General features: G+C 38.7%; 3 protein-coding genes and 1 long non-coding RNA gene across 4 annotated transcripts; all 4 read right to left on the bottom strand.

Moving 5' to 3' along the window:
• Nucleotides 1-2,274: 2,274 nt before the first annotated feature.
• Nucleotides 2,275-4,498, bottom strand: LOC128506323 (uncharacterized). Its single transcript, XR_008355702.1, has 3 exons — nt 4,096-4,498; nt 3,301-3,481; nt 2,275-3,063 (listed from the first exon to the last, which is right to left on the bottom strand). It is a non-coding gene; the product is annotated as an uncharacterized LOC128506323 (long non-coding RNA).
• A 7,070-nt stretch (nt 4,499-11,568) lies between these two features.
• Nucleotides 11,569-19,041, bottom strand: LOC128506322 (CMRF35-like molecule 7). The gene is made up of 7 exons (XM_053476735.1): nt 19,002-19,041; nt 17,993-18,313; nt 16,584-16,709; nt 16,459-16,509; nt 14,484-14,588; nt 12,131-12,162; nt 11,569-12,046 (listed from the first exon to the last, which is right to left on the bottom strand). The coding sequence occupies exons 1-7, from the start codon at nt 19,039-19,041 to the stop codon at nt 11,894-11,896; spliced, it is 828 nt and encodes a 275-aa protein (XP_053332710.1). The 3' UTR covers nt 11,569-11,893.
• Nucleotides 19,042-43,248: 24,207 nt separating this feature from the next.
• LOC128506974 (CMRF35-like molecule 3) lies at nt 43,249-52,188 on the bottom strand. Its single transcript, XM_053477591.1, has 6 exons — nt 52,125-52,188; nt 51,531-51,851; nt 49,394-49,429; nt 47,213-47,317; nt 43,493-43,524; nt 43,249-43,401 (listed from the first exon to the last, which is right to left on the bottom strand). Exons 1-6 carry the CDS (start codon nt 52,186-52,188, stop codon nt 43,249-43,251), a joined length of 711 nt encoding a protein of 236 aa, XP_053333566.1.
• A 14,935-nt stretch (nt 52,189-67,123) lies between these two features.
• Nucleotides 67,124-70,469, bottom strand: LOC128506973 (CMRF35-like molecule 7; the record flags this gene model as incomplete). Its single annotated transcript, XM_053477590.1, has 4 exons — nt 70,436-70,469; nt 69,427-69,747; nt 68,287-68,607; nt 67,124-67,155 (listed from the first exon to the last, which is right to left on the bottom strand). Coding segments are annotated over exons 1-4 (708 nt in total), but the record flags the coding sequence as incomplete, so codon positions are not given.
• Between the last annotated feature and the right edge of the window lie 1,620 nt (nt 70,470-72,089).

Below are 72,089 nucleotides of genomic sequence, written 5' to 3'. Positions count from 1 at the left end.
CAAGTTCTTATTTAGTACAGTAGCCTGCCTAACAAAACCTAAGATGCCTGCAGAGAGTACTCCACAACATTTTAGTAGTGAAGATTTTATGGACTTCTTTAATGAAAAAATCGATAGCATAAGGAAGAAAATAACAGAGGTTCAACCTCTAATAGTATCTCATGATCTAGTTCAGCCTAGAGCTTCACATTTAGATTTTCAGTGCTTTACAGGTGTAGGACAGGGAGAGCTTTATAAACTTATCACCTCAGCTAATTCAACAACATGCTTGTTAGACCCAATACCAACCAGATTTTTAAAAGAAGTGATGCTTACAGTTGGAGAGCCACTTCTAAACATTATTAATTCTTCATTATATCTAGGTCACGTCCCTAAACCTTTGAAGCTGGCAGTTATTAAGCCGCTTCTTAAAAAATCTAATTTGGACGCGAATGAAATAACAAATTATAGACCGATTTCAAACCTTCCGTTCATATCAAAAATATTAGAAAAAGTAGTATCAGCTCAAATATGCACATTCTTGCAGGAAAACAACATCCTAGAAGAATTTCAGTCAGGTTTCAGGCCCCATCATAGTACAGAAACTGCACTAGTTAAGATTGCAAACGACTTGTTTTTAGCTTCAGACCAAGGCTGCATCTCAATACTAGTCTTACTTGATCTAAGTGCTGCATTCGACACCATAGATCATAATATTCTCATAGATCGCCTACAAAATCATATAGGTATTCAGGGGCAGGCATTAAAATGGTTTAGATCATATCTGTCTGATCGATACCATTTTGTAGATCTAAATGGAGTACCGTCTGATGTAATGCCAGTGAAATATGGGGTCCCACAAGGGTCAGTTTTAGGACCTCTCCTGTTCTCAATTTACATGCTTCCACTGGGAAACATCATTAGAAGGCATGGGATTAGTTTCCATTGTTATGCTGATGATACCCAATTATACATCTCAACAAAACCAGATGAAATACCCAAGTTGTCTAGATTAACAGAGTGTGTCCAGGACATAAAAGATTGGATGACCAATAACTTTCTTTTACTAAATTCAGATAAGACAGAGATATTGCTCATCGGCCCAAAAACCAGCACACAACAGCTTTCACAATTCAGTCTGCGTTTAGAAGGATGTACTGTTACTACTAGCTCAACAGTAAAAGACCTGGGCGTGATATTAGACAGTAACTTGTCTTTTGAAAATCATATTTCCAATATCACAAAAACAGCCTTTTTCCATCTTAGAAATATTGCCAAACTTAGGAGTATCCTATCCGTATCTGATGCAGAAAAGCTAGTTCATGCATTCATGACCTCCAGACTGGACTATTGTAATGCATTACTAGGTGGTTGTCCTGCATCCTCAATAAACAAGCTACAGTTAGTCCAAAATGCAGCCGCCAGGGTTCTCACTAGATCCAGAAAATATGATCATATAACACCTATATTATCATCCCTGAACTGGCTACCTGTTCAATTTAGAATTAATTACAAAATAGTACTACTTACATACAAGGCTTTAAATGGTTTAGCTCGCTCATACCTAACCAGTCTTTTGATACGCTATAATCCACCACGTCCCTTAAGATCACAAAACTCCGGACTTCTGGTAATTCCCAGAATTTTAAAATCTACAAAAGGGGGCAGGGCATTTTCATATTTGGCTCCAAAGCTTTGGAATAGCCTTCCAGACACTGTTCGGGGAGCAGACACGGTTTCCCAATTCAAAAGTAGGCTCAAGACGCATCTCTTTAATCTGGCATACGCGTAACTCATCCCATAACCTCATACTCCAGTACATCTATTCTGAATGGCAACTACGCTAATTCTCTCCATCTTTTCTGTATTTTTCTACCCATCCTGAGGCATCTGGAGATTGTGCCAGCTTCAGTAGACAAAGGCCAACCCTGCGAGGTTTCTAAGGCATCTTGAGAAGGACCTGCTCCAGCTAGATTCTGCTTTATGATGGCTGGAGCTACACATCCTGCTCCTGTGCTTCCAGTGATCCTGACCCCATCTGCCCTCTGCACTTACTGCTGAACTGAATCTACACAACTTCTGTTATATTGAACTTTCACCTGCACAACACACTTGATGTTATTTCTATCTGTTATCACCCAGATGAGGATGGGTTCCCTGTTGAGTCTGGTTCCTCTCAAGGTTTCTTCCTATTGCCATCTCAGGGAGTTTTTCCTTGCCACTGTCGCCGTCACCCTTGGCTTGCTCATCAGAGACATTTCATTCATCATTCATTCATTTCATTATTATCTACACTGTAAAAAAAAATGCTGTAAAAAAACGGTAATCTACTGGCAGCTGTGGTTGCCAGCATTGCACTGTTAAAAAACAGTGGGTTACTGTTATTAAAATTAACAGCAAGATACTGTTTTGTTAGCTACAGCATACAACTGTTATTTAGCAGTATATAGCTGTTAATATACATTTTAATCACAGCCCAATTATTCTAAATTGCAAATGCTATTATACCCTGCATTTTATATTTGTGGAAAACAAAATAAATAATGCCAACTTACTGTTTTAGTCCTTCTTTATTTCCATTTAACATTATATTAATTGTTAAGCTGTTTGTTGTGCCAAAAAGAAATGTGAAAAATGCAAGCCATCATATTTTTGAGTGCATAAACTATGGTGCAACAAATAAGCACCCATAACATGGAGAAATACAAAGATGGCTTAAGAAAACAAACACAATTTCAAAATGCCTCAACTTGACATTAAATAATAAACAAGCTTCAAATCAAGCTTCCGAAAAAAAATAATGAAAATAAATAAATCAACACAAGGCTTTATCAAAGACAAGACCTTTCTGGATATAAAAAGTAGAATACAAAAAAAAAAAAAAAACAGTATATACAAACCACTGTAAAACAAAAAACATTTTAAATAAAGTGCCACTCAAAGTCCATCAATCTTTTTAAAAGATTTGACACTTTCAGATTGACTGTCATGGTCTTCTTTTGAACAGTTTTCCCAGTCTTTTTAGATGTCACTTTTCCTTTTGCAGCCTTGGTCCCTTTTTCCGGATTTATTCCAACAAATCGTCTAAAAAATAATAAGGGAAGACTTTCTGTCATCAAACTTAAAAGTCTTAAACCTTTAATAATAAAACAAGATTTAAAAGATTTACACAGTACTGTAAAGCTTGTTATTTAATACATTAGCTAATGTTATGAAGTGTTACCAAACTTACAGCTTAAACCTTTAAAGACCCAGAAACTTTAACTTTACTTTTTAAAATACTATTATTACCATATTATTGTAAGATAAAAATAAATTTACCTTTGAAGGAATTCCAATGTGGATGCTGCTTCCTCTTGATATTGCAGGTTAAAGATGTAATACAGTGAAAACAAAGCAGCAAGTCCAGACAGAAAGGTTGGTTGCACACCCTCACAGATTATTCTGCCCTCCAAGCTGATCATCCATTGTTTCATCCACTGCCCTTGAGTATCACTTGGACCTTAAAGGAGTGTACAGATGATGTTATAAACTATTATCCTTGGAGAGCTAACATAGCTAACAAATTATGCAAGCCCTGACAAAATCATATAATATTCATATCTTCCCAGACAACTAACCTTGCAGTTTTTAATATTTTAGCCAACAAGCCACTAAGGTTATGATATGCAAACTAAACAGCACAAACTCATTCAGGCATCACATCAAATATTTTCTTCGGTTTAAAAAAGTACACTTTAATCAAACTTTTTTATACAGTGGCTAGAATGAGGCACATCAAGATGAATGTTTTCCTAATGGTAAATATCTTGTATTTGAATTATGAATTTGAAGTATTTGGGTATCTTGTATTTGAACATTAACGTTAACTTACCCAGTCAGTTTGGGAAAGTTTCAAGCTGCTAACTGCATGTAATTAAGTTAATTACAACGGCTTCACCGAATCTTTAACGTTACCGCATGAATTTTAGAAATCGTTTGTAACACCAATAAAACAGTGAGTAAAATATGGTGTATTGAACCGATGAATTTAAAAATAATACGAAAATCGAATTTCAGAGTTAAACTTACAGATTTTTCGTCAAATGAACAGTTTGAATAAAAGCGAACTCTTACCTGTTAGCAACACGATGGAAAATGTAATGCAGTATGGAAGTTCCGCAGCTCCGTGTCGCGCCAGATTTTTGTTTTCTGTGTGTAGCCTAAACACACTTTCGGCATCCGTCCGTGGCACCCAGCTACGATGGTCTCTGTTTTAATTGATCCGTTACCCACATGTTTTTATAATGTTATTTTTAGAAATACTTTAGAAATAATTATAAAAAAACCCTCAGTAATATTTTTAAAGATATGACAAACATAGATAAAGGTGCACTCTAATTACCTCGTGGTGATAATACACGTCGCACAAATAAAAAAAATATGATATAATACCGTTAAATAACAGTGACATACTGTTGTTGTTCGACTACTAACCTGAAGTGAGCAAGTCTTCCCACAATGCACTGTAAAAAACGGCAACCTACTGATATTTCATTAAAACAGCATTTTCTGTTAAATTTCTATGTAAATTTACAGAATTTTTTTACAGTGTAGACACATTTTTCTCACACATACACACTTTCAAATATTTTCTTTTCTTTTTTTTTCTTTTCTAAAAAAAAAAAAAAAATTTTTTTTTTTTTGTTGTGAAGCTGCTTTGGGACAATGACCATTGTTAAAAGCGCTATATAAATAAAATTGAATTGAATTGAATTGAAATGCTGTTGATGGTGGTGTTATAATGAACATTTTCTCAGGTCCTCATGCTACTCTATTTTTTTCTTTACGTATTATTATTTATTTATTTATGGTATTTACCATATTTTTTATGTTGTGAATTTAGGACCAAGTGCACTTTAAAGGACTTTAAAAAACCTTTGAATGGTCAGGAGTGTATACACAATAAAAAATAAAAAAATAAAAAGTATATAATAAAAACTGTTCATACTTCAGGTTTTGTGCTGGATGAAGTTGCATTTCATAGTATAAAATTACACAACTCGTATTTCAACTATAATATATAAGAAATGCCTAGTTACTAACCAGATATTGTGAGTATATGTACCTTAAAAATGAGACTAGGACATTTAATTAAACAAAGTAGGCTCCAAGTAATATGGAAACTTAAAAAGTTAAATTTCAATTAAAAATACATCTTTGAAACTCAAAGTTAAGTTGAGCGTGAACACAAAACAATGACTAGGCAAATTATTAAATTAAGTAGGGTTTACTTGCGAAATCAAATAGACTTTACTAGCAAAAAATATTTTTTTACATAAAGAAATGTAAATAGTAAATACACAGAATAGTCTTGCTGGAACTACATAATAATCTGATGCAAAAAGTTACCTTATTTTTTTAAGTAGATCAGGCTGGATATTTTTTAGTGTGTCTCCCTAGTCTCTCTGTGTCCTCTGATCTCTCTGTGTCTCTCTATTCCTAAAGTTTTCCAGAGGCCCCTTATACCTCCGTGTCTCTGAGGTTGTTCCTGTCCTGTTTCAGCTCCATTCTTAGCTAGTCTGCAATGTCATGTGTCCTCGTCTTTAAGCTTGTTTCGTCATAAGGCTAATCTTTTGTGTAACAGGTATTAGAGCCTGTGTTTTCATCTTTAAGCTTGTGTTTCACCATCGAGCAAATGTCCTATGCATCTCGTGATAGTGCCTTGGTAATGTCTAATGCCGGTTATGATGTGCAAGTGTTTATTTTGTTTCTTTATGTTACATATTTTGTTATTTTATTAAAAGACTCTTTTGGTAAAAAAAAAAAAAAAAAAAAAACTCTGCGCCTATGCCTGCCTTTTATGCCCACGGCAACACTATTAGCTATTACCACCCATTCGTGACATAATATGAAGCATATATCACCCTTTTTGAGTTGGAGGGGTGGGTACTTTGGGTGTTTATTATACACTGTGTTTGGTTTGTGATTAAATTTTGTAAAATGTCATGAAGGTGTTTAAACAACTTTACATTTCATAAACCAAGTGTAAAAATCAAAGGTGTAAAAAAAATGTAAAATAGAAACTAATATAGCACTTGTGTTTGTTTTATGAACAAACTACAAGCAAGGTGTTAATAATAATTTGTTTATACAGTGTAGGTACCCAATTGGAATGGTTATTACTCTGTACTCACTACCACGGCAAAACAACAGCGGCCAAAAAAAATCAGTTGCATTTTAAAGTCATTTGTGAAATGACCAACAGGTGGCGCAAAGTGACATCTTCACTCGCCACAGTTTTAAAATACAATTTAGTCATAAAATGTTCTATCGAAGTAATACATTAGTGATGGTAATTTCCACATGAGTACTTTACACAACAAACATGAAAAATCTGAACCAGAGCTATTGATATTTACTGTACAATAGTAAAGTTTTACAAGTTGCTTAGGCAAGAATTTGTGTTTATACAGCTCAAAACCTCCATTCGTTATTAAAGAAAGCGTCTATTTATAAAAAAAAAAAAATGCCCCAATGATTTCTGAGATTTGAGCTTTAGGAAAATCTCCTGGCGCTCTGCACATAATACCGGGCCAAAGCAGCCTCATGTCGAAAAGAATTTCTAAACGTGGGCTATTGTTTTTTACTTATAATTGTTAATTTAATTTAAATTAAGTTTGGGCTCGGGATTTCGATTCAGCATCGTGATCCTCCTCTTCAATTTCCTACGTATTCTAATCAGCGCTCAACCGCACGGATAAAGTTTTCCAGAGTGCACCAGCAGAAGTACACTAATGATTATGAATGCATCGGGAAAAACAACAAGCAGACTGACTCTGACCAAAATTCATTGATAAATTAATCATGTCATCTCGTCGTCTCCGCAGCAGTGGATGTGTCAAAAATCCACTTTTTATACGAATTACATACGCCTTTAATCTGAGGTGCTGTTAATTGGTCATTATTCAAGATAATAACTCTAAATGAACTTCTTGTCTGTGGCAGAGGTAGGTTTTGGTCTCGCCCTCCTGGTATGGCCTTCATTTAAGCCAGTTTCATTATGATGCTTGACGGATTTTGCAAATGCACTTGAGAATATTGTTCTTCCAAAAACAATTACAGAAAGGCTGACCTCTGTGTCTTAAAATAACAACTAACTGTTGTTTTTGTTGTTTTGTTGTTACATAATTACCTAATTCCGTATGTGTTATACAGATGTCGCCATTAAAAATGCACATTTCGAGAAAACGGATCCCGCGACTAGTGGGTAGCGGTAAAGCCCGCAAAATCTAAAAATTTGATGCAGCCCCCTGTTCCTCTTGGGAACCAAGAAATACCAACTGTAGTAGCCTGACCCTCTGTCTGGTAGGGGAACATGTTACATGGCCTCATTTCCCAGCAACTTCTGTCAGCAGATGCGCACTTTCCGGTTTGATGGAAGTGGAGACCACGCCATTAAAACGCTGAGGGGGATGTGAGAACTGAATCCTGTAGTTGCTTTCTACAGTGCTTAGTACCCAAGGAGATATACTTGGCAGTACCTTCCACGCTGCCAGTTTCTCGGAAAGAGGCAAAGTCTCGGCGGCTTGGTTAAACGGGAGGAATGTTAGATGTTCGGCATCGTGAAACATGGCAGGAAAAACCGAAGAACTAACATTTTATTGGAGACTGGTGTTGCCCGAAACACCAGTGGTGGCAGAGCAAGAACATCGATCTCCTGGGGGTGCCAGGGAGAACACTTCATTCTTTAAAAGGAATTCTGCGTGCCTCTCCCCATTGGGGGGCCACCCCCCATGGTCCTGGGCACATGAACCTCAGGGCTTCTTTGTAAAGAAGACAATATGCCAGTCTGACCTCTTTTGAGGCGGATTGCATGACGCACCCCAATCTTACGAGAGGGTGCCCGGCTCAAAAACACTCCCCTTGTGTGTTTCACGCCTCGCAACAGTCAGACCTGGTCGAGACTGGGTGGCCGACAGTCTTGACTCTCGAGCAAGGCGAGGAAGGAATTTCCCGAAGGCTTGTTATATAACTTCGCCTCATAAACCTAGTGGCGACCGAGTTAATGACATAGCCAAGTAGGCCGGGAGGCAAGATGGGGGCATCAAGGAGGAATGCACGATCCTTCTTCTTGATGCCCCTAAGATTCAACCACAAGTGCCTCTCCGTGGAAACCATTGCAGCCATAAAACGGCCGATAGCACGAGCCATCTGCTTTGTTGCACGAAAAGACAAGTCTGTGGCCTGGCGTAATTCCAATATGCCCTACCTTGAAGAGCCCCACCAGTACTCAAGTCTCTCAGCAGGTCAGCCTGGTAGACGTGCAAAACCGCCATGGTGTGCAATGAAGCACCAACCTGACCTGCTGCCTAAAAAGTTTTCCCTCCAGGGAAGATAAAAAGTCTACACAGCTTAAAAGGAAGTAATAGCTTTTCAGGAAGGATGATGTCCCAGGAGAGAGATAGCCTGGAAGCGTTTCTTCTATCTGGGTGTCATCATATAACCCAGCGCTTCCACCTCAAACATATTTAAATAAATACTGTAAATAAGTTGATGGCGGGAAAACAAAGGATGAATACAGCTTACTCCATGAAGGGGTTAACTCATATGGAGATTGCTAAGAAAAGGGGAGAGAGCGTCGTTGAGGCTCCGCCCCCCAGCCCCCGACAGAACCTGCCGTCTATGTTTTTATTTATTTATTTATTTTTTTTAAGTGCTTAAAGGCTGTTACCATCTCCGCGAAAGCAAGAGAGGATGTTTATCGTTGCCCATTCACAAGAAGCGCCAGGGCGGGTTTGAGAGCGGACAGAGGAATTTCCAGATCCGATGAGAACGCAAAAGAAAGGAGTTTTTAAATCCGCCTTACACAGCTCTGCCAGATGCACGAGTTTAAGCCCCAGGAATGCGCGGCGGCTTGAAGCTTTTCAAGGAATGCGGGGCGCACGCGTGGCACTTAATCAAAGCAGTAAAGTGTAGAGATCGCCCTCCGGTATGGATTATACCCACGGAGGGACATCTCGTTTAAAACTCTGCCATTATCGGTGAGTTAAACACTTATTTTGCTGGTTAGACACAGACACGCACACAACTAGGTGAAGACAAGAATCTGAGGAATGTTTCCGGTTTACTCCTATCTATAACCTGCAGGTGCGTCTTATCAGATGACGTAACCCAACCGAGGTTATATAATCCAAAAATTTGGCGTGTTTGATACACACATGCTTCACAACCGGCCAGTAGACAAGATGTTTCCCATAGCGTTCTCATAAAAAGTCAAACTAAATAAAAGTAGACAAATACTTGAGAAATAAAGTCAACACTATGAGTGTAAATGATTGCAACTGAAAATTGTTTGCAACTATTTAAAGGATGTAAACCCACTTTGTGGGTGTAGCACATTTTACATGTCATATGATTCACGCCCTTAATGACATTATGAAATCTTAAGGATAAATGCATTGCATCCACATGCACTATGACAGCATTTTAAAATAACAAAGATTACAGTAGCAAGATTTATTCCCAAGACATCAAAACAATGAGATCTGCAGGATGTTTCACTCGAGAGATACTTCGCCATCTGAATTCTTTTGATGTTCATGCAGCCCTCATCAGGACATTACAAAGAAAAGACTGCATGCAATGTGTCAAATATTTAATACCTTTCTCTTGTTTTTAGGGACATTGTTACAGCCATAAAGAACATCACTGATCAAAACGCTGAAATGGCTGCAAGATTGTTGAAAAAGCAACTATTGTGTGACTTTGGTGTGAAACGGGACAAAACAGGACTAGAGACACGCGAGAGACTAGAGACACGCGAGAGACTAGAGACACAGCGGGTTAGTGGTTATTTGGGTTAGTAGCTATACTGGTTATTGTTACGTTGGTTCATGACCTAAACGGTTTAATATCTAAGCGGTTAGTGGCTAACTGGGTTAAAACTGTAACTGACCTACTATGGGAACGGAGACACAAAGGGCTAAGCACACATGAGGCTAACTCCTAGAGGCCAATTCCGCTAATGGCTAAACACGCTAGCGGCTAAACCTCCTAGCGGCTAAGCTCTCACGTGGCTAGACAGATGAATAACTTAAAACTACATGAAACTAACAATACAGTGACCTAAACACACAAGTAGCTAAACACACTGTGTCCTAAACATGCAGGGAGTTAAACAGACAGGAAGCTAAACATACAAGGGGCTACACTAACACTAGCGAAACACCAAACACTACTTACAAACCCTTAAAACAAACACTTTACGAGACCAAATCAGCCTCGTACACACTGAAACACAAGGAGCATACATATTATCAAGAACTAGAGCTTTCTTCTTACAGAGCAAAAAAAAAAAAAAAAACTTAAAATACAAATTAAATAAAACAAAACAAAATGCCCACATAATGACAGTAAACTTAAACAAACATTGCTCGACCCAGGTTCCCAAAATAACTAGCTATTTATAAAGAAACTAATGAGCTGCCTCGGTTTAGGTGAGCACCTAACCGAGGTGCCTTCTGGAAAACTGAGTCTGCCAACAAAACTACAAACACACAAACAAACATAATCCACAGTGACCTCTAGTGGTGGTCCCCTACATACATTTACTTTGCTTTAACTTGATGCAAATAAGTAACGCCTATATTTAATTTAAATTCTAAATCTGTACTGTAATTTTAGTACTGTGATTGTAAATTCATTTAATGTTTCACTTGTATTTCATAAGGTTTTTCCAGCGGTGGTACAGCGCAACGAGGGTCATTATTTATTATCAAAGAAAATTATAATGATCATAACAGCCTACTGCATTTCATTCTTATAATAACACAAAAACACAAGCGGGCAGTTGTGATGACACTGCATGACATCGACATCTGCTGACGCGATGTTTTAATTTTATGGTCATTTATTTCAGTTAATAAATCTACTACAAATTTAAAGAACACAAAATATAAGACGACAAAAAACCCTGCACACGTAGCTTTTTTAATTACACATGATAGAATCTAAAGGCTCACTGTGTTAACATTTATTTTGCCTAAATTAGATCCTAATAAGATTTAATTTAATTTGAATTCTGCATTTGTACTGTAATTTTAGTTCTGTGATTATTAATTTGTTTAACTCCAATGTTTCACTTGATTTTATTCGCTACTACATGCAGCTCTAGAGGAGCTGCAGCTCATTAATACTTGAAAGAATGAACTAAGGCCTGAGGTGTCTATAGTTATATAGCGCCACTCAGCGGTAAAAGCCAGAAAACGCAAAAACTTAAATGCTGCCGTCGTGCGCCACGGCGGTAAAACCAACATTCCGATTGAGTTAATACTGTAGAGCAGAAGTACATGCTGACTTGGCAACACTCACTCATCTTTTATACCACTTTATCCTGTATTTAGGGTCTCAGGGGACCTGGAACCTATCCCAGGAGATTAAGGGCACAAGATGGGGTACACACTGAACAAGGTGCCAATCCATCGCAGGGCACACATACACACACTCATTCAATTAACGTCAGTTAACCTTACCTACATATCTTTGGACTGTGGGAGGAAACATGAGTACCCAGAGGAAACCCACTAAGCTCTGGGAGAACAAGCAAACTTCATGCACACAAAGACGGAAATCGAGCCTGGCCGGGAATCGAAACCGGACCCTGGAGGTGCAAGGCAACAGTGCTAACGACTACACCACCGTGCCGCCACTTGGCAACATGTTGTAAAATTTAGACTGCAGGTTGAAGATCTTTTATTATTATTATTATTATTATTATTCTATGAAGTAATGCAAATAAAAAAAAAAGGTAAACAAATAAAATTAGTACTCCTCAGGCCAGGCAACATGTATTTTGCGGACACAGTAAACACTGCTACTTTCACTTTTGAATCCTGATTCTTTTGGATGGTCAGCAGAGGCGTCCTGAGTCTCATCAGTCGTTGCTAGAAACAGTCAAAGTCTGGTAGACTGAATCTGATTGGTTGGTAGTTGGGTTCAGACTCTGGTAGACAGATACTGATGAAGTGACATTTTCTCTTTCTTTAACAGGACGGACATTTTGGTCATTTTCATAATCTTCATTTGTCTGAAATAAAAACCATTACAATTAAAGTAGTACAATTAAAGTAAAGTGTGACAGTGATACCTGTAGTAAATCATTATCATGTACCTCTTTAGGAGATTCGGTCATTGTTTCAGAGCCTGCAGAGAGATATGAAGAGAGAAAGAGTTAAATTTGTGACATACTGTATAATGACAACGCATGACAAATAACTGTCGCATTCTTCACTATTACTATGTAATGTTTAGCTCTGGGTCAGAGGCGTATCGAATCTTTAACAATTCAGGTTAGTTTGATTAACTGAATAAAAATTTATAATGTACATGACTACCCGTCCAGCGTTTAGCACAATTTATTGTATCTTACCAGTTTGGCTTATTACGTGGCCAACGATGATAAAGCAAAATCTAGTATTTAGCAATGATGAGCAAAGTAACTTAAGTAAACTTACTGTTTAGACTTTAAAATACATACATTTTCCCACACACACAGACGCACGCACACGCGCACGCATAAACACACTCATATATCACAAACATCACAAATGTTAACTCTCACATTACAAATGTTAACACTCACACACTCACATCTTTTACTCTCTCTCTCTCTCACACACACACACACACACACACACACACACACACACACAATTGACATGACAAATATTAAGGGCCCAAACTGACATCAGCCCTATTACGTCATATTGTGTAAGATGTGCAAGTTGTGCAGTGCACAAACAGATTTTGTGTTGCGCCCTGGTGTCGATGGTGCAGGGTGCTTGGGCCCACTGATCGTTGCTCGTAACTATATTCTGAAAATTTTATTTATAAAATATAAATATAAATTATAAAAATATAAATTTAACATATTTACATCAGCCACATTATGAAAGCCCATTTTGTGCTTTATGTAAATAAGTGAAATTCGATAACGATTTAAAATTTATACAAATTGGTAGTTGATGAGGTCTGAGCACGGCAGGTCTTCAGAAAGGTCTTAAACCACGCAGAGGGTTAAAAGTAATCCTCGTCCCAGGAGCTGACTTGAGTTAGCTTAAAGTGGGAAAGGGTGAATTATTTGCATTAAAATGTTTTCTGACACTGTAAAGCACACACAGTAACACTAAAACAACAACAACCAAGAATGATTAGCGAATAGAGATGCTTTGATTATACTGCAAAAATATTACAAAATCCTATGAAACATTTACACAAATTTAAGACAATTTATTTGTTTAAATTATACTAATGTTTTATTCTAAAAGTCTATTTTTCCATATTTAAAGTTTGTTGTCTTTAAATCAATTTTTTTGAACTAACAATAAATAGATACAAACAGAGAGGCTATATATCAGTTCATTCTTTGTACAAATGAAATTGTCAGCTAGTGAACTTGATCGTCTCTCTAAAGAACAGGGAGGCGGGATCACATTAGCTGTAATGAGCCGATACAGGAGAATCTGTACCACTCCTTACTTTCATACGGATTACATAAAAACAGATTATTTGTTTTCGAGTTGAATTGGTAAATGTAAAAGAACACAATTCAAGCTTTCTATAGATATGTATTTTGTGTCTCTCTGTGGAGTATTTGCTGAGTTTCAGTTCATTTCAATGACGTGTTTCTTCCTGCAGTTCACGCAGACCAAAGCGACAGACAGCGCACCCTGTTTATTTTCTTTATTTTATTAATGCACAAAGTTTTATTTTTAACGTGTGCATACAAATAAAAGTAGACACTGTACAGATTTGATTAATATATAGATCTAGTCTGTACGATCAAAACTGAAAGTGTAATTTAAGTTCTTATTGGCGTCATCAGGGGAAGACGCCTCAAAACACATATGTGTGTGCGCGGACCTCAGAGGGTTAACCAATGTTTTTTTTTTTACTCATTATTGTACAGTAAATGTTAATAGCACTGGTTCAGATTTTTTATGTATGTTGTATAAAGTACTCTGATGTGGAAATTATCATCACATGATAATTTTCACAACATATTATGACTTTTTCATGCCTTAGAGAAATAAAATGAGATAAAAATGTAAGTCGCTCTGGATAAGAGCGTCTGCCTAAATGTAAATGTAAATGTTTCAAAACTTACATAAACCAATAAAAATGTTTGTATAGTGTTTTCATAATCTCTCAACCACTGACACTAACCTGGATATAGGATTTTATTTCTGTAGTTTCAGGTCTGGAAAAAATCGCTTTAACACTAGAAACACTGGTGATTTTAGACCCACTGAAACCACAATTCTCCACACCAAACAGTCTTGACATTGTTTTTTTTTTCCCTAGATGACACACAATGTCCCCCAATCATTTATCTAATTTGACATTAAGTGTTAGTCCTAATTGCACAGGCACTGGCCAAATCAAACAGCCATAAAGTATAAAACTTTACACACTTTTATGGTTGTGTGACTGAAACTAAACATGCATGTGTGTGTTTGCGGTACCTCGAGTCTTCTTCTTTCTCTGTAGTGTGACAGTCAATATAAGAGCAAAGAGAATCAGCACCAGAACAACAGACACAGTAATGATGAGAGTGGATGTTGGAAATCCTGCAAGAGAATTAAATTTTTACCCAAACAGGTAAATTACACCCTGTGTGTGTATGTGTGTATGTGTGTGTGCGTGTGTGTGTGTGTGTTTTTTAGACTGTTGATGTGTCTCGATGTGGTTTAATTAAACTGTTTTCAATCCAGAGATCTCAGACCAGACAGACCAGACTGAGGGAGGTGTAGGTGAACCATGTGTAGATTGAACCTGAAGAAATACCACACATGTGGAAGTACAATAATACAATAATAGGTAGGAATGTCACTGGAGCTGCAGTTTTAAATTTCAGAAGCCACTCGGGTGTTATAGTGATTCAAATTCCTCAAGCAGACTGAACACCAGGCCAGAAATCCTGAGCAACACCCACAATATAGCTGTGGGAAAATATATTCCTAATCTTTATAAAAAAAAAAGAAGACCCAGATAGGAAAGGTACGTCGTGGAGACGTCTGCTAAAGAGCATATCATCTGGTAAACATTGTGTTCGTTTTTTTATAGTCGTATTTTGATCGTCTGTAGATCGCCTGTTTGAGCTGTTAAATGATACATCGTCTTCACATCGATACACATGTTCACTCACCTAAGTCACATATGACTGAAAAATGATTACAATATATAAGATTTATTACTGTTACCGTGTTAAGGTTACACACAAATTTTCAGGCTGAGGTAAGATAATTTAGCTGACAATAGCTGCTATAGTTAGCTAAAGAACCCCACCTGTGTGTGAAAGAAACGGCTAAGATGTCTGAGCTTTTTATCTTTCTCTGTAGAATGTTTGAAGGGTGATGAAGAAGCTAACGCTAAACTGTTAACTGTAGTGCTAGCATGACGCAGGCATTTAGTTAGGTTGCTAGCGTTAGCAACCACATATCTTTCTAAATAGAAACGAAATACTGAACATAAATGTCACCTGCTGTTTAGTGATGTTTAGTCACGTTATTTTGGTTTAAGTTATTTCTTGTATTTTTAATCACACTTAAAATACCGAGGGTTATATGCGTGTTCTTAATCTGCGGTCCGGTTCTGGTTTCGGTCTGTTCTCATGAGTTGTGAAGCGAGAGGAACAAAGTATAAATATTGTTCATTTGATAAATTAAGTATCATGAATTTTAATTGAATCTATCTCTGTATTTTTTCACAGGAGTTTGTGAGTGAAAGTGTCCTGTCTGCATCTGACTTCAGGAGTTTCCTGACCCACCGTATCTAACTGTCATATTTAAAAGTCATAACGTACAGTTATAAAGTACAAAACGGTTCTGTTAGTGTTTAATTTTTTTTATGATTAATACTTATTTGTGGTGTTTTATGTTTTGTACATCTTTTCACATTGAGACTTCATTTCTAAGTTGCTGCTGTTGTAAAATAAAAATCTCCGTTTTATCCCGTTTGTCTTATGTTTCCTTCCTTCACAGAATTCTGTTGAACATGGTTTATTATAATTAACCGAGGGTATTTAATTAAAATAATGGGAGGGGTGTGTTTTAATAAAACGACGTCTATCCGACATGAATCAGACATTTGGCAGATGTATGAACATCTGATTAATATCGTCTAAAGAGTGGATCAGGGACGTTTTAATTCATTTACGTCTTAAATACGTAGGCTGAGCGTCGTTCACGGACGTCTCGGCGACATCTGCCAGATGAGCAAACGCCCTCTGCCAGACATCTGCCAGATGAAAAAGATGACGTCGCATAGACGTCTCCGCGACGTGTGTGTGCTATCTGGGGAGTGTAGCACGATGCTTAAATCATTTACTGTACATCTCCCAGATGTGGCCATTTTTCCCTGTCACTGTTTGATCTGTGTATTGTTTCTTATATAAATAAATGCAAGTAAAGACTCAAAAACACTTGATATTGTACAAACCCTGAGAGGAGGAGGTGGAGTTTGGGTGGTTAGCATCATTTAGTGGATTATCTGAAATACAAATATGAGACATGATGAATGATGTGAGAGAAATGTGATGAAGAGGACAAGCAAAAAGTTCATACCTGTTGTTGAGTGTGTGTTCTCAGCATGTACTGATGGACTCATGGAGTGTGTTGAATTGGTGTGTGTGATGTGTGTAGTGAATGTGGTGTGTGTGGTGTGTGAGACAGTACTGCTGGTGAGATTTTCTGAAAGATAAAAGAAACAGTATATATTTAAATTCCAGACTCACATGATATAGATTTAAAACAAACTTGATAAATAATTTCTGTTTTATATTGTACACGGTGCTTTAACACCTAGGGGTCTGTGGTACCATCAGAGGGACAAATGGTGTTTTTTTGCTGGTAAATGATAAAAGACCTGAAAGTTCTTAGTCCTTTTTTGATCATATATTAAGTGTAGTGAATCATGTGACTTTGTAAAGGCTCTACGTTTATTTCTGTACACTCACAATATCCACAAAACACTGTGCTTTTGTAAAATAAAGAAAATAAACAGGGTTTGCTTTCAGCCGTCTCAGTCTCCGTCACTATCTTTCTGTAACACGTCACTAAAATAAACTGAAACCCAGAGAATACTGCAGACACACAGACATGAGAAATATAACTATAAAAAGATTAAAGCGTCTAAGTTTAAATGAAGCAAGTTAAATAAAAAAAAAGAATTTATAATACATTTATAATAAACTTAAATCAAAAATTAATATTCTTAGTTCATGTATTTTGCATGAATCCAAGGAGAAGATCCGTCTTCTCTCTCTGTATTTGCTTTGTTCTGTCTCACTTTATTATCTAATAATGACCTGAGACAGGACACGCCCACAATGTACTCACAGAGTAACAGTCTGGGTAATCTACTCACAGGGCCACAACACACACACACACACACACACACACACAGACCCAGTGAGTTTCCTGCGTGTGTGTAAGATGGCACGTGCTGTACAGAATGTTTTGGAAAGTGGGAGGAGTTTATCTTTTCCTCAGAACAACACTGACAGAGAACAGGTGTGTTTTAAAGAGTGATTTGCTCCAGATGAGGTGGAGAATCAAGTAAACTGTTACCATGAGAAAGTTATTAAGTCTCTTATAATCTTCATTCTGATCATATTAAACTATTATTTTATTTTTCCTAATTTTTTCACCAGCTTTTACTGGTTTATGTGAAATATTCTCTTTTAATGTCACTTATATATTTAGGGTTAGCATGTAGATAACACTGCTAATCCTGCTAACATACTGCCTTATGTAGCTTAGCACAAACACTTTAGCTCCCTGTGGCTAAGCTAATGCCTTATGTAGCTAACAGATGTTGGTGATTATCAGCTGTGTAGATTTTTAGATGTAAATGTAAATCGTAATGTAAACAGTATAAGTCATTGTATGACATTACAAAAGCTCAATTACAATATGTTCATGATTAATAAATTAGTGTAAGATTATTTTACTCTCCTCTGTGTAACACTCACCTGGTTTAACCAGCAGTAGAATCTCTGTGTAAATATCACGCCCTATCTGATCTATCCCACACCAGTAAGTTCCTTCATCCTCTGGTCTCAGATCAGTGATGGTGACGGTGAAGACTTTGGCTGTTGTGTCGTCATACAGAGAGAATCTGGAGTCTTTAGCAGGAGATCCAGACTGAACAGGAACGTCTCTATACCCAACATAGGGACATTTACCTCTGCAGAGAAACTTGTTGTTCTTTTCATATCCAGTTGTGTAGTTACATTTAATCTGAACAGATCGTCCTCTGTATCCAGTTACTGTAGTTACAGCATCAGTACCAGCTGGAGAATAATATACAGTGGAATGAAATATGATCCAGGACCATGGTGTAACATATAAGACCAAAATGAAGCTCAGTATCCAGGAATATTAAAGTGTAAACATTGTGAGACGTGTAAGAGAAGAGACAGGTACAACAGATACACATACAGTAGGAGAAACCAATACAGGGATTTTAAATAACAAACACTCAGAGACTAATAATCTAAATCCTACACGTCCTACAACAGGACTATCTGCTCTCGGCTAGACTCGATAGAAAACACTAAACTCACATTCTGTGTTGAACAACAGGAAGAAGAGAGATGAGACTGCAGGCCGACTGCACTGATAAAGCATTAGTCCTGATCTTTAAACACATAACCTGTAGTTAAGGACTGTTGTTCAGCTCGTATACAGATACACCAACTCTTCAAAGTCAATTTTACACTGAAAATAAGTAGAGATAATGTTCCCATGTGTAGGTGACTTGAACATGTAGGTTTCCTCATGCAGTAAGTGAAGTGGAAGCTCCTCTGTGTGCTTCTGAAGATAACCAGGAGCTCTCAGCACCCCTGAGAACTTCACTACTTTAAACACTGGAACCTCTCTATAAAAGTTCTGTGCTAAATGTCCATCAGTGCAAAGCTTTAATGTGACACTGATACTGAACACTGAGACTGATGAGGATTTGGAAGTGTTTGTACTTACCTAGAATCAGGCAGAAGGTGAAGATGAGGACCATCTCCATTCTACATCCAGACTCACAAATTCCTCAGATAATAATAATTAAAAATGTTCTGTTAGTTATCGTACACATGCTGTCTCTGTCACTGTGACTCTACAGTGTGTGTGTGTATGTGTGTGTGTGTGTGTGATATTAGTAGAAAGTAGCGTGACGTCCACTTCCACTTTTGAGTCAGCAACAGAAAACCACTCAGGAAATTCAGAGCAGAGGGGTGTGTATGAAGCGAGTCTTTACTAACTTGTGTCTCTGTAAGACGGCTGTGAGTGTGAGTGTGATGTGGAGACGTGTTTTATAAATCCTGGACTGATTCAGTTGAGAGCAGTGACACTATGGGGTAGATTATAGAAACATTTCCACTACACTCCGACCCAGACATTACTGAGGTTATATTTTATTAATAATAATATAAAGTTTCATAAGTATAATAGATATGTAATGTTGATGTCACTCTAACATCATTAATGTATTTGTATTGATGTATATGATTAGTGTTACTGAAAGTTATGTATTGTGTAATGTGTCTCAGTCCATCATCACACTGTAGGGATTCCTTCTTAAAGTTAAGTTATTATGTACTGTATTTTATATAATATAGTTAATTCTTCATATCATTAGATTCCAGATATTAAAATAGTCTATAGACAATTGATCATGAAGACTCCAGTCAATGAGGAATCTACTGATACTGTTGACTGATATTTGGACAACAGCTTCTGTGTCTTTTCTATAATAGTATGTATTTTATAACCCTGATGTCTAGACAGAGGTGTCAAGTAATAAAGTACAAATACTTCGTTACCTTACTTACGTAAAAATTTTGGGTATCTATACTTTACTGGAGGTATTATTTTTCAGCTGACTTTTTACTTCTACTCCTTACATTTTCACGCAATTATTTGTACTTTCTACTCCTTACATTTTAAAAATAGCCTTGTTACTCCTATTTTATTTCAGCTTGTCATTCAAAAAACATAAACAAACAAAAAAAAAACATCTGGATGGAGCGAATTTGATTGTGGTTGGATGAGAAGTATAAACATACCATTCCGACACCCTATTGGTTGGTACGTGATCCTTTGCACCTGCACATGACGTCACGTCACACACTCCAGCAAGGACGTTTGAATAAAATAGCATTTTCAATTGATAAGGTTGTGATAAGTAGACGAAGATGTCCGTGATAGAGACTCAAGGTTCGAGCAAAATGTCACAACCAAGCACCAGCGAGGAAGGTAACAGGAATGATATATATATAACAATTTGTATGTTCATATTTTACTAAAATTATCCAAACGTCCCATCACTAATGTCCACACACGATGACAAATCGAATTGAAATTCACTTAATGGTCCACAGCTTTATTAGACACGGGTCTGTTTTTTTTCTTTATGTCCTCTTTTATGCACTCTTTTATTTTATTTATTTTAGTTACATATTGAATGTTTTAATGTTTAGAGTTCTCATTGAAAACATTGTACTATAATTTTATATTTTTTTTAAACATACACATACTTAATTAGTGAATACAAATAGTTAATTTTTACTACTGTGTCTTGTGTTTCTGACTCACTGCATCTCTTGACTTTAGCCAAACCTAGAATCGTCTCGGGTTACTTTGCTGTAAACCTGTTCCCTGAAAAGGCGGGAATGAGATGCTGCGTGAAAACGCTATGGGAAACATCTTGTCATGTTGCTGGTTGTGAAGCAGGTGTGTATCAATACGCCAAATTTTGGTTTATATAACCTCGGTCGGGTGACATCATCTGATGAGACGCACCTGCAGGTTATAAATAGGAGTGAACTGGAAACATTCCTCAGGTTAATTTGTCTGAACGGACGTCCGGTCACGTAGGCAGTGCGGAATTGGGACGCCGCATTTCAGGGAACAGGGTTACAGCAATGTAACCCGAGACATTCCCTTTCAAAGGCTATACTCGATGCTGCGTAAAAACGCTATGGGAACGAGAATACCAACGCCGCCGCACTGCAAGTCTCTGGACCCCAAGGTTGTGAAGCGTGTGCGCACAAGGCCGAGAAGGTCTCAGAACTATATCTGGGAAGCTGACTCGAGGACCTGTGAGCACGGAGTGGCATGAACATCCAGATTATAAAATCTAACACACAATCTGTCACACACTTGCTGCAGGGGAATACCTTCTGCTAGTGCAGTAGATGAGGCGAACCCCCTGGTTAAATGAGCCCTGGTTCCTAGAGGCGAAGTGAGCCCACGCCCCTTATAGGAGAGGGCAATAGCATCTTTCACCCAGTGTAGTGCAGTGTAGCTCAAAACATGTAAAAGGTGCTCTGACTTATGCAACTGGCTGATGCGGTGGACGTAAATCTGAAGAGCACGTACTGGAGCAAGTCTCTCCTGCTCCGAAGCTGTAAAAGGCAAAAGACAGAAGGCTTCAAAAACAATAGGGTGCATGTTGAGAATGGAACTTTCGGAAGATAGTTCAGTGAGGATGCAAAATGGCCCTGACTAGCCCAGGGGCAAAGTCTAGGCAGGATGGGGAGACTGACAGATCTCCAATCCTCTCAGAGAGGTAACAGCCCTTAGAAAAAACATCTTAAAGGTCAAAAACCTGTGGCGCTGACTCTAGTGGTTTAAAGGGTGTCAATTAGCTCTTTGAGCACAATAGATAAAACCCACAAAAGGGACCGTGTCACAGTAACCACACAGTAACCACTGCTGACACGGTCACTGAATATTCACTGAAATAGCAGTTACGTACGTCCTGAGGGTACTAGGGCACAAGCCAGAGGACAACTTTTCCTGCAGAGACTCCAGCACTGGAAAATTTCGGCAGTGGACTTGGTCTACCTGCTTCGTCATGCACCAACTTTCAAATACATTCCATTTGAGGGCATAAGCTCTTCTAGGGGAGGGAGCCCTAGCACTTGACTCAAGACCAGCTTGACTTAGTTGGTCCTGTTCAGGGACTGAACGTGAAGGTTCCAAAACTCGGGCCGGGGATGAAATATCGTCCCTGTGCCTGAGACAGAAGATCCCACCTCATTAAATTCACCCATGGTGAGCCGTTAAAGAGGGACATTAGATCCGAGAACCACACTCTGGTCGGCCAACAGGGCGCTATCAAAAAGAGGCGCAAACACTGTTGATGGACCCTCGCCAAGACTCCCGGGAGCAGAGCTATCAGGAAAAGCACATAAAGGCGTAACCAGGGCCATGTACGGGCCACAGCGTCCAGACCCGGGTTAGCTGGAAGAGTCAGAGAGTAGTAAAGGGGACATTTGCTGATCTTGCGAGGCAAAGAGGTCCACCTCTTCTACCTGAAATCTCTCCCAGATTGACTGACTATTTTGGGGTGGGGTTTCCATTCCCCATGTGTCAGAGATTGACTGGACAGAACAACTGCTCCCACATTCATATGCCCTGGAATGTAAATCGCCCTAAGAGACAGGAACATGGTGCGCTAGCTATTTAGCGGCGCGAGCACAGTCCGCCCTGGCGATTAATATATGAGACTGCCATAGTGTTGTCCACCCGCACTAGGACATGGTAGCCTTTTAACTGCTGGAGGAACTGCTTTAGGGCCAAAAATAGAGCCATCATTTCGAGGCAATTGATGTGCTGCGCGAGAAGATGGCCTCTCCAGCTCCCTTGGGCTGGACGGTCATCTAAGACCGCACCCCAGCCCATGAGGGAAACGTCTGTCGTTAGCATCTGCGACGACAAGACGAACTTAGAGTGGGACCCAAAGTCAGAAACCGGGGTCTAAACCACATAGAAAGGGTACGAAGCACCTGGCGCGTAACCTTTCTTGGGGATTGGCTCTAGAGTGAAATCCCCTGGTTCTTAGCCACAACTGAAATGCTCTTATGTGCAGAAGGCCCAAAGGTGTCACCATGGATACAGCTGCCATAAGAGCTAAGATCTATGAAAGTGATGGTCACTTTCTGGTCTAGCTTGATTTCCTTGAGGGTGTTGAGAATGGATTCAACACGAGCGGGAGACAGCTGTGCCCGCTTACGATCGAATCCCATGTGACACCCAATATGCTGTCCTCTGAACAGGAAAGAACACGCTTTTCTCAATCCTAAGAAACAAAGATGAGCTAGGATGACATGCTTATGTCAAAGCGCTAGCTACTGAGACTGGGCCAGCCAGTCGTCTATGTAATTCAAATACGGATGCCCTGGAGTCGTAAGTGCCAGAACTACATCCATGCAATTTATATATGTGCGGGTGAGAGAGCTAGACCAAATGGAAGGACCCGATACTGGTAAGCTTCGCTCCTGAAATCGATCTTAGATGTTAGGTGTTTGGCATCCTGAAACATGGCAGAAAAAAACCGAAGAGCTAACACTTTATTGAAGACTGGTGTTGCCCGAAACACCAGTGGTGGCGGAGCAAAAACATCGACCTCCTGGGATGCCAGGGAGAACATTTCATTCTCGAAAGGAATTCTGCGTGCCTCTCCCCATTGGGGGGAGATGAATCCCTAGGCACATGAACCTCAGGGCTTCTTTGTGAAGAAGACAACATGCCAGTCTGAGCTCTTTTGAGGCGGATTGCGAAGTGCGGCACGACGCACCCCTATCTTTACAAGGGGTGCCCGGCTCAAAAACACTCTCCTTGTGTGTTTCACGCCTTGCAAGCGTCAGACCCGGTCGAGACATCGCCAAACAGGCCGGAAGGCGAAATAGGGGCATCAAGGAGGAATGCACGATCCTATGCTTGATGCTGCTGAGATTCAGCCATAAGTCTGTGGCCCGGCGTAATTCCAGAATGCCCTATCTTACAGAGCCCCGCCAGTACTCAAGTCTCTCAGCAGGTCAGCCTGGTAGACCTGCAAAACCATCATGGTGTGCAATGGAGCACCAACCAGACCTGCTGCCTGAAAAGTTTTTCCCTCCAGAAAAGATAAAAGTCTACACAGCTTGAAAGGAAGTATTAGCTTTTCAGGGAGGATAATGTCCCAGGAGAGAGATAGCCTGGAAGCGTCTCTTCTATCTGGGCATCATCATATAACCCTGCGCTTCCACCTCAACTATATTTAAACAAATAAATAAAGTAGATGGCAGGAAAACACAGGATAGATACAGCTTACTCCATGAAAGGGTTAACTCATATGGAGATTGCTAGGAAAAAGGGAGAGAGCGTTGTTGAGGCTCCGCCCCGCGGCCACTCGACAGAACCTGCCGTCTAAGTTTTTTTTTTTTTTTTAAGTGCTTGGGTGCTATTTTCATCTCCGCGGAGCGAGAGAGAATGTTTATCCTTGCCTATTCACAAGAAGTGCAGCGCGCGCTTGCGAGCGGACAGAGGGATTTCCCGATCCAACGAGGAAGTGAGAGATAGGAGTTTTAAATCCGTCTCTCACAGCTCTGCTGGATACACGTGTTTTAAGCCCCAGAAATGAGCCGCGGCCCGGTGCTTCTCAAGGAATGCGGGGCACGCACAAGCACTTTATTTGAAGCAGTAAAGTGTAGAGATCGCCCTCCGATATGTATTTATCAGACACGGACGGATATCTCAATTGAAACTCTGCCATATCGGTGAGTTAAACACTTTCTTATTTTGCTGGTTTAAACACACACGCAAACACAACAAGGTCAATGAAGACAAAAGATCTGAGGAATGTTTCCGGTTCACTCCTATTTATAACCTGCAGGTGCGTCTCATCAGATGACGTCACCCGACCGAGGTTATATAAGCCAAAATTTTGCTTGTTTGATACACACATGCTTCAAAACCGGCAACATGACAAGATGTTTCCCCAGCGTTTTCACGCAGCATCGAGTGTAGCCTTTGAAAGGGAACTTCTGAATCTGGTCTACACATTATTTGTAGTTATCTTCCATACTCTATTGAACGTGATAGTGGGCTACATAAGCCATTAATACAGTACACACAGTAACTTAGGAAAATCTTATTTAATTACATTTTAAAAATAATTAATTTATTAATATGTAAGGAATCGCCACTAGAGGGTACTGTTTATGTTTTGTAGTTTTAGTTTGGCAAACTCAGTTTTCCAGAAGGCACCTCTGTCAGGTGATGCAGGAGCTCAACTGAACCAAGGCAGGTCATTAAATCTTCTATTAATAGCTGGTTAATCTGGGAAACTTGAATGTTTGTTGGTATTGACTGCCTTCTATGTGGGCACTTGGTTTTGTATTTTGGTTTGTTTTATGTTTTTCTTGATTTAGCTTGTACCATAACTTAGAAGCATGTCCCAAGGCACTGGTTGTGTTAATATGTAATTCTTTTGTGTTTAAATGTGTGTGGAGCTGACTCGGTCTTGTGCAGTCGTGTGTGGATCTCCAGTTTGTGTAAGTCTCCCTGTGTCTTTGGTCTCCCTAGTCTCCCTGTGTCTCTGGTCTCCCTTGTGTCTCTGGTCTTCCTAGTCTCTCTGTGTCTCTCTGCACTGAAAAAAAATAATTTGAGATGTTGTAAATGTGGCATAATTAAATCTGTGTAATCAACAATAAATAATTGAGTTTGTCTGTTTACATAAATATATCTAAGTTAGAAATTAATCTGCATTTGTTCAGAACACAAGACAATGAGCATTTTTTTCCTCAACATATTTTTTTTTTGTAATCCCTGACAATCTTTTGCACACACACAACAAGCAATAATCATGTTTTTTTTTACTCTGTTTAAATAAAACTGACTCCCCATGGGAAAAGCATGGGAAACCCCGTATCAAATTAAAAGTGTACCCAAGCCTCATTGCAGTAGGAAACAACTGTTCTGTTCTGTTCACCTCGTGCGCGAAGAGTTTTAAAAAGCAGAAGACGACCTGTGGATTACTTAAAAAAAAAAAAACACGCAGGTTATCTCCATCAGATGTGAAAATAAGCGCAAATTTTACAGGGTGGGCGGAGTAAGTGGGCAGCCGTCTCTGAGCAGACGGCATTCATTTCACGACATGAAGAAAAAACTCAGCATGCAGGGTATAGGAGCGACTGAACCCAGCCGAACTGAACGCCGGTGTTATGCGCTAAAATACCCCCTGCTATAAATTGCCCCCACACAATCTTCATTAAATATTATTACAACATTCATTTATGTATTTATTAAACAGTCATCGAGACTATAATAGAAAATTATTATGAAAAATACTTTGTGGCACAAAGTTTTCAGATGTTTGTAATGCAATACATTTTTTAACTAAGATATTGAAATTGAATGTTAATTAGCATCTTTATATATGCAATATGGCAATTTTCTATTACACAACTTAGCAATTGTCATGCACACTCAGTCCGCGACCGGCACTAGGACCCGGAAGTAATGCGGTCGCGAACCAGGAAGGGTAAACAAACCACTACACTCCGCTCAGTCATTTGAGTTTACCTTCGTCACCCACGCCCCGGTTCACGACGCCCGACCTACTTTCACTCCTATAACCACTGGACCTGCCGGATCTCCACCTCCCGCCGTGGTTAACACAGGAGCCGGGGAACCCATGCAACTAGGACGCGCCTCCTTGACCGCTGAAGAACCGGAGCGACGATTTAAGGAGGGACTCTGTGTCTACTGTGGGTCAGCGACGCACCACCGAGCTATCTGTCCAATTCGTCTGGGAAACGCCTAGACCCGGTGAGGCAGGAGGACCACTCACCGGATCATCTCCAACTCTCCTCCACTTCAACCGATTCCTCCCGTCTCACGGTTCAAGTACACCTCCATTTGGGCCACAAACAAGTTAGGAGTACTGCGTTCATCGGTTCCGGTGCCGCAGGTAACTTCATTGACTTCTCTTATGCCAAAAAATTGGGGGTAAAATTCGAGCCGTTATCCCAGCCGGTTCGGATTACCGCTGTCGACGGTCGGCCCCTCTCCACCAGTCCCATCACCACCCAGACTCATCCCATCACCCTCATCATCGATAGACATCAGGAACAGATCAACTTTTATGTCACCTCCATCTCCTCTCCTTCAATCATCCTAGGTTTTCCGTGGCTCATCCAACACGACCCCCTTATCTCCTGGAGGCAGAACCGGATTCTACAGTGGGGTGCAACCTGTACCGAACTGTGCCTACGGGCTGCGGCTGGGACGTGCTCTAGGGAGTCCGAGGCCCCCGATGTCGACGTCAACGCCATCCCCGCCGCCTATAGAGACCTGCCGGAGGTCTTCTGCAAGAGATGGGCTACTCATCTTCCTCCTCACAGACCGTACGACCTCGCAATAGACCTTCAGCCGGGAACTGTCCCACCCCACGGCCACCTCTACTCACTGTCATCCACGGAGATGCAGGCGATGGAGGAATATGTGACCAACGCTCTCCGCCATGGTACCATCCGGCCGTCCTCCTCGCCTGCTGCCGCGGTGTTCTTCTTCGTAAAAAAGAAAGAAGGCGAACTTCGTTCATGTGTTGACTATCGGGGGCTCAACAACATCACCATCAAGAATCAACGTCCTTTGCCTCTTACCAACTCAGCCCTGGACGTTCTCTCTGGTGCCACCATTTTTACAAAGTTGGACCCCAAGAGCACCTACAACTTGGTGCACATCAGAGAGGGCGATGAGTGGAAGACGGCTTTCATCACCCCTACCGGACACTATGAGAGTCTAGTGATTCCATTTGGACTGTGCAACACCCCCGCCGCTTTCCAACATTTCATAAACGATGTCCTCTGGGACATGCTAGGCCGGTGGGCATTCGTTTACCTGGATGACATACTCATCTACTCCCGTTCTGTTAATGAACACATCCAGCCCATCAGGGTGGTTTTAAAGAGATTACTTGCCCACCAGCTGTACTATAAGTTGAAGAAGTGTGCCTTTCACGAGCGCTTCACCCCGTTCCTGGGTTTCATCATCTCGCGCCAGGGTGTGGCCATGGACCCGCAGAAACTCGAAGTTGTGCGTCATTGGCCCCTACCCAAGACCCTCAAGCAACTTCAACGGTTTCTCGGGTTTGCGAATTTCTATTGTCGCTTTATCCGGGACTACAGTACAGTTGCCGTGCCCCTGACTGCCCTGACTCGCCCATCATCTTACCCTTTCCGACTTAACCAAACCGCCGTCTCTGCCTTCAAGAAGCTCTGCTCCCTTTTTACCACCGCTCCTATCCTCCTCCACCCGGATGCCAGTAGAGGTTGTAGAGGTGGACGCTTCAGATGTGGGCGCTGAAGCTGTTCTCTCTCAACGAGGGCCAGATCAGAAACTACACCCCTGTAGTTTCTTCTCCAAAAAATTTGATTCCACTTAGCAGCGATACGGGGTAGGGGACCGCGAGCTGTTGGCCATAAAGTGGGCTTTGGAGGAATGGCGTCACTGGCTCCAGGACGCCAGGGACCCATTCATCATCTGGACGGACCATCAAAATCTAATCACCATCCGAAACCTCAAGCAATTAAACCCTAGACAGGCGCGATGGGCATTATTTTTTGAACACTACAATTTCCATCTCTCTTATCGCCCGGGGTCTAAAAATACCAAAGCAAATGCTCATTCTCGCCAGCATGAAACTGACGGCCCCCGGGCAGACCCCGCGCCTGTCCTGCCACCCTCAAAGATCATCGCACCACTACAATTGGATTTGGAAACGAGGGTTCGCCAGACGCAGACCACAGAGACCGAACCGTCAGGTGTGCCGCCTGGACGACTCTATGTGCCCGCCAACATGAGATCGGAAGTACTCCAGTGGGGTCACTCCTCCCCCATCTCGGGACACCCGGGCATACGCACCCTGCAGTTCCTCCAACGAGACTTCTGGTGGCCATCCATCGTGAAGGACGTCCGGGAGTTCGTTCAGGCGTGCCCGGTGTGCGCCAGGGCAAAGGACACCAACCAACCTACCAACGGTGAACTCCAACCTCTCCCTGTCCCTCGCCGACCCTGGACGCACATCGCCGTCGACTTTATCACAGGCCTGCCGGCCCCTGAAGGAAAAGACACCATCATGACCATCATTGATCGGTTCTCTAAGGCCGTGCACCTGGTGGCCCTCGCCGGACTCCCATCAGCCAAAAGGACAGCTGAGCTGATATTAGAGCACGTAGTCCGCCTGCATGGGTTCCCAAAGGACATTGTCTTGGACAGAGGCTCGCATATTTATGGTCTAATTATCTGCAGTGGTTATTGTTTGTTCCAGGGATATTATGTCATTAATCAATTTCTATAGATTTTTTTTTTATTATTATTATTGGTTAGTTGCTAACTGTGGCATTTTATTCTTCCCAAATACTTTGATTTTGATTTTTACACTGGATGAAGGTATGTATACATTTAATTTGCGGTGGGGAAAGTGGAGCAAAATTCTATTTGCATTCACTTATCTCAGACAAAAGATGGTATCAAGTTGACTTTTTTTTTGTATTGTTTTTGCATTTAATTTAATGAACTTTTACCAAAGTCCTGTCAACAATGTAGCAACAAAATTTTGAGTGTAATTTACCCACTTGTAAAATGTATTATGCTGCTGGGTGGGCAGAATCTGCCATTAAATGAATGTAAAATAGCCCTGCCATTCATTGCCTTGGTGGGCCGACTTTTGCTCTTTAAAAGTCACACGTCTTCCAGTTTTACGATTGAAAAGTGTTTTGGGTGCAGAGCTGTTTGCACTAGTGTGCTGTTACAAAATGTGCTCAGTTTCAGAATAAACACTACACTATAATCCAGCAACCTGTGGGAAGAATGGACTGTATGTTTACATGATCATCATTTCAGAATTTAAGCTGTATTTTCTAATAGCCAGATCAAAATTGAGTTAATTTAGGTTCAGTTTTCTTTCATCTTTTAGTTTCATACTGAACACTTGTATAGTCTTGAACACTTGCACTTTGCCACCAGAAAAACCGTAGGTGGAAATGCTCATAAAAAAGAGTGCTTGCTGCGCCTGCTTCCTTTTATAATTGCATTCAAAGTGCCAGAGAATGAACCTGCATGGTGTCTTCCCCATTTCACATAGATGACACAATTAAATATCTTGACATCAAGATCTCGGAACACAGGCATAGATACAGGCAGGTTTTTCCAGAGGCAAAACTTCTGCCGAAGCATCATTTCCTTGAGCATTATCCGAAACTAATAAAGGCTTTTGGACCATTTGTAGCTCTGTGGACAATGCGCTTTGAAACAAGGCATAGCTTTTTTAAGGGAGTTGTTAGACATGCCAGCTGTTTTCGCAACATTTTAATGTCTCTTGCTGTAAAGCATCAGTTAATGTTGGCTTACCATTTGCATGGCACGAACATACTCACACCTGCCCTCAGTGTCTCAAATCTGTCCACAGTTCCTGTGGATGTTCTTAAGGAAAACATACAGGAAGCACTGAAAAGAATGTTTCCCGAAGAGGCATGTATTCAGGTGGCAAATATGGTTACCTGCTATGGCACCAGTTACTCAGTGGGTATGATCTTGCCCTGTGGATCTACTGGAGGGCTTCCAAAATTTGTTGAAATATGTTTAATCCTTATTGTGCATGGCCAGCCTGCATTTGCTGTCAAGTGTCTACATTCATGGTACAGTGAGCACCTTAGGGCTTTCGAACTGGTATACACTTGACGAGTGACAGTGCTTGCAGCAGGAATTAACATATTCCTATTGACTTGCAGCATACACTGTTTAGCAGAAGTGATTTGCCACCCTAAAGCGCTATATTCCCATACAAGATTAGGTACTTAAATGGAATATTTATGGATTTTCATTTGTTCTCAATTTTATTAATTCAATGTCATTACAAAGATAAAAAACAAAAAACAAAAAAAAAAAAACATGGTGTGTACAAAATTAGGGTCACTTGATAAGTGACAATACAGAACTCATCTAAGTGTCCTTAAAGGATAACTTTGGCCATTGTTTAAAGACATCAGATTTTTAGCAACCCCATACTCACAAGGAATATCTGGTTTTGCATCCTGTATTATCTCATTTGTCTGTGTAAAAAATAAAAAATCGACCACACTGGGTGACCTGTCATAATTCCAAAATGTTTGGTGGAGCAGTTTTTGAAAAATGTTGCCATAAATGTTCAGAATCGCCATAACTTACTTAATCGCCATATGTTTTAATAACGTTATCCCTGATATGTTTTGAATAAATAAACATTTAGTGGAACAGTGTGTTTAGCTGATATATTTTTAATAATTGTTGGACAAAAATTGACTTGTCTAAATCTGTCCAATGAATTGAAGTAGTTCATTGCTATAAAAAGACCAAAATCATCCTCAAAGACTGGCATTGTTATGGAACTTTCAGACAGAGCCACGGTCATTGAAATGAGTTGTATTTGAATACTTAGTTGTAAATACTTGGATGGTGAAATACAAATTCTGTTGAATATGAACGTGAAAATACCAATATTTACATACTTCAAAATGCCTTGTTCTCTGTATGCTGGAAAGATGTTGATGTTTCAGTTCCACTGCATCCAGCGATACCATCATTCGGTCATCTTCAGAGAGCACTAGGTCCCCTCGTTCTGAGTCTTGGCCAACTCTGTTTGAGATACCAACCTTCTCCTTTGACATGGAGCTCATTCTACAAGCTGCAAATGATGCTTACAGAAAAGATGGGACCTTATTCAGCAGTCCTTCAGTGAAATCCAACATTCTGGACAAACTAGCAGAGAGTATCTTTGTCTACACTGCCTATACTTCATAATCACAAAGGGAGCAGGTTTCTGAGGCCTTGATTGCCAAGCACCCATGTTTGAGGAACACAGTGTCATTTAATGGGTTACGTAGTTGGCACAACGACCCGAAGTAGAAGCTTGGCAATTATAGAGCAAAGATGCGACACCTTGTATTACCAGAGTTAAATGTAAACAGCTTGAAGAGAAAATCTGCTGCAGATCAAACTCCTTCAAAAAAACTGAAAAAGGCGAAGAAATCTGAGGTAAACTACCTTCCACCTCATCTTTAAGGTGAAACTGATGTAACCCTTGAAAGAGAGAAAGTTGAGCTTCTCTGAGTACAAGAAGAGAGACAACAACAAACTCATCAATGAGAAGATGACCAAAATCTTCTCTCTGCGTCGAAATGATGTAATCCTCAAAAAAAAAAAAAAAACCCTGTGATTCACTTTAAAGTTTGATGGCCTGTGCTGTTTGAGCTTTCTTGAGTATGCTTGACATTTTAAATTGTTTTCTCCAGTACCTGGTGCTTTTGTCATGTTTCAAATTGAATCTTTTAAATTATTCGCTCTCTCTCTCTTGCTCCCTTTCTCTCAGATACAGGGGGAATTTCGGAGAATCACACTAAAGCCATTATAGCCCACATTCCTGGGCAAGTTGGACCAATACACACCCAAATTATTGAGCCTGTACAGGAAGAAGGGAGGTCATTAAAAGAAAACTTGATGACACCCTTGACCTTTTAAATAAGGCATGATAGCACTTAATTTCATGCACTAGCTTTCTGATGTCTGCATTTATTTATGTATTTAATTATTGTTTTTTTTTTTTTTTTTTTTTTTTTTTAGGACAGCAGCACTGGCTCACAAAGAGAAGCTGTGATCAGAGGCCTTATTTTTTATTTTAATGAAGAGCCAGAGGAGTTAATCAAGGACTACCAGGTACAAAAAATACACCTCTGCCATTACTCTAATTCAAAACCTGCCCTTTTAAAACAAGGTTGTGCAATCTAAAATAAGTGACAGCTTTGAGATATTGCATCTTGACACAAGTTTATAAGTTTAAATTCAAGTCATTTCTACAGAAAAGCAATTATGCTGTTTAAAAAATTAATATATACAGTATGATGCACTTTGAAACAAGGTAAGCGCACTATACAGTGTGTGTGTGTGTGTGTGTGTGTGTGTGTGTGTATGTATATATATATATATATATATATATATATATATATATGCACCTTTATTTTAACATGAAAGAGGTGTTTTACTGACAGATTATACCTACCTGTAAGGAAAATACTGTACATTACATTTAGGCCTTTGGCAGATGCTTTAACCAGAGAAACTTGTAAAAGTCATAAATACATGTTGTAAATAAACCCAATTCCCTATAATTACATCCAAAAAAAAATCATTAAATGTTTAAGATATGTTTAGCTTTTTTACAATGACATTTTGATTTGTCTAAATGTTTATGGTCATACAATTAATAATAGTTATTGTTAAGATTCAAGTACTGTAAATCTTTTTCTTTTGTCTATTGTCAAAGGTTTTTGATGATGACGATGCTGATGCTAAAACTGAAATACACATTTAAGGTTTTACAGCAGATCTTCTTGGAGCTTGAGGACACAAACAAAAGAATGTCCTCCAAGGTACATCATCTTAAGGTCACCCTGTATGCGTAAAATTGACAGATGCCACGGCAGGTAGAGGGTTTGAGTGAGCTCCCTCTTGAACATTTAACAGTTTTACAGTTTGTTTTAAACTGCTCTTCTCCCAATGCACTTGTTCTAGTAGTTCATCTGTTTTTATATGTAATGTTGTTATTTGCAATATTTTCTTGTTCTATGAGAATTCCATCCAGTTGCAAAATTGTTCTTTAAGGTGTGTCATAAAAGATATACAGACACACCTAATGTACTGGTATTTTTACCAGTACATTAGACACTGTTGCTCCCATCAGATTAAAAAAAGTCAGAGATAAAACACTTGCTCCTTGGTACAATAGTCATACTCGCGCCCTAAAGAGAGCAACCCGTAACCTTGAGCGAAAATGGAGAAAAACTAAATTAGAAGTTTTTCGAATTGCGTTTAAAGACAGTATGTGCAGCTATAGACGGGCTCTAAAAACCGCTAGGACCGAGCATCTTAGCCAACTGATAGCAAGAAAGCAAAACAATCCCAAGTTCTTATTTAGTACAGTAGCCTGCCTAACAAAACCTAAGATGCCTGCAGAGAGTACTCCACAACATTTTAGTAGTGAAGATTTTATGGACTTCTTTAATGAAAAAATCGATAGCATAAGGAAGAAAATAACAGAGGTTCAACCTCTAATAGTATCTCATGATCTAGTTCAGCCTAGAGCTTCACATTTAGATTTTCAGTGCTTTACAGGTATAGGACAGGAAGAGCTGCTCTAACCTCAGCTAAATCAACAACGTGCCTGTTAGACCCAATACCAACCAGATTTTTAAAAGAAGTGATGCTTACAGTTGGAGAGCCACTTCTAAACATTATTAATTCTTCATTATATCTAGGTCACGTCCCTAAACCTTTGAAGCTGGCAGTTATTAAGCCGCTTCTTAAAAAATCTAATTTGGACGCGAATGAAATAACAAATTATAGACCGATTTCAAACCTTCCGTTCATATCAAAAATATTAGAAAAAGTAGTATCAGCTCAAATATGCACATTCTTGCAGGAAAACAACATCCTAGAAGAATTTCAGTCAGGTTTCAGGCCCCATCATAGTACAGAAACTGCACTAGTTAAGATTGCAAACGACTTGTTTTTAGCTTCAGACCAAGGCTGCATCTCAATACTAGTCTTACTTGATCTAAGTGCTGCATTCGACACCATAGATCATAATATTCTCATAGATCGCCTACAAAATCATATAGGTATTCAGGGGCAGGCATTAAAATGGTTCAGATCATATCTGTCTGATCGATACCATTTTGTAGATCTAAATGGAGTACCGTCTGATGTAATGCCAGTGAAATATGGGGTCCCACAAGAGTCAGTTTTAGGACCTCTCCTGTTCTCAATTTACATGCTTCCCCTGGGAAACATCATTAGAAGGCATGGGATTAGTTTCCATTGTTATGCTGATGATACCCAATTATACATCTCAACAAAACCAGATGAAATACCCAAGTTGTCTAGATTAACAGAGTGTGTCCAGGACATAAAAGATTGGATGACCAATAACTTTCTTTTACTAAATTCAGATAAGACAGAGATATTGCTCATCGGCCCAAAAACCAGCACACAACAGCTTTCACAATTCAGCCTGCGTTTAGAAGGATGTACTGTTACTACTAGCTCAACAGTAAAAGACCTGGGCGTGATATTAGACAGTAACTTGTCTTTTGAAAATCATATTTCCAATATCACAAAAACAGCCTTTTTCCATCTTAGAAATATTGCCAAACTTAGGAGTATCCTATCCGTATCTGATGCAGAAAAGCTAGTTCATGCATTCATGACCTCCAGACTGGACTATTGTAATGCATTACTAGGTGGTTGTCCTGCATCCTCAATAAACAAGCTACAGTTAGTCCAAAATGCAGCCGCCAGGGTTCTCACTAGATCCAGAAAATATGATCATATAACACCTATATTATCATCCCTGCACTGGCTACCTGTTCAATTTAGAATTAATTACAAAATAGTACTACTTACATACAAGGCTTTAAATGGTTTAGCTCGCTCATACCTAACCAGTCTTTTGATACGCTATAATCCACCACGTCCCTTAAGATCACAAAACTCCGGACTTCTGGTAATTCCCAGAATTTTAAAATCTACAAAAGGGGGCAGGGCATTTTAATATTTGGCTCCAAAGCTTTGGAATAGCCTTCCAGACACTGTTCGGGGAGCAGACACGGTTTCCCAATTCAAAAGTAGGCTCAAGACGCATCTCTTTAATCTGGCATACGCGTAACTCATCCCATAACCTCATACTCCAGTACACCTATCCTGAATGGCAACTACGCTAATTCTCTCTATCTTTTCTGTATTTTTCTACCCATCCTGAGGCATCTGGAGATTGTGCCAGCTTCAGTAGACAAAGGCCAACCCTGCGAGGTTTCTAAGGCATCTTGAGAAGGACCTGCTCCAGCTAGATTCTGCTTTATGATGGCTGGAGCTACACATCCTGCTCCTGTGCTTCCAGTGATCCTGACCCCATCTGCCCTCTGCACTTACTGCTGAACTGAATCTACACAACTTCTGTTATATTGAACTTTCACCTGCACAACACACTTGATGTTATTTCTATCTGTTATCACCCAGATGAGGATGGGTTCCCTGTTGAGTCTGGTTCCTCTCAAGGTTTCTTCCTATTGCCATCTCAGGGAGTTTTTCCTTGCCACTGTCGCCGTCACCCTTGGCTTGCTTATCAGAGACATTTCATTCATCATTCATTCATTTCATTATTATCTAGACACATTTTTCTCACACATACACACTTCCAAATATTTTCTTTTCTTTTCTTTTCTTTTCTAAAAAAAAAAAAAAAAAATCTTACATTTTTTTTTTTTCCTCTTTAATTTCCTACGTATTCTAATCAGCGCTCAACTGCACGGATAAAGTTTTCCAGAGTGCACCAGCAGAAGTAGACTAATGATTATGAATGCATCAGGAAAAACAATAAGCAGACTGACTCTGACCAAAATTCATTGATAAATTAATCATGTCATCTCGTCGTCTCCGCAGCAGTGGATGTGTCAAAAATCCACTTTTTATACGAATTACATACGCCTTTAATCTGAGGTGCTGTTAATTGGTCATTATTCAAGATTATAACTCTAAATGAACTGTGGCAGAAGTAGGTTTTGGTCTCGCCCTCCTGGTATGGCCTTCATTTAAGCCAGTTTCATTATGATGCTTGACGGATTTTGCAAATGCACTTGAGAATATTGTTCTTCCAAAAACAATTACAGAAAGGCTGACCTCTGTGTCTTAAAATAACAACTAACTGTTGTTTTTGTTGTTTTGTTGTTACATAATTACCTAATTCCGTATGTGTTATACAGATGTCGCCATTAAAAATGCACATTTCGAGAAAACGGATCCCGCGACTAGTGGGTAGCGGTAAAGCCCGCAAAATCTAAAAATTTGATGCAGCCCCCTGTCCCTTTTGGGAACCAAGAAATACCGACTGTAGTAGCCTGACCCTTTGTCTGGTAGGGGAACATGTTACATGGCCTCATTTCCCAGCAACTTCTGTCAGCAGATGCGCACTTTCCGGTTTCATGGAAGTGGAGACCACGCCATTAAAACGCTGAGGGTGATGTGAGAACTGAATCCTGTAGTTTCTTTCTACAGTGCTTAGTACCCAAGGAGATATACTTGGCAGTACCTTCCACGCTGCCAGTTTCTCGGAAATAGGCAAAGTCTCGGCGGCTTGGTTAAACGGGAGGAATGTTAGATGTTCGGCATCGTGAAACATGGCAGGAAAAACCGAAGAACTAACATTTTATTTGGAGACTGGTGTTGCCTGAAACACCAGTGGTGGCAGAGCAAGAACATCGATCTCCTGGGGTTGCCAGGGAGAACACTGCATTCTTTAAAAGGAATTCTGCGTGCCTCTCCCCATTGGGGGGGCACCCCCTATGGTCCTGGGCACATGAACCTCAGGACTTCTTTGTAAAGAAGACAATATGCCAGTCTGACCTCTTTTGAGGCGGATTGCATGACGCACCCCAATCTTACGAGAGGGTGCCCGGCTCAAAAACACGCCCCTTGTGTGTTTCACGCCTTGCAACAGTCAGACCTGGTCGAGACTGGGTGGCCGACAGTCTTGACTCTCGAGCAAGGCGAGGAAGGAATTTCCCGAAGGCTTGTTATATAACTTCGCCTCATAAACCTAGTGGCGACCAAGTTAATGACATCGCCAAGTAGGCCGGGAGGCAAGATGGGGGTATCAAGGAGAAATGCACGATCCTTCTTCTTGATGCCCCTAAGATTCAACCACAAGTGCCTCTCCGTGGAAACCATTGCAGCCATAAAACGGCCGATAGCACGAGCCATCTGCTTTGTTGCACGAAAAGACAAGTCTGTGGCCTGGCGTAATTCCCATATGCCCTACCTTGAAGAGCCCCACCAGTACTCAAGTCTCTCAGCAGGTCAGCCTGGTAGACGTGCAAAACCGCCATGGTGTGCAATGAAGCACCAACCTGACCTGCTGCCTGAAAAGTTTTCCCTCCAGGGAAGATAAAAAGTCTACACAGCTTAAAAGGAAGTAATAGCTTTTCAGGAAGGATGATGTCCCAGGAGAGAGATAGCCTGGAAGCGTTTCTTCTATCTGGGTGTCATTATATAACCCAGCGCTTCCACCTCAAACATATTTACTACTATTTTAACATATTTTAATACTGTAAATAAGTTGATGGCGGGAAAACAAAGAATGAATACAGCTTACTCCATGAAGGGGTTAACTCATATGGAGATTGCTAAGAAAAGGGGAGAGAGAGCGTCGATGAGGCTCCGCCCCCCAGCCCCCGACAGAACCTGCCGTCTATGTTTTTATTTATTTATTTATTTTTTTTTAAGTGCCTAAAGGCTGTTACCATCTCCGCGAAAGCAAGAGAGGATGTTTATCGTTGCCCATTCACAAGAAGCGCCAGGGCGGGTTTGAGAGCGGACAGGGGAATTTCCAGATCCGATGAGAACGCAAAAGAAAGGAGTTTTTAAATCCGCCTTACACAGCTCTGCCAGATGCACGAGTTTAAGCCCCAGGAATGCACGGCGGCTTGAAGCTTTTCAAGGAATGCGAGGCGCACGCGTAGCACTTTATCAAAGCAGTAAAGTGTAGAGATCGCCCTCCGGTATGGATTATACACACGGAGGGACATCTCGTTTAAAACTCTGCCATTATCAGTGAGTTAAACACTTATTTTGCTGGTTAGACACAGACACGCACACAACTAGGTGAAGACAAGAATCTGAGGAATGTTTCTGATTCACTCCTATTTATAACCTGCAGGTGCGTCTTATCAGATGACGTAACCCGACCGAGGTTATATAAGCCAAAAATTTGGCGTGTTTGATACACACATGCTTTACAACCGGCAAGATGACAAGATGTTTCCCATAGCGTTCCCATAGCCCATAAAAAGTCAAACAAAATAAAAGTAGACAAATACTTGAGAAATAAAATCAACACTATGAGTGTAAATGATTGCAACTGAAAATAGTTTGCAACTATTTAAAGGATGTAAACCTACTTTGTGGGTGTAGCACTTTTTACATGTCATATGATTCACGCCCTTAATGACATCATGAAATCTTAAGGATAAATGCATTGCATCCACATGCACTATGACAGCATTTTAAAATAACAAAGATTACAGTAGCAAGATTTATTCCCAAGACATCAGAACAATGAGATCTGCAGGATGTTTCACTCGAGAGATACTTCGCCATCTAAATTCTTTTGATGTTCATGCAGCCCTCTGCACAATCAGAGGACATTACAAAGAAAAGACTGCATGCAATGTGTCAAATATTTAATACCTTTCTCTTGTTTTTAGGGACATTGTTACAGCCATAAAGTCACATCACTGATCAAAACGCTGAAATGGCTGCAAGATTGTTGAAAAAGCAACTATTGTGTGACTTTGGTGTGAAACGGGACAAAACAGGACTAGAGACACGCGAGAGACTAGAGACACGCGAGAGACTAGAGACACAGCGGGTTAGTGGTTATTTGGGTTAGTAGCTATACTGGTTATTGTTACGTTGGTTGCTGACCTAAACGGTTTAGTATCTAAGCGGTTAGAGGCTAACTGGGTTAAAACTGTAACTGACCTACTATGGAAACGGAGACACAAAGGGCTAAGCACACATGAGGCTAATTCCTAGAGGCCAATTCCGCTAATGGCTAAACACGCTAGCGGCTAAACCTCCTAGCGACTAAGCTCTCACGTGGCTAGACAGACGAATAACTTAAACCTACATGAAACTAACAATACAGTGACCTAAACACACAAGTAGCTAAACACACTGTGTCCTAAACATGCAGGGAGTTAAACAGACAGGAAGCTAAACATACAAGGGGCTACACTAACACTAGCGAAACACCAAAAACTACTTACAAACCCTTGAAACAAACACTTTACGAGACCAAATCAGCTCCGTACACACTGAAACACAAGGAACATACATATTATCACGAGCTAGAGCTTCCTTCTTACAGAGCAAAAAAAGAAAAAATTAATAAAACTTAAAATACAAATTAAATAAAACAAAACAAAATGCCCACATAATGACAGTAAACTTAAACAAACATTGCTCGACCCAGGTTCCCAAAATAACTAGCTATTTATAAAGAAACTAATGAGCTGCCTCGGTTTAGGTGAGCACCCGCATCACCTGACCGAGGTGCCTTCTGGAAAACTGAGTCTGGCAACAAAACTACAAACACACAAACAAACATAATCCACAGTGACCTCTAGTGGTGGTCCCCTACATACATTTACTTTGCTTCAACTTGATGCAAATAAGTAATGCCTATATTTAATTTAAATTCTAAATCTGTACTGTAATTTTAGTACTGTGATTGTAAATTCATTTAATGTTTCACTTGTATTTCATAAGGTTTTTCCAGCGGTGGTACAGCGCAACGAGGGTCATTATTTATTATCAAAGAAAATTATAATGATCATAACAGCCTACTGCATTTCATTCTTATAATAACACAAAAACACAAGCGGGCACTTGTGATGACACTGCAAGACATCGACATCTGCTGACGCAATGTTTTAATTTTATGGTCATTTATTTCAGTTAATAAATCTACTACAAATTTAAAAAGCACAAAATATAAGATGACACAAAACCCTGCACGCATAGCTTTTCTAATTACACATGATAAAATCTAAAGGCTCACTGTGTTAACATTTATTTTGCCTAAATTAGATCCTAATAAGATTTAATTTTATTTAAATTCTACATTTGTACTGTAATTTTAGTTCTGTGATTATGAATTTGTTTAACTCCAATGGTTTACTTGAAGCTCATTAATTTACAGCTCATTAATACTTGAGAGAATGAACTAAGGCCTGAGGTGTCTATAGTTACAGTGGTGTGAAAAACTATTTGCCCCCTTCCTGATTTCTTATTCTTTTGCATGTTTGTCACACAAAATGTTTCTGATCATCAAACACATTTAACTATTAGTCAAAGATAACACAAGTAAACACAAAATTCAGTTTTTAAATGATGGTTTTTATTATTTGGGGAGAAAAAAAATCCAAACCTACATGGCTCTGTGTGAAAAAGTAATTGCCCCCTGAACCTAATAACTGGTCGGGCCCACCCTTAGCAGCAATAACTGCAATCAAGCGTTTGCGATAACTTGCAACGAGTCTTTTACAGCGCTCTGGAGGAATTTTGGCCCACTCATCTTTGCAGAATTGTTGTAATTCAGCTTTATTTGAGGGTTTTCTAGCATAAACCGCCTTTTTAAGGTCATGCCACAACATCTCAATAGGATTCAGGTCAGGACTTTGACTAGGCCACTCCAAAGTCTTCATTTTGTTTTTCTTTAGCCATTCAGAGGTGGATTTGCTGGTGTGTTTTGGGTCATTGTCCTGCTGCAGCACCCAAGATCGCTTCAGCTTGAGTTGACAAACAGATGGCCGGACATTCTCCTTCAGGATTTTTTGGTAGAAAGTAGAATTCATGGTTCCATCTATCACAGCAAGCCTTCCAGGTCCTGAAGCAGCAAAACAACCCCAGACCATTACACTACCACCACCATCATATTTTACTGTTGGTATGATGTTCTTTTTCTGAAATGCTGTGTTACTTTTACGCCAGATGTAACGGGACACGCACCTTCCAAAAAGTTCAACTTTTGTCTCGTCGGTCCACAAGGTTTTTTTCCAAAAGTCTTGGCAATCATTGAGATGTTTTTTAGCAAAATTGAGACGACTTTTGCTTAAAAGTGGTTTGCGCCTTGGAAATCTGCCATGCAGGCCGTTTTTGCCCAGTCTCTTTCTTATGGTGGAGTCGTGAACAATGACCTTAATTGAGGCAAGTGAGGCCTGCAGTTCTTTAGATGTTGTCCTGGGGTCTTTTGTGGCCTCGCGGATGAGTTATCTCTGCGCTCTTGGGGTAATTTTGGTCGGCCAGCCACTCCTGGGAAGGTTCACCACTGTTCCAGGTTTTTGCCATTTGTGGATAATGGCTCTCACTGTGGTTCGCTGGAGTCCCAAAGCTTTAGAGATGGCTTTATAACCTTTACCAGACTGATAGATCTCAATTACTTTTGTTCTCATTTGTTCCTGAATTTCTTTGGATCTTGGCATGATGTCTAGCTTTTGAGGTGCTTTTGGTCTACTTCTCTGTGTCAGGTAGCTCCTATTTACGTGATTTCTTGATTGAAACAGGTGTGGCAGTAATCAGGCCTAGGGGTGACTACAGAAATTGAACTCAGGTGTGATAAACCACAGTTAAGTTATTTTTTAACAGTGGTGGCTCAGTGTGTTAAGGCTCTGAGTTACGGATCGGAAGATCGGCGGTTCGAGCCCCAGCTCTGCCAGGTTGCCACTGTTGGGCCCTTGAGCAAGGCCCTTAACCCTGTCTGCTCCAGGGGCGCCGTAAAAATGGCTGACCCTGCGCTCTGACCCCTGCCTACTAACAAGAAGCTGGGATATGCGAAGAATAAAGAATTTCACTGTGCAGTAATGTATGTGTGACGAATAAAGGCTTAACTTAACTTAACTTAACTTTTAACAAGGGGGCAATTACTTTTTCACACAGGGCCATGTAGGTTTGGATTTTTTTTCTTTCTAAATAATAAAAACCATCATTTAAAAACTGCATTTTGTGTTCAATTATGTTATCTTTAACTAATAGTTAACGGTTTTTGATGAGCAGAAACATTTAAGTGTGACAAACATGCAAAAGAATAAGAAATCAGAAAGGGGGCAAATAGTTTTTCACACCACTGTATATAGCGCCACTCAGCGGTAAAAGCCAGAAAACGCACAAACTCAAATGCTGCCGTCGTGCGCCACGGCGGTAAAACCAATATTCCGATTGAGTTCCTACTGTAGAGCAGAAGTACATGCTGACTTGGCAACACTCACTCATCTTTTATACCACTTTATCCTGTATTAAGGGTCTCAGGGGACCTGGAACCTATCCCAGGAGACTAAGGGCACAAGGTGGGGTATACACTGAACAAGGTGCCAATCCATCGCAGGGCACACACACTCATTCAATTAACGTCAGTTAACCTTCCCCACATATCTTTGTACTGTGGGAGAAAACATGAGTACCCAGAGGAAACCCACTAAGCACTGGGAGAACATGCAAACTCCTTGCACACAGAGACAGAAATCGAGCCTGGCCGGGAATCGAAACTGGACCCTGAAGGTGCAAGGCAACAGTGCTAACAACTACACCACCGTGCCGCCACTTGGCAACATGTTGTAAAATTTAGACTGCACGTTGAAGATCTTTTATTATTATTATTCTTATTATTCTATGAAGTAATGCAAATAAAAAGGTAAACAAATAATATTAGTACTCCTCAGGCCAGGCAACGTGTATTTTGCGGACACAGTAAACACTGCTACTTTCACTTTTGAATCCTGATTTTTTTGGATGGTCAGCAGGGGCGTCCTGAGTCTCATCAGTTGTTGCTAGAAACAGTCAGAGTCTGGTAGACTGAATCTGATTGGTTGGTAGTTGGGTTCAGACTCTGGTAGACAGATACTGATGAAGTGACATTTTCTTTTTCTTTAACAGGAAGGACATTTTGGTCATTTTCATAATCTTCATTTGTCTGAAATGTGAAATAAAAAACATTACAATTAAAGTAGTACAATTAAAGTAAAGTGTGACAGTGATACCTGTAGTAAATCATTATCATGTACCTCTTTGGGAGATTCGATCACTGTTTCAGAGCCTGCAGAGAGATATGAAGAGAGAAAGAGTTAAATTTGTGGCATACAGTATAATGACAACGAATGACAAATAACTGTCGCATTCTTCACTATTAATATGTAATGTTTAGCTCTGGGTCAGAGGCGTATCGAATCTTTAACAATTCAGGTTAGTTTGATTAACTGAATAAAAATTAATAATGTACACGACTACCCGTCCAGCGTTTAGCACAATTTATTGTATCTTACCAGTTTGGCTTATTACGTGGCCAACGATGATAAAGCAAAATCTAGTATTTAGCAATGATGAGCAAAGTAACTTAAGTAAACTTACTGTTTAGACTTTAAAATACATGACCAAGACAACAGTACTTTATAAAGAAACGAGTATTTATTTGACTAATCTACGACACAAGGAACTACACTAATTGAAACGCACACACACACACACACACACACACACACACACACACACACATATATACAAACAGTTTGGAAGGTGAAAATTAATTCTTCTAGTACTGTTTACTAGACCAAAGAAAGTCACAAAAGCAAAGTCTTAGGTTTAATCTTATGGTTTAGTTATGAAATGAGCACCAAGTTCAGCAAGGTATGCAGCTTTGTTTGTTTACTTGCGTTACATTTTATTCTCATCCGGTAGTTCACCTCCAGCGAAGGAGATCATGGCGTTGCTGATTGGTTGGCGCGCCTTTGTAAATATTTATAAATATACATTTTGCCCTACTGGCACACTTTTAAGATGGTTTGAAATAGTGTCCATGCCATATGCCTGTTCATTAAAAGGCATGTGCTCTGGAGGTCAACGAAAAAAACACAAAGTGTGACTTGATGCCCATCCCCCTCACTATTCCCCCCACCTCAACTCGGGGTGAAGCTGTAAAACTGTCCGCTTTGTTTACTGGATCGCCGATTTACACCCTTGGTTTTGGGCTCACTTCGAGGCATCTGGTCTTAGCGTGGCTCCAGGCACAGCAAACTTCCTGTCCAATGTCTTGTAAAGTTTCCTGCAACTTTGTTTTACAGACGCTGCTTTATGTTTGGATAAGATTATCGGGATGGCGACATGAAGTTATGTTCGTAATCCAAGGTTCCACTGCATAGTTAGGGCCCAAGCACTGTTTTTCTGATGATTATTTTTTTTTTCACCGTTTTGGTCTTTTTGATGTCTTAACATGTTCAAAAACTTAGGAAAATTAGCAGACAGGTTGAAATCTGCTGCCATTAGGAGAGTTTGCGCCCCCACACGAGATTTTGCGTGAATTATGCACGTGAAACCTGGTACACATTTGGAGCTCATTAAGCAGAACAACTTTCACACATTTGCCAAAACACACTGGATGGATTTTTATATACTCCTCCTAAGAAATTGATAAGATTGTCAACAAACTGGGCTGATGTGATCTAAAGACATTGAGGATGCAAAATTGTAGAATGATTTTTGATATATCAAATGGGTGTCATGATAATGCCTTAAACTTACGCTGAAAAGTGATTAATAACTTTAATGTTCAGTGATATTACATTGAGTGACATCATAGTGTGACGCTATTTTTTCCAGCATCTGTGCCCTATTCTACAGTACACATGTACACATAACAAATGTTAACACTTACACACACACACGCACGCACGCACACACACACACACACACACACACACACACAAACACACTCTCTCTCTTTTTCCCACACACACAGACGCACGCACACACGCACGCATAAACACACTCGTATATCACACACATCACAAATGTTAACTCTCACATTACAAATGTTAACACTCACACACTCACATCTTTTACTCTTTCTCACACACACACACACACACACACACACACACACACACACACACACACACACACACACAATTGACATGACAAATATTAAGGGCCCAAACTGACATCAGCCCTATTACGTCATATTGTGTAAGATGTGCAAGTTCTGCAGTGCACAAACAGATTTTGTGTTGCGCCCTGGTGTCGATGATACAGGGTGCTTGGGCCCACTGATCGTTGCTCGCAACTATATTCTGAAAATTTTATTTATAAAATATAAATATAAATTATAAAAATATAAATTTAACATATTTACATCAGCCACATTATGAAAGCCCATTTTTTGCTTTATGTAAATAAGTGAAATTTGCTAACGATTTGAAATTTATACAAATTGGTAGTTGATGAGGTCTGAGCACGGCAGGTCTTCAGAAAGGTCTTAAACCACCCAGAGGGTTAAAAGTAATCCTTGTCCCAGGAGCTGACTTGAGTTAACTTAAAGTGGGAAAGGGTGAATTATTTGCATTAAAAAGGTTTTCTGACACTGTAAAGCACACACAGCAACACTAAAACAACAACAACCAAGAATGATTAGCGAATAGAGATGCTTTAATTATACTGCATAAATATTACAAAATCCTATGAAACATTTACACAAATTTAAGACAATTTATTTGTTTAAATTATACTAATGTTTTATTCTAAAAGTCTATTTTTCCATATTTAAAGTTTGTTGTCTTTAAATAATTTTTTTTGACCTAACAATAAACAGATACAAACAGAGAGGCTATATATCAGTTCATTCTTTGTACAAATAAAATTGTCAGCTAGTGAACTTGATCGTTTGTCTAAAGAACAGGGAGGCGGGAGAACATTAGCTGTAATGAGCCGATACAGGAGAATCTGTACCACTCCTTACTTTTATATGGATTACATAAAAACAGATTATTTGTTTTCGAGTTGAATTGGTAAATGTAAAAGAAGACAATTCGAGCTTCCTATAGATATGTATTTTGTGTCCCCCTGTAGAGGATTTGCAGAGTTTCAGTTTATTTTAATGACGTGTTTCTCCCTGCAGTTCACACAGACCAAAGCGACAGACAGCGCACCCAGTTTGTTTTCTTTATTTTATTGATGCACAAAGTTTTATTTATTTTTTATATGTGTGCATACAAATAAAAGTAGACACTGTACAGATTTAATTAATATATAGATCTAGTCTGTACGATCAAAACTGAAAGTGTAATTTAAGTTCTTATTGGCGTCATCAGGGAAAGACGCCTCAAAAAGCATACATGTGTGCGCGGACCTCAGAGGGTTTTAACCTATTTTTATTTTTAACTCATTATTGTACAGTAAATGTCAATAGCACTGGTTCAGATTTTTTATGTTTGTTGTATAAAGTACTCTGATGTGGAAATTATCATCACATGATAATTTTCACAACATATTATGACTTTTTCATGCCTTAGAGAAATAAAATGAGATAAAAATGTAAGTCGCTCTGGATACGAGCGTCTGCCAAACGCCTAAATGTAAATGTTTCAAAACTTACATAAACCAATAAAAATGTTTGTATAGTGTTTTCATAATCTCTCAACCACTGACACTAACCTGGATATAAGATTTTATTTCTGTAGTTTCAGGTCTGGAAAAAATCGCTTTAACACTAGAAACACTGGTGATTTTAGACCCACTGAAACCACAATTCTCCACACCAAACAGTCTTGACATTGTTTTTTTTTTTTCCCCTAAATGACACACAATGTTCCCCAATCATTTATCTAATTTGACATTAAGTGTTAGTCCTAATTGCACAGGCACTCGCCAAATCAAACAGCCATAAAGTATAAAACTTTACACACTTTTATGGTTGTGTAACTGAAACTAAACATGCATGTGTGTGTTCGCGGTACCTCCAGTCTTCTTCTTTCTCTGTAGTGTGACAGTCAATATAAGAGCAAAGAGAATCAGCACCAGAACCACAGACACAGTAATGATCAGAATGGATGTTGGAAATCCTGCAAGAGAATTCAATTTTTACCCAAACAGGTAAATTACACCCTGTGTGTGTATGTGTGTGTGTGTGTGTGTGTGTGTGTGTGTGTGTGTGTGTTGTGTTCTTTAGACTGTTGATGTGTCTCGATGTGGTTTAATCAAACTGTTTTCAATCTGGAGATCTCAGACCAGACAGACCAGACTGAGGGAGGTGTAGGTGAACCATGTGTAGATTTAATCTGAATAAATACCACACATGTGGAAGTACAATAATACAATAATAGGTAGGAATGTCACTGAGGCAGCAGTTTTAAATTTCAGAAGCCACTCGGGTTGTTATAATGATTTTACTTCCTCAAGCAGACTGAACACCAGGCCAGAAATCCTGAGCAACACCCACAATATAGCTGTGGGAAAATATATTCCTAATCTTTATTTAAAAAAAAAAAAGAAGACCCAGATAGGAAAGGTACGTCGCGGAGACGTCTGCTAAAGAGCATATCATCTGGTAAACATTGCGTTCGTTTTTTTATAGTCGTATTTTGATCGTCTGTAGATCGCCTGTTTGAGCTGTTAAATGATACATCGTCTTCACATCGATACACATGTTCACTCACCTAAGTCACATATGAATGAAAAATTATTACAATATATAAGATTTATTACTGTTACCGTGTTAAGGTTACACACAAATTTTCAGGCTGGTCTGAGGTAAAATAATTTAGCTGACAATAGCTGCTATAGTTAGCTAAAGAACCCCACCTGTGTATAAAAGAAACGGCTAAGATGTCTGAGCTTTTCATCTTTCTCTGTAAAATGTTTGCAGGGTGATGAAGAAGCTAACGCTAAACTGTTAACTGTGGTGCTAGCATGATGCAGGCATTTAGTTAGGTTGCTTCTTTCTAAATAGAACGAAATACTGAACATAAATGTCACCTGCTGGTTAGCGATGTTTAGTCACGTTATTTTGGTTTAAGCTATTTCTTGTATTTTTAATCACACTTAAAATACAGACGGTTATATGCGCGTGCTTAATGTCTGGTTTCGGTCTGGTTTCGGAGTTGTGAAGCAAGAGGAAGAAAGTATAAATATTGTTCATTTGATAAATTAAGTATCATGAATTTTAATTGAATCTATCTCTGTATTTTTCCACAGCAGTTTGTGAGTGAAAGTGTCCTGTCTGCATCTGACTTCAGGAGTTTCCTGACCAACCGTCTCTAACGGTCATATTTAAAAGTCATAACTGACAGTTATAAAGTACAAAACGCTTCTGTTGGTGTTAAAAAAAAAAATTCTATGATTAATACTTATTTGTGGTGTTTTATGTTTTGTACATCTTTTCAAATTGAGACCTCATTTGTAAGTTGCTGCTGGTGTAAAACAGGGTTCTTATTCCGTTTTATCCCGTTTGTCATATGCTTCCTTCCTTTACAGAATTCTGTTGAACATGGTTTATTATAATTAACCGAGGTATTTAATTAAAATAATGGAAGGGGGTGTTTTAATAAAACGACGTTCATCCGACATGAATCAGACATTTGGCAGATGTATGAACATCTGATTAACATCGTTTAAAGAGCAGATCAGGGACGTTTTAATTCATTTACGTCTTAAACACGTAGGCTGAGCGTCGTTCACGGACGTCTCGGCGACATCTGCCAGATGAGCAAACGCCCTCTGCCAGACATCTGCCAGATGAAAAAGATGACGTTGCATAGAGGTCTCCGCGACGTGTGTGTGCTATCTGGGGAGTGTAGCACGATGCTTAAATCATTTACATCTCCCAGATGTGGCCATTTTTCCCTGTCACTGTTTGATCTGTGTATTGTTTCTCATATAAATAAATGCAAGTAAAGACTCAAAAACACTTGATATTGTACAAACCCTGAGAGGAGGAGGTGTAGTTTGGGTGGTTAACATCATTTAGTGGATTATCTGAAATACAAATATGAGACATGATGAATGATGTGAGAGAAATGTGATGAAGAGGACAAACAAAAAGTTCATACCTGTTGTTGAGTGTGTGTTCTCAGCATGTACTGATGGACTCCTGGAGTGTGTTGAAGTGGTGTGTGTGGTGTGTGTAGTAAATGTGGTGTGTGTGGTGTGTGAGACAGTACTGCTGGTGAGATTATCTGAAAGATAAAAGAAACAGTATATATTTAAATTTCAGACTCATATGATATAGATTTAAAACAAACTTGATAAATAATTTCTGTTTTATATTGTACACGGTGCTTTAACACCTAGGGGTCTGTGGTACCATCAGAGGGACAAATGGTGTTTTTTTGCTGCACTGTAAACCCTAATGTTGTCTTTACTTATACAATCAAGTAATGTTGACTAAACATTACTTAAAATTTTGCATTTTGGACCCATCACTTAAAAATATAAGTTCATTTAACTTATTTACCATCAAAATGCATAAACTTAAGATTTTAAGTGTTGTGAACTCAAAATCATGATTAATCCTTTGGGGGAAAAAACATTTTCAAAAGGTCAATTTTCACAAATGTGAATGTGGCGTGGGCGGGGCGGCGGCTGACGACCAGCATGCTTTGCGGGGATGTCGGTGTGTTCACCATGTTGGGGAAGGGTGTTTGGGTTAGTGGCTTCGGCCCTGTTTGTGTGTGTGTGGGCAAGAGTTGACGTGTGAAACATGCTCCGGTTCATGCTGAGGCTGAATTGGATGGTGGTTCCTGTGTGAATGTACTGCTCATGCCGTACATGCTGTGTGCCTAATAAAGTACTCTCCAACATTCTTTCCGGCGGAAAGCTTAAAAATGCTGTTCATTGTTTTATTTCAGTTTGGTGTGCACAAAGCTTGCAGTCAAATATAAGAACATTGTTTAACAGGTTTAAGTTACATTTTCATGTTGAGTTAACTTAAATATATAAGTACACTTAAAAAAAATGTATACCAAGTGAACGCAATTTTTTAAGTACATTAAATAAGTGCTAAGTTTGTTGAACTCAATGATTTAAGTACAGTCTACAAAACCGCCAAGTTAAATAAACTTAAATATGCAAGTTTTGGAAGATTCCATTACTCAATTAAATTGAGGCAACGAGTTTACTCAATCAAATTAGTCCAATTAACTTATTAGGGTTTTCAGTGTGGTAAATGATAAAAGACCTGAAAGTTCTTAGTCCTTTTTTGATCATATATTAAGTGTAGTACATCATGTGACTCTGTAAAGGCTCTACGTTTATTTCTGTACACTCACAATATCCAAAAACACTGTGCTTTTGTAAAATAAAATAAAAATAATCAGGGTTCGCTTTCAGCCGTCTCAGTCTCTATCACTATCTTTCTGTAACACGTCAATAAAATAAACTGAAACCCAGAGAATACTGCAGACACACAGACATGAGAAATATAACTATAGAAAGATTAAAGTGTCTAAGTTTAAATAAAGCAACTTAAATTTAAAAAAAATAATTTATAATACATTTATAATAAACTTAAATCAAAAATTAATATTCTTAGTTCATGTATTTTGCATAAATCCAAGGAGAAGCAGATCCGTCTTCTCTCTCTGTATTTGTTTCTTTCTGTCTCACTTTATTATCTAATAATGACCTGAGACAGGACACGCCCACAATGTACTCACAGGGTAACAGTCTGGGTAATCTACTCACAAGACCACGCCCCCAACACACACATATACACACACACACAGACCCAGTGAGTTTCCTGCGTGTGTGTAATATGGCACGTGCTGTACAGAATGTTTTGGAAAGTGGGAGGAGTTTATCTTTTCCTTAGAACAACACTGACAGAGAACAGGTGTGTTTTAAAGAGTGATTTGCTCCAGATGAGGTGGAGAATCCAGTAAACTGTTACCATGAGAAAGTTATTAAGTCTCTTATAATCTTCATTCTGATCATATTAAACCTTTTTTTTTTCACCAGCTTTTACTGGTTTTTCTAAAATATTTTCTTTTAATGTCACTTATATATTTAGGGTTAGCATGTAGATAACACTGCTAATCCTGCTAACATACTGCCTTATGTAGCTTAGCACAAACACTTTAGCTCCCTGTGGCTAAGCTAATGCCTTATGTAGCTAACAGATGTTGGTGAATATCAGCTGTGTAGATTTTTAGATGTAAATGTAAATCGTAATGTAAACAGTATAAGTCGTTGTATGACATTACAAAAGCTCAATGACAATATGTTCATGATTAATAAATTAGTGTAAGATTATTTTACTCTCCTCCGTGTAACACTCACCTGTTTTAACCAGCAGTAGAATCTCTGTGTAAATATCATACCCTGTCTGATCTATTCCACACCAGTAAGTTCCTTTATCCTCTGGTCTCAGATCAGTGATGGTGACGGTGAAGACTTTGGCTGTTGTGTCGTCATACAGAGAGAATCTGGAGTCTTTAGCAGGAGATCCAGACTGAACAGGAACGTCTCTATACCCAACATAGGGACATTTACCTCTGCAGAGAAACTTGTTGTTCTTTTCATATCCAGATGTGTAGGGACATTTAATCTGAACAGATCGTCCTCTGTATCCAGTTACTGTAGTTACAGCATCAGTACCAGCTGGAGAATAATATACAGTGAAATGAAATATGATCCAGGACCATGGTGTAACATATAAGACCAAAATGAAGCTCAGTATCCATGAATATTAAAGTGTAAACATTGTGACACGTGTAAGAGAAGAGACAGGTACAACAGATACACATACAGTAGGAGAAACCAATACAGGGATTTTAAATAACAAACACTCAGAGACTAATAATCTAAATCCTACACGTCCTACAACAGGACTATTTGCTCTGGGCTAGACTCGATAGAAAACACTAAACTCACATTCTGTGTTGAACAACAGGAAGAAGAGAGATGAGACTGCGGGCCGACTGCACTGATAAAGCATTAGTCCTGATCTTTAAACACATAACCTGTAGTTAAGGACTGTTGTTCAGCTCGTATACAGATACACAAACTCTTCAAAGTCAATTTTACACTGAAAATAAGTAGAGATAATGTTCCCATGTGTAGGTGACTTGAACATGTAGGTTTCCTCATGCAGTAAGTGAAGTGGAAGCTCCTCTGTGTGCTTCTGAAGATAACCAGGAGCTCTCAGCACCCCTGAGAACTTCACTACTTTAAACACTGGAACCTCTCTATAAAAGTTCTGTGCTAAATGTCCATCAGTGCAAAGCTTTAATGTGACACTGATACTGAACACTGAGACTGATGAGGATTTGGAAGTGTTTGTACTTACCTAGAATCAGGCAGAAGGTGAAGATGAGGACCATCTCCATTCTACATTCAGACTCACAAACTCCTCAGATAATAATAATTAATAATGTTCTGTTAGTTATCGTACACACACTCACTGTCTCTGTCTCTGTGACTGTGATGTTAGTAGAAAGTGCCTCATCCACTTCCACTTTTGAGCCAGTGACAGAAACCACTCAGGAAGTGTCTGTGTGTGTGTGTGTGTGTGTGTGTGTGTGTAGGTGTGTGTGTGTGTGTGTGTGCATATGTGTGTATGTGTGTGTGTGTGTGTGTGTGTGTGTGTGTGTGTGTGTATGTGCATGTGTGTGTGTGCTCAGCTACCTAAGGATTAAGTGTAGTGTTAGTGACATGAATTGTTTCACCATCTACTTCACATGACTCATTACTGTCACTGTCACTAGTGATGTGCCTGTCGTTAACATCACGGCTCTTTAAAGTGATCCTGACTGGATGACACTTTGATTCTTTTTTCTTTTCGTTATTCTGTTAAAGCAACATTTTATAATAATAATAATAATAATAATAATGTTATTGGTCAACTACATGTCATGATGTGTAGTGGTGTGTGTGTGTGTGTGTGTGTGTGTATCCACTGAGCAGGAGGTGATGGGCTCGGTTACAGACACAGCACACAGGGAGATGGATTAACAGTAGGAGGGAGCTCAGGGAGCAGGCAATACACAGACGAGACGCTGGAAAAGGTGTGGAAATGAGTGACAGCATGAAGTTAGATTTTAGAGTGTGTGAGTTTTAAATGTAATATTGAGCAGGCTGTAAATTAAATCCATACACATAGGTTTATTTTAATAGTAATAGTAATTAATTTTACACATAATTTTACATTATTTTTGATAATAAATTAATTTAAGCAACAAATGTTTATATATAGAGTATATCTGTTACAGACAATTCCTACTGCCCCCTAGAGGACAAGGTGTGTAAATAGGAATAAATCACACATGAACACTGCAGAGTCAGGAAGAGGAAGACTAGGACAGGATTGGAGATGTTTATGACGCTACTCTAAGAAAAACACCTTCACACACTCATACAGTGTAAATTTGTGAGTTCAGTAATCTTTGTAATTTATATATAATTGTTATAAAACAGGGAGATCAGCCGAGACTCAGGACAAATGCCATGGTGACGAGTCTATTCCTCCTGTCACAATCATGACTCCTGTACAGCTGTGCTAGGACTGACCCTGGACCGGACTCAAGGATCAAGACAGTGTGTGTGTGTGTGTGTGTGTAGCAGTGGGGTGAGTTTTTTTATAAAAAAAAAATGGGTTTTTTTTATTATAAAAGTGAAAGATGGAAGTTTCCCCCCATGCACCATGAAGTAGTTTGTCCTGAAATCTGCTGTTTTTGAAAATCCCCCCTGTGGTTATTTACTAAATGATTTGTCGCAGTTTGTTGTCTCTTCCTATTGGTTGAGACGTGAAAAGAACCTGCACAGCGCTGGAACTTTCTAGACTTGCAAGAGTGTTCCTGGAGTTTAATGCGATGCCATTTAGTGAGTGTCTCACATGTTATCTTGTGTACTCGTTCGTGTTGCTCCAGTGTGGACAGCAGCCTGGAGACTCGCTAGTTGCCAAGCTAATTGTCTATGGAAGAAATCAGTCTCAATAATAATTCACACAAAAGACACGATGCACACATGCATATCCCAATTCACATGTGTGAAACGCAATTGACATGCACAAAAAAAATTATACTGCATTCAAAAAAACACCTCATGTGCACCATTCACACCACACAGCCCTCCAGGAGAGCAGAACTCAAGTAGCTCAGCTTTACACCCCTTTTTGCGCAATTAGAGTTAATTAAGGAAATTAGGTTTCACCTACTCAAACCAAGAACACGATGCACATGTAAGTTATTATGTGATTTATTAATGAACTTTGCCAAAAATATATCTATTTTGTGTATGTGTTTTTTTTTTGTTTTTTTTTAAGAATATATCGTTTTTTCATTCACGTGAATTGGGTTTCACACGTGAATTGAGATACACACGTGTACATCAGATCTTTTGTGTGAATTATTGATAAGACTATTTTGCTTTCATAATTGTCTGATGCTAGGCCACATGCTTGATGCCACTGGTGCTAATGATAAAATGTGGTATTAATTTTTTTTAGTCGTGTACATTTACGACTAAAAATTTTTTATTACTATTACTTGTATTACTATTGTGAATGTTAAGTGTGTGTGTGTTTTGAACCTGAACTTTGTTATATTTTATGCCTTCTTGCGTTGCATTTTACTTTGTAGTCAGTAGTTCAACCAGTGCTAGGTTGATTCGATGCCATAATCCAGTGTAATAATTTAATTAGTGAATTTATTTTTGGTATTCTGATCATATCCATAGTTTGCGACTGGACGCAGAATATCGAACAGCACAGAGGATACCTTTTCAAGTGATTTCCGTGAATTATTTTTCGATGTCATGGATAACCCTAACCCTAGCTCATAAAATATGACCAAGTTGCTTGATCTTCAAGTGCGACAGATTGGGTCCACTAGTGATGGGTCGTTCATGAACGATTCGTTTTTTATGAACGAGTCTTTAACGTGACTCAGAAGAACAAGGTGTCTCAGAGAGTGATTTGTTCAATTTCTCCTGGGCGTGCATGCGCAAATCATCGCAAAACTTCCATAGGTTATATACAGGAAGCAGAGATGAGTAGTTACCTTTGAGTCACGTGACTTTCATATGTCACGTGACTCCTATAGACGCTATAGATTGGGTAGCTCAGTGGTTAAGTCATTGGACTACGGTTCGGAAGATCCCAGGTTCAAACCCCACAACCACCAAGTTGCCACTGTTGGGCCCTTGAGCAAGGCCCTTAACCCTCAACTGCTCAGATGTGTAATGAGATAAAAATGTAAGTCGCTCGGGATAAGAGCGTCTGCTAAATGCGTAAATGTATACAGTGCAGTAGATTTAAAATAACAAAAAACTCAGACTAGAAGATATAAGAGGTGAGCTGCTTATTCTGTTTATTATAATATGTCCTTAGCTGTATTGTAATATTTTCATTACTGGAACTATAGACAAACTTTGTGTATGTAAATGTGTTAGGTGTCTGTTTATTAAAAGAACAACATTTAATTTATTTCTGAACAAAAAAACAAAATGAACTAAATAATAAAAAAAAAAGATTCGTTCATTCTGATGAACGAGATTTAAAGAAACGAGTCACTAAAATGATCCAAACTTTCCATAGTGTCCACACACAATAATGAACCGAATTAAAATTCACATGATGGTCCAAAGTGGAGCACTAAGGCTTTATTAGACTCGGGTTTTTTTTTTAATTTTATTTATGTGCGTACCCTTTTTTATTTTATTTATTTTAGTTACATACTGTATTTAATGTAGCCTATTACTAGAGTTCTTATTGGGAACATTGTATTATAATTTTAATTCCATTTTTGATGTTTGTTAAACAAACACATACTTAATTGGTAAATAAAAATAGTTGTTTTTTACTATTGTTTCTTGTGTTTCTGACTCACTGCATCACTTAACTCTTGGCCCTTTCCAAACCTTGAACCTTCTGAATCTGGTCTACTCATTATTCGTAGTTATCTTCCATACTCTATTGACGTGATAGAGCCACTCTGTGGGCTACATAAGCCATGAGTACAGTACACACAGTAACTTAAAAAAAAAGTCTTACTTAATTAAATTTTGAAAAATAATTGATTTATTAATATGAAGCATAAATGACACTTTTTTAAGTTGGAGGGGCGAGTACTTTGGGTGTTTTTATTATACATTCTGTGTGTGGTTTGTAATTAAATTTTGTAAAATGTCATGAAGGTGTTCAAACAGCTTTACATTCATAAGCCAAGTGTAAAAATAAAAGGTGTAAAAAATATAAAATAGAAATTAATATAGCATTTGTGTTTATGTTTTCTGGACAAACTACAAGCAAGGTGTTAAATAATAATAATAATAAGTTGTAACATTTTGACTGCAGGTTGAAGATCTTTTATTATTATTATTATTTTCCTATGAAGCAATGCAAAAAAAAAAAAAGGAAAACAAATAAAATAAGTAATCTTAAGGCCAGGCACCATGTATTTTGCAGGCACAATAAACACTGCTACTGGTAGACTAAAGGTGAATCCCAATTCTACCCCTTACCCCTACACTTAGCCCTCCCCCTCCGTTTGGCGCGTTCACGTGAAGGGGTAGGGGTGTCTCATTTCTCTTTTGGTTGGAGGGGTAGGGGGAAGGGGAAGGGCCAGATAGCCCTCGAAACGAAGATTTTTCGGGACCTCACTTTAAACGAAGGGCTAACGAAATTTTCAAGATGGCCGCTCACTCGAGCAAGCAGACCCGTAAATTTAACGATTTTTTGCCATTAATAAGGATTTTTATGACAAGTTTTTATTATATGTATATTAATTTTAGTCTTGTGTTTGTGTTTATGGTGATGTTTTGTAAAAAAACGTTTGCAAAAAAACCGCTAAAGTTTGCTAGCGGATAGCGCCGATTGCGCAATATTACAAAAATATATTTTTATGTCATATACACTTTACTACATGCTACAAACAAATATGAAAGTTCAGTAGCACGGCAGTTTGCCAAGCTTTTGATAACGCAGTGTTTGTTTTGCTTACGGCCATACTGTATGTGTACATGTAAATGAACGGATACGTATGATGACGTATAATAGTGTTGTAGTGGTGTCCCATTTCTTAGGGGAAATATTTTAACCCTTCCCCTTTCCACTTCGTTTTAAGGGACAAGGGGAAGGGGCGAGGGGTAGGGGAAGGGGTAAGGGGTAGAATTGGGATTGGGCTTAAATCTGATTGGTTGGTAGCTGGGTTTAGACTCTGGTAGACTGAATCTGATTAGTTATTAGTTAAGTTCAGTCTCTGGTGGACTGAATCTAATTGGTTGGTGGCTGGGTTCAGACTCTGGTAGACTGAATCTGATTGGTTGATGGATTTGTTCAGACTCTGGTAGACTGAATCTGATTGGTTGGTGGCTGGGTTCAGACTCTGGTAGACTGAATCTGATTGGTTGGTGGCTGGGTTCAGACTCTGGTAGACTGAATCTGATTGGTTGGTGGCTGGGTTCAGACTCTGGTAGACTGAATCTGATTGGTTGGTGGCTGGGTTCAGACTCTGGTAGACTGAATCTGATTGGTTGGTGGCTGGGTTCAGACTCTGGTAGACAGATACTGATGAAGTGACATTTTCTCTTCCTTCAACAGGAAGGACATTTTGGTCATTTTCATAATCTTCATTTGTCTAAAATGTAAAAAAAAAAAAATACAATTACAGTTGAGGTAGTACAATTAAAGTAAAGTGTGTAAGTGATACCAGTAGTAAATCATTATCATGTACCTCTCTGTGTGCTTGTGTCACTGTTTCAGAGCCTGAAGAAAGATGAAAAGAGAGACAGGTAAATTTAAGTAAATACACAGTGCAGACTCTCAGCGTTGGCACAGAGATTATGTTTATACATTTAATTGTAAACCTCAGTGCATTGGATTTAAAATGAAGCACAGAAATTATAACAAAGACTTTTAACTTATACTTACAGGTTTGTACAGTTGACCTGAGTGCACATGCTTATATTACAGCAATAATCTGTTATTTCATTTAAAATAATAATAATAATAATAATAATAATAATAATAATAATAATAATAATTTTTTGGCCCAGTGTGTGGCATTGCTGTGGAAGGTTTACATAATAATGACTGTCGCATTCTTCACCATTAATATGCAGTGTTTAGCTCTGGGTCAGAGGTGTATCGAATCTTAAACGATTCGGGTTAATTTGATTAACTGAATCAAAATTTATAATGTACTGTACACTTTAACGACTACCCATCCAGCTTTAAACACAATTAACTGTATCTTAACAGTTCTGCATATCACGTGGCCAACAATGATGACACAAAATCTAGTATTTAGCAATTATGAGCAAGGTAACTTAAGATCTGTGTCTAGACTTTAAAATACATGACCAAAACAACAGTTCTTTATAAAGAAACAAGAATTTATTTGACTAATCTATGAAACATGAAACTATGCTTCTTGAATGTACACACACACACACACACACATACAAATGAACAATCGGATGTGGTTGCCAGGCTTAGGCATGCCTCACGTGGTTACCCCTTTTGTGCATATATTGTCCCTGTGTTTCGGCTGTCACATGGGCTTATCCGATTGAAATTACCTTTTATAAAGGTATATATTACCTTTTATATAATTTTGCATGAGCTCTGTTCAGACTACCAACTTTTTATGTTCACCAACATTCTTTGAATAAAGCCAGCTTTAGATTGATACCCAACAGTATTACAGTGGTTACTCACGCGGAATGTCTATGACTGCCATGCACTCTGTCGCGGCAAACGGCAACAGCCAAAATAAATCAGTCGCAATTCAAAATAGTTTGTGAAATGACCGCCAGGTGGCGCAAGGGGACATTTTGCAAACAGCTGCAATTAATTTTGTTTAGACAGACTCTATGTTTCTCTCTGTCTACTGTTATTGTTATTATTAAAGAAAATAGCACAAACAACAGCTCAAGGGCTTGTAAAAACATTTTTATTTTAACGGTAAAAATGTCAATTTTGGAGTCAGTGGTCCGAGCACAACATAATGATCTTTGTATGATAAAATGAATCGTGGCATGAATCTACAAGAGGCGCTTCAGTTTCAAATAATCATTTAACACTGAACACAAACAGCAAAAGAACATGATAATAATAATCTAAAGAATAATAATCATCTTGATTTTAGCTGTTTATGTCCAGCATTGAATAATTATTTAATTATTAATAATTAAAGCTGCTCACATTGCGCGCTTTCACTTTAAAAAAATGCAGTGTTTAATCAGCAAGTATATGTTGCCTCTCTTTAGGATAGATGAATAATCTGATTTTTCGAAGCTGTTTGTGTCGGCTCATATCGGGAGCATTTTGATCAAAGTGGAGATGAAAAGTGAAAGTGTGTAACAACAACACAGCACAATGCATGTGAGTGAATGGCTGAAATGTGGTTGTGTATAAGCCTTTTAGTGAAATATAACAAACACACATTTATACATGTTAAATAAGCACTGTCTTTGTGTTGCTGTGAGAAACGCACGCCGATGTGAGCCGCTTTATTTCAGATGGTTGTGTATCGAGTGATTAAAAACAATACAACGCAAGTTATGATAAGGAAACTTTCTATCTCTACCATCCCAGTGATTAAAAAACGATAAAAATGTCAATTTTGGAATCCACAGACGCTTAGTGGCCCGAGCACAACGTAATAATCTTTGTATAATAAAATGACTCGTGGCATGAATCTACACGGAGCGCTTCAGTTTCAAATGATCATTCAATAACATGATAATAATAATAAAAAGTAAAATAATTCTGTCCTTTTTGCTGTTTATGTCCACCATTTAATAATTATTTAATTATCAATAATTAAAGCTGCTCATATCGCGCGCGCTTTCACTTAAAAAAATGCAGTGTTTAGGCAAGTACATGTCGCCTCTCTTTATGAAGCGAAGCTGCTCGTGTCGGCTCATATCGGGAGCATTTTGATCAAAGGGGAGATTAGAAGGGAAAAAAGTAAAAGTGTCTACAAACAACATAGCACAATGCATGTGTGGGAATGGCCGAAATGTGGTTGTGAATAAATCTTTTAGTAAATGTAAAATGTTTGCGTGAACTCGCGCGTGTGCTCTTTCACTTTGCCGAGTTTTGATGTCAGATGAACGCACGCGCCGATATGAATCATTTATAAGAGATTTCTCTTTTCCAGAAATATAACAAACACACATTTATATGTGTTAAATAAGCGCTGTCTTTGCGCCGCTGTGCGAAACGCACGCCGATGTGAGCTGCCTTCCTATCTCAGTCATAATATACTAATATGTTTTAGCTGTGTAGTGGACCGCGCACGCACAACCTCTCGCGGTCGAGCCTCTGAATACGCCGTTTTAACGGGGTGGGAATAAGAAACACCGCACCGGCAGAACTAGACTAATGATTATGAATGCGTCGGGGAAAACAGCAAGGAAACTGACTGGCCATTTTAATAAGTCATTGATAAGTTGATGTCTTTTCGTTTCGGCTGTAAGTGGATGCGCTGTACTAATCCACGTTTCATACGAATTACATAAGCTGATTTTTCCATTAGTTTATATAAAAGCAGACAGATAGAAGTATATATTTTTCACGTCTGTGAGGCGAGTCTACACGGAGTTTCTGTTTATTTTCTGACGCGTTCAAGTTCACAGAAACCGATAGAGAAGAGCGCTGTATCCCTGTTCGCTTTCATTATTTTACAACATCCTAACGTTTTGTCATCATTGTGCGTGCACTTAAATAAAAGTAAAGGCCTATAAAGGCTATGTAGCTCATATAGGTTTATTATATAGTTTTTGCCCATTAATTTGACAACACCTGTGACTCACCCACATTTTCTGATACACACAGAGTTTTCTGGCTACGCGAGTGTTACACATGATAAGATATAAAGGCTTACTGTGTTAACATTTACTTAAACATAACATTTGCTTAAATTTGATGGAACTAAGAAACCCCTATATTTAAGTTCTAAATTTGTACTGTAATTTTAGTACTGTGATGATGAATTCGTTTAATGTTTCACTTGTATTTTATAAGGTTTTTGCCGGCATTGGTAGAGCGCAACAGGGGTGCTGGAATGTGAAAATGTAATTTGTTAAAATGTTTTTATTATTTATGAAAGAACATTATGATGATCATAACAGCCTACTGCATTTAATTCTTATAATAACACAAAAACACATCGACATCTGCTGACGCAGTACCACGACCTGACAATGTTTTAATTTTTATGGTAATTTATCTTCATTTATTTCAGTTAATAAATCTACTACAAATTTAAAGAACACAAAATATAAGATGACGAAAAACATACATGCATAGCTTTTCTAATTACACATGATAAAATCTAAAGGCTCACTGTGTTAATGTTTACTTTGCTTAAATTCAATCCTAATAAGATTTAATTTAATTTCTACATTTGTACTGTAATTTTAATACTGTGATTATGAATTCGTTTAACTACAACGTTTCACTTGATTTTATCCGCTACTACGTGCAGCTCTAACAGCGCGCGGCTCATTAATTCTTGAGAGAATGAACTGATGCCCGAGGCGTCAGTCTATAGTTATATAGCGCCACTCAGCAGTAGAAGCCAGCAAGCGCACAAACCCAAATGCCGCCACCGTGAGGCGTGACGGTAAAACCAGAATACCGCATGAGTAACATCTGTATATCTTACCCACTCATTCCTTCCTTTATCTTAAATAGGGGTTTTCTAAATGATGATTACACCCTTTAAGTTATGCAGAATAATCAAATATCATACGCATAGGAATAAAACATACTGAGTAAATGTATGTACTGTATATGCGTTTTGCCCTACTGGCACACTTTAAAGATGGCTTAAAATAGTGTCCACGTTGTATGCCTCTTTGTTCATTGAAAGGCATGTGTATTTTTTAATGGGAAAATTCACTTTAATTTACGTGTGTTTTGAAATACGAGCCCACTTCATGAAAGAAATTATGCTCGTAATCCAAGCTTCCATATAGACCCAAGCACTGTTTTTCTGACAATTATTTTTTTAGCCATTGTTTTTTTTTTTGGGGGGGGGGTCTTAACATGCTGAAAAACTCATGACAATTGGCAGACAGGTTGGAATCTGCTGTCATTAGGAGAGTTTGAGCCCTGGGCGTGGCATGTGGCCCTCAGGGGCCCCTACACAAGATTCTGGTGCATAGGTCAGGGGTAGCTCAGTGGTTAAGGCATTGGACTACAGTTCAGAAGATCCCAGGTTCAAACCCCACAACCACCAAGTTGCCTCTGTTGGGCCCTTGAGTGCGGCCCTTAATCCTCAACTGTTCAGATGTGTAATGAGATAAAAATGTAAGTCGCTCTGGATAAGAGCGTCTGCCAAATGCCTAAATGTAAGATGTAATGTAAGCTCATACACACTTGGACGTATGCACGCGAAACCTGGAACACATTTAGAGCTTATGAAGCCGAACAACTTTCATACTGCATGTCATGGGCTCAACTAAGTCAGTTATTTTGTGTCATTTGACAAAACGCACCCGGTGGATTTTAATATACTCCTCCTAAGGAATTGATAAGATTCTCACCAGACGATGCGATCTAAAGACATTGAGAATGCAAAATTGTAGAGTGATTTTTGATATCTCAAACGGGTCAGCCGTGATAATGTCTTAAACTTACGCTGAAAAGTGATTTATAACTTTAATGATCAGTGACATCACATTAAAAACCATCATAGTGTTATTCTTTTTTTCCGGCATCTGCGACCTATTTCACACATGTCGCATGACAAATGTTAACACTCACACACGAACGCACTCATATCACACACACACACACACACTCGCGTCTCTCTCTCTTTCACACACACAAGACACACGTACACAGGCATAAACACACTCGAACATCACACACATTACAAATGTTAACACTTACATTACAAATGTACACACACACATATTTTACTCTCTCTCACACACACACACACATACACACACACCCACACCCACAATTGACATAACAAATATTTAAACTGACATAAGCCCTATTACATTATAATGTGTGCAGGTTGTGCAGTGCACCCTAGTGGTGCTGGCTTTGTGTAGGTCTTAACATGATCAAAAGACAAACAGATTGGGTGGTGTGCCCAAGTGTCGATGGCGCAGGGTGCTTGGGCCCGCTGATTGTTGTTTACAACTATATTTTAACAATTTTATTTTTGTTGACATAATTTTAAAAGACGCACATAAAATTAACATATTTACATCAGCCACATTATGTTATTCCATTTTGTGCTCCATGTAAATAAGTGAAATTTGCTAACGATTTGAAATTTACACAAATTTAAGAAGAGGTCTGAGCCCTGCAGGTCTTTAAAAAGGCCTTAAACCACATAGAGGGTTAAAAGTAATCCTCGTCCCAGGAGCTGACTTGAGTTAGCTTAAAGTGGGAAAGGGTGAATCATTTGCATTAAAATGTTGTCTGACATTGTAAAGCACACACAGTAACACTAAAACAACAACAACCAAGAATGAATAGCGAATAGAGAGACTCTAATTATACTGCATGAATATTACAAAATCCTAAAAAACATTTACACAAATTTAAGACATTTTATTTTTTTTTGTTATTCTAATGTTTTATTGTTTTATTCTGAAAGTCTGTTTTTCCAGTTATTTCTATATTTAAAGTTTGATGTATTTAAATAATTTTTTTAAATAACAGTAAACAGATACAAACAGAGGGTGTCACGTCGCCGGTGTGTGTGTGGTTGTGGCATAACTGCAGGAGACGAGCAGCCGGTTTACTCTAGGCTTTTATTGAAGCTTAATGCACAAAACACAAAATAAAGCTTTACCTTTTCGAGCACGTTTTGAAGCAAGTAAAACCACACCGACATAAATCAAAATACGAACAACAACAACAACAAAAGCTAGACGGCTGACTGAAGTTCAGTCAGGCTATTTATACTAAACTTAATTACTTCCCTCGGTTCAGTTGAATGACTACGTCACCTGACCGAGGTGCAGTCTGGGACTTGAAGTCCAACTAAAACAAAACTACAAACAAACATAACGAAAAACGAAACAAACTTAGAGCGTTTTGGCGCCCTCTAGGGGTTAACCCTTACAGAGGGAGGCGATATGTTTATTATTTGTACAAATAAAATTGTCAGCTAGTGAACTTGATCAGCTTGTCTATCTAAAAAACATTTAACCTATGTTTTTTTTTTTTTTACCTATTATTGTACAGTAAATGTTAATAGCTCTGGGGTCCGTTCTTCGTACATCGCTAACTCAGTAAGCTGGATTTAATTGATGTGGATTTGTCCTGATCTTGGATTGTTTCGTTCTTCGATGCGCATCTCGCATTTGTTGTCATAGCAACATGTCCATAAGCTTGAACCTGCTCGGAAGCAGGTTTATTTCATGTAAACAGGATTTAGGCTCCTGCCGGGTTATAATTGGTTGAAATTGCGAGGTTACATCTGATTGGTTAAAGAGCACGACTGAGGTGGACTGACTGACGTGGGAAAAGAAAAAGTATCTTGCATATATATATATATATATATATATATATATATATGCCCCCCTGCCAAGGTCCCCCCCCCCACATAATCGCTATCAAATATTATATTAGAATATAAATTCACAGGTTTATTATTATTAACTATGATATTACTATTATAATAAAGGTTAGCCACGAGACAGCCGTCAAGACTACTAATACAAATTCTTGTATAATGTTTATTTTGTAACACATTTATTTTTCAGGGGTTTGTCATGAATATGCAAATAAATATTTATATATAATAAAAATGTATATTTTTTATAATAAAAATTGGACGAAACTATTTTTATTAAAATAAACGATATAAAAGTATACATGTATTTAAAAAAAAATTAATATTTCTATTTTTTTCATATACAATATATTTATTTTCATATAGCTTGTTTTATTTTTTGTCTCATTTAATTTTTAATTTGTAAACCATTAACCTATGAATTTATGCTCTAATATAATATTTGATAGCGATTATGTAGGGGGGGGCAATCCATGGCAGGGGGGCATTTCAGTGCATAACAACACGTGTTACAAAAAAAAGTTGAGCCGCTCTTTTTCCATTTCGTCAACCAATCAAAGGGCTTGTGATCAGTGTTTCTACTGTCGATGCATATCGCCTTTTAAACCAACGCACGAGCGCGCAATAATCCTAGACAACTCAATCCAGTTATACTAAACATCAACAACAGGTGTGTTTGAAGAAGCAACTTCAGAGCCAGATCGTAATTAGCATGATGATCTTATCTTAGATGTGTCAACTCATCTCGGATGTGTCAAGCGACGTATAAAGAACGGACCCCTGGTTCAGATTTTTCATGTTTATTGTATAAAGTACTCGGATGTGGAAATTATCACTGTAGTATTTCTTCGATACAACATATTATGACTTCCTTTTGTCTTGAGCCCTACTTAAAATAAAATGTAAAAAAACGCAACTGCAGATGTTTTATAAAATGTCCCCTTGCACCATGTGGCTATCATTTCATGAATGACTTTAAAATGTGACTGATTTATTTTGGCCGCTGTTCGGCTGTCATTTTGCAGCGATGGTGAGCACGGTGTTATTGGGCATTCTGGTTGACTATCTACTGTACAAGTTATGAAATAACCCAAATATGAGTTTGTTTCATAGGACTTTGTGAAAACATTTTTAGCCTACAATGAGAAGATTTTTTCAGAACTTACATAATCCAATAAAAATGTTTGTATAGTGTTTTTATAATCCCTCAACCACTGTCACTAATCTGGATTTAGGATTTTATTTCCGTAGGTTCAGGTCTGGAAAAACTCTTTTTTACACTAGAAACATTGATGGTTTTTAGACCAACTGAAACCACAATTCTCCACACCAAGCCGTGGCATTTCTTTTTTTTCTCCCAAATGACACAATGTTCCCCAATCATTTATCTAATTTGACATTAAGTGCTAGTCCTAATTGCACAGGCGCTGGCCAAATCAAACAGCCATAAAGTAAAAAAAACTGGTTGTGTGACCGAAACTATACATGCATGTGTGTGTTTGCGGTACCTCCAGTCTTCTTCTTTCTCTGTAGTGTGACAGTCAATATAAGAGCAAAGAGAATCAGCACCAGAACCACAGACACAGTAATGATGAGAGTGGATGTTGGAAATCCTGCAAGAGAAACATTATTCTGATTATTTAGATTCCAATTTTAACCAAACAGTTTTTTTATTTACAACATGTATGTGTGTGTGTGTATGTGTGTGTGTGTGTGTGTGTGTGTGTGTGTGTGTGTGTGTGTTGTGGCCTTTAGACTGTTGATGTGGTTTAATCAAACTGTTTTCAACCCGGAGATCTTAGACCAGAAATGTAGAAACCAGACCTGCTGCTCAGACAGACCACAGTTACTTCCTCAAGCAGACTGAACACCAGGCCAGAAATCCTGAGCAACAATATATATATATATATATATATATATATATATATATATATATGTGTGTGTGTATATATAGTGTGTGTGTGTGTGTGTGTGAGAAAATATATTCTTTATCTTTATTTAAAAATGAAAAAAGGTAGAGCATAGCCCAATGCTTAAATCATTTACATCTACCAAATGTGGCCATTTTTCATGTTACTGTTTGATCTGTGTATTGTTTCTTATATAAATAAATAGAAGTAAAGGCTCAAAAACACATGATATTACATATACATGAGAGGAGGGGGCGGAGTTTGGGTGGTTAGAATCACTTAGTGGATTAGCTGAAATTAAAATACAAGATATGATGATTGATACCAGAGAAATTTGATGACGAGGACGAAAAAAGAAGTTCATACCTGTTGTTGAGTGTGTGTTCTCAGCATGCAGTGATGTAATCATAAAGTGTGTTGAAGTGGAGTGTCTGTAGTGTGTTGTGTGTGTAGTGTATATAGTGTGTGTGGTGTGTGAGACAGTACTGCTGGTGAGATTATCTGAAAGATAAAATAAACAGACTCAAATTATCTAAATTTAAAATTAATGATCCGTATTTATCCCTGAGTTCACAAACTTGATAAACAAAGTCTTTTCTAAAGTACATTGGACATGGTACTTAAACACTTAGGGCTCTGCGGCACTGTAAGCAACAAATGGCATTTTTTTCTGAAAAACATAAAATGAACTGAAAATTCTGTGAAATGTGACTCTGTAAAGGCTCTACTTTTATTTCTGTACACTCAAAACACTGTGCTGTCATAAAATAAAGAAAATAATCAGGGTTCGCTTTCAGCCGTCTCAGTCTCCGTCATTATCTTTCTGTAACACGTCACTAAAATAAACTGAAACTCAGAGAATACTGCAGACACACAGACATGAGAAATATAACTATAGAAAGATTAAAGCGTCTACTTTTAAATAAAGCAACTTAAATAAAAAAAAATGAATTTATTCATAATTAACCAAAATAAAAAAAATAAATATTCTCAGTTTAAAGGAGAAACAGATCCGTCTTCTCTTTCTGTATTTGCTTTGTTCAGTCTCACTTTATTATCTAATAATGACCTGAGACAGGACACGCCCACAATGTACTCACAGGGTAACAGTCTGGGTAATCTACTCACAAGGCCACGCCCCCAACACACACACACATACACACACACACACACACAGACCCAGTGAGTTCCCTGCGTGTGTGTAAGATGGCACGTGCTGTACAGAATGTTCTGGAAAGTGGGAGGAGTTTATCTTTTCCTCAGAACAACACTGACAGAGAACAGGTGTGTTTTAAATAGTGATTTGCTCCAGCTGAGGAGGAGAATCCAGTAAACTGTTACCATGAGAAAGTTATTAAGTCTCTTATGATCCTCCTTCTGATCATATTAAACTATTATTTAATTTTTTCTCATTTTTTCACCAGCTTTTACTGGTTTATGTGAAATATTCTCTTTTAATGTCACTTATATATTTTATATTGAATATCAGCTGTGTAGATTTTCAGATGTAAATGTAAATCGTAATGCAAACAGTATAAGTCGTTGTATGACATTACAAAAGCTCAATGACAATATGTTCATGATTAATAAATTAATGTAAGATTATTTTACTCTCCTCTGTGTAACACTCACCTGTTTTAACCAGCAGTAGAATCTCTTTGTAAATATCCTTCCCTGCCCGCTCTATCACACACCAGTAAGTTCCTGCATCCTCTGGTCTCAGATCAGTGATGGTGACGGTGAAGACTTTGGCTGTTGTGTCGTCATACAGAGTGAATCTGGAGTCTTTATTAGGAGATCCAGACTGAACAGGAACGTCTTTAAGGTCCCAGGTGGAACATTCACCTCTGCAGAGATACTTGTTGTTCTTCTCATATTCAGATGTGTAGTTACATTTAATCTGAACTGATCGTCCTCTGTATCCACTTACTGTAGTTACAGCATCAGTACCAGCTGGAGAATAATATACAGTGGAATGAAATATGATCCAGGACCATGGTGTAACATATAAGACCAAAATGAAGCTCAGTATCCAGGAATATTAAAGTGTAAACATTGTGACACGTGTAAGAGAAGAGACAGGTACAACAGATACACATACAGTAGGAGAAACCAATACAGGGATTTTAAATAACAAACACTCAGAGACAAATAATCTAAATCCTACACGTCCTACAACAGAACTATCTGCTCTCTGTGCTCTCAAACTGACAGAAAACATGTGTGTTTGAAAGAGTGATTTGCTCCAGGCGAGGAGTAGAATCCATCCAACTGTTATTATGAGAAAGTTATTAAGTCTTTTATAATCTTCATTTTGATCATATACAACTATTATTATACAAATTTTCATTGTTTTTTTTTACCAGCATTTTACTAGCATTAAGATAACATTGCTAATCCTGCAAACATACTGCCTTATGTAGCTTAGCATTAACATGTTAGCTCATGGTGGCTAAGCTAATGCGTTATGTAGCTTACAGATGTTCATAAATTACCCAATATATATATATTTGGTTTGGTTTTTAGTTAGCTTGACACTGCTATCCATAATGTTATTCAGCACAAACACTTTAGCTCTCTGTGGCTAAGCTAATGCCTTATGTAGCTAACAGATGTTGGTGAATATCAGCTGTGTAGATTGTCAGATGTAAATGTAAAGCGTAATCTAAAAAGTATAAGTTATTGTATGACATTACAAAAGCTCATTGACAATATGTTCATGATTAATAAATTAATGTAAGATTATTTTACTCTCCTCTGTGTAACACTCACCTGTTTTAACCAGCAATAAAACCTCTGTGTAAATATCACTTACTGCCCGCTCTATCCCACACCAGTAAGTTCCTCCATCCTCTGGTCTCAGATCAGTGATGTTGACGGTGAAGACTCTGGCTGTTGTGTCGTCATACAGAGAGAATCTGGAGTCTTTAGCAGGAGATCCAGACTGAACAGGAACGTCTCTATTCCCCACAGATGGACATTCACCTCTGCAGAGATACTTGTTGTTCTTTTCATATCCAGATGTGTAGGGACATTTAATCTGAACTGATCGTCCTCTGTATCCAGTTACTGTAGTTACAGCATCAGTACCAGCTGGAGAATAATATACAGTGGAATGAAATATGATCCAGGACCATGGTGTAACATATAAGACCAAAATGAAGCTCAGTATCCAGGAATATTAAAGTGTAAACATTGTGACACGTGTAAGAGAAGAGACAGGTACAACAGATACACATACAGTAGGAGAAACCAATACAGGGATTTTAAATAACAAACACTCAGAGACTAATAATCTAAATCCTACACGTCCTACAACAGGACTATCTGCTCTCGGCTAGACTCGATAGAAAACACTAAACTCACATTCTGTGTTGAACAACAGGAAGAAGAGAGATGAGACTGCAGGCCGACTGCACTGATAAAGCATTAGTCCTGATCTTTAAACACATAACTTGTAGTTAAGGACTGTTGTTCAGCTCCTATACAGATACACAAACTCTTCAAAGTCAATTTTACACTGAAAATAAGTAGAGATAATGTTCCCATGTGTAGGTGACTTGAACATGTAGGTTTCCTCATGCAGTAAGTGAAGTGGAAGCTCCTCTGTGTGCTTCTGAAGATAACCAGGAGCTCTCAGCACCCCTGAGAACTTCACTACTTTAAACACTGGAACCTCTCTATAAAAGTTCTGTGCTAAATGTCCATCAGTGCAAAGCTTTAATGTGACACTGATACTGAACACTGAGACTGATGAGGATTTGGAAGTGTTTGTACTTACCTAGAATCAGGCAGAAGGTGAAGATGAGGACCATCTCCATTCTACATTCAGACTCACAAACTCCTCAGATAATAATAATTAAAAATGTTCAGTTAGTTATCGTACACACACTCACTGTCTCTGTGACTGTACAGGGTGTATTTGTGGTTTTCTTAGACAGTAGCGTGACATCCACTTCCACTTGAGCCAGTGACAAAAAAAAAGCACTGTAAAATTAAAGTGTTTCTGATACTAATCTAATAAACAGTGTCTGTGTGTACTGCAGTATAAACTGATAGATTACACAATACATGTTCGATGATGTAAAATGTACAACGTTTAATATCAGTGTTCTGTACATTAACTTTTATCTGAGTGAACTAGACGTACTACAGGATTAACTGTAGTGTTAGTGAGATGAAGTGTTTCACCATAAACCTCACATGAACTGCTTCCTGTCCCTCTTTAACAGTCTGTTACTACTGATGTGTCAGAACGATATGGCTCTTAGAGCTGCTCTTTAAGGTGAACGACTGGAGCCGGGTCTCTGCCTGGGAGCTGCTTTTGGGTTTTCCTTTCCTTTTTTTCTGTTTAGGCCACACATGATTGGTCAACTATATGAAGAGTATAGTTATGAAGCAGTAAAATGCACACAGCTAACTGAGATTCTTGTTGTCAGCAGACATGAGTGTTAATTTGCAGTAATTTTGTCAAATTTCTCCTGTTCAGTGTTATTTAAGATAGCATACAACTAATATACTGTAGATATTTCATGGGCTACAGTATTTGTGTTTAAGAGCCTACAAGGGCACATTAGTGTTGTTGCCATGGAAACTTTAGCAAAGAAGCATGGTGGGATGTGGTTTGGCAGTAGTGTGGACAGTGTGTGGTTCTGTCTCTGTGACTACTCTGTTTATGTGGTCTCAGCAGAAAGTATCATCCACTTCCACTTTTGAGCCAGTGACAGAAAACTACTCAGTGTCTGTGTGAAGTTTCGAGCTCAGCTGCTGTAAAAACACTTAAATATATTTATATATGTTTTATCCTTACTTGTGAAGGGTTGTCATGAGTAACCCATGGAGGGCTCTTTGAGACCAAGGACTGCATTTGAGCTAATGGATTCTGATTTTGTGACTTCAATAACCAGGGTTGTGCATGTCATCGTCTGCAGCGTATTTACTTTTGTATATGAGCAGTCCTTGGATTCGAATTAAATGTACTACAGGATTAACTGTAGTGTTACTGAGGTGAGGTGTTTCACCATAAACCTCCCATGAACAGCTTCCTGTCACTACATACATTTATACGGACATTATTTCTTTAGCCATATTGAAATAATTATTATTAAAGATTACAGCTTGACTGTTTACATGGACACAGATTTAATAAGATGTTTAATAAGATGTTTTATAAGGCACAAAAGAAAATGCAAGTTTAGTCATATTAAAATGTTTCTGACATTTGCAAAGTGGTGCTGAATGTAACTGGTCCAATAATGAACATGCTGTATGCCGTCTCCACAGATGACTGATGCTGTAGGTTTTGTTTTAGTAACAGTGAAGATTAAATCCTCCTTTTAAAGCACAGCAGATCATGCACATGTAGGCTATTTACTCTTAATGTATGTAGAAAGGTGCCCTGAGTCATTTTATTCTAATCTACTTTTATGATAACC

The sequence above is a fragment of the Clarias gariepinus genome, chromosome 18 (genome assembly GCF_024256425.1).
Source record: "Clarias gariepinus isolate MV-2021 ecotype Netherlands chromosome 18, CGAR_prim_01v2, whole genome shotgun sequence".
Taxonomy (NCBI): domain Eukaryota; kingdom Metazoa; phylum Chordata; class Actinopteri; order Siluriformes; family Clariidae; genus Clarias; species Clarias gariepinus.
This window is presented reverse-complemented; position numbering and strand designations above follow the sequence as displayed.

What these genes read in the sequence shown, in the direction of transcription:
- LOC128506322 (XM_053476735.1), bottom strand. Translation starts at nt 19,041, where the DNA reads ATGGAGATGGTCCTCATCTTCACCTTCTGCCTGATTCTAG. An exon ending in TCTACTGCTGGTTAAACCAG is followed by an intron (nt 16,710 to 17,992) that starts GTGAGTGTTACA and finishes TTTATCTTTCAG; the next exon opens with AAAATCTCACCAGCAGTACT. An exon ending in TGACCGAATCTCCTAAAGAG is followed by an intron (nt 12,047 to 12,130) that starts GTACATGATAAT and finishes TTTTTATTTCAG; the next exon opens with ACAAATGAAGATTATGAAAA.
- LOC128506974 (XM_053477591.1), bottom strand. Translation starts at nt 52,188, where the DNA reads ATGCTTTATCAGTGCAGTCGGCCCGCAGTCTCATCTCTCTTCTTCCTG. An exon ending in TCTACTGCTGGTTAAAACAG is followed by an intron (nt 49,430 to 51,530) that starts GTGAGTGTTACA and finishes TTTATCTTTCAG; the next exon opens with ATAATCTCACCAGCAGTACT. An exon ending in TGATCGAATCTCCCAAAGAG is followed by an intron (nt 43,402 to 43,492) that starts GTACATGATAAT and finishes TTCACATTTCAG; the next exon opens with ACAAATGAAGATTATGAAAA.